This window comes from Arachis stenosperma, chromosome 4 (genome assembly GCF_014773155.1).
Source record: "Arachis stenosperma cultivar V10309 chromosome 4, arast.V10309.gnm1.PFL2, whole genome shotgun sequence".
Taxonomy (NCBI): Eukaryota; Viridiplantae; Streptophyta; class Magnoliopsida; order Fabales; family Fabaceae; genus Arachis; species Arachis stenosperma.
The window spans coordinates 82539868-82611956 of NC_080380.1; the positions used below are offsets into that span (position 1 = coordinate 82539868).

General features: G+C 38.6%; 2 protein-coding genes and 1 pseudogene across 2 annotated transcripts; 1 reads left to right on the forward strand and 2 right to left on the reverse strand.

Moving 5' to 3' along the window:
* Positions 1-20636: 20636 nt before the first annotated feature.
* Positions 20637-21683, reverse strand: LOC130973843 (uncharacterized; annotated as a pseudogene).
* An 11170-nt stretch (positions 21684-32853) lies between these two features.
* On the forward strand, positions 32854-34152 carry LOC130975148 (uncharacterized). The gene is made up of 2 exons (XM_057899975.1): positions 32854-33481; positions 33635-34152. The coding sequence occupies exons 1-2, from the start codon at positions 32854-32856 to the stop codon at positions 34150-34152; spliced, it is 1146 nt and encodes a 381-aa protein (XP_057755958.1).
* Positions 34153-65236: 31084 nt separating this feature from the next.
* On the reverse strand, positions 65237-65635 carry LOC130975149 (uncharacterized). Its single transcript, XM_057899976.1, has one exon. It carries the CDS (start codon positions 65633-65635, stop codon positions 65237-65239), a length of 399 nt encoding a protein of 132 aa, XP_057755959.1.
* Between the last annotated feature and the right edge of the window lie 6454 nt (positions 65636-72089).

The following is a 72089-nucleotide window of genomic DNA, read 5'->3' on the forward strand; positions in this document are numbered from 1 at the left end:
GCTGAAATTGAGGGACTTGAGCAAAACTCTGAAAAAGGCTGACAAAAGGACTGCTGATGCTGTTGGATTCTGACCTCCCTGCACTCAAAATGGATTTTCTGGAGCTACAGAACTCCAAATGGCACGCTCTAAATGGCGTTGGAAAGTAGACATCCAGGGCTTTCCAGCAATATATAATAGTTCATACGTTATTCGGGAATTGACGACGTAAAGTGGCGCTCAACGCCAAGTAAATGCTGCTGTCTGGAGTTAAACGCCAGAAACACGTCCTAACCCGGAGTTGAATGCCAGAAACACGCTATAACTCGGCGTTCAACTCCAAGAAAAGCCTCAACTCGTGGATAGATCAAGCTCAACCCAAGCATACACCAAGTGGGCCCCGGAAGTGGATTTATGCATCAATTACTTACTCATGTAAATCCTAAGTAGCTAGTTTATTATAAATAGAACATTTAACTATTGTATTAGACATCTCTTGACCATTCGGTCTTTTGATCACCTTCAAGGGGGCTGGCCATTCGGCCATGCCTGAACCTTTCACTTATGTATTTTCAACGGTGGAGTTTCTGCACACCATAGATTAAGGGTGTGGAGCTCTGCTGTACCTCAAGTTTCAATACAATTACCATTACTTTATATTCAATTCTCTTTTATTCTTATTCCAAGATATACGTTGCACTTCAACTTGATGAATGTGATGATCCGTGACACTCATCATCATTCTCACCTATGAACGCGCGTGACTGACAACCACTTCCGTTCTACCTTAGGCCGGGCGCATATCTCTTAGATTCCCCAACAGAATCTTCGTGGTATAAGCTAGATAGATAGCGGCATTCATGGGGATCCGAAAAGTCTAACCTTGTCTGTGGTATTCCGAGTAGGATTCCGGTATTGAATGACTGTGACGAGCTTCAAACTCCTGAAGGCTGGACGTTAGTGACAGACGCAAAAGAATCAATGGATTCTACTCCAACCTGATTGAGAACCGACAGATGATTAGCCGTGCTGTGACAGAGCATTTGGACCATTTTCATTGAGAGGATGGGATGTAGCCATCAACAAGGGTGATGCCTCCAGACGATTAGCCGTGCAGTGACAGCGCATAGGACCATTTTTCCGAGAGGATTAAAAGTAGCCATTGATGATGGTGATGCCCTACATACAGTTTGCCATAGAAAGGAGTAAGAAGGATTGGATGAAAGCAATAAGAAAGTAGAGATTCGAAAGGATTCTAGCATCTCCACACACCTATCTGAAATTCCCACTATTGATTTACATAAGTATCTCTATCCTATTTTATTTTCTGTTTATTTTTATTAATCATATTTGATTTTCTAAATTCCATAATTTTATCCTCTTGATTGGGATTTACAAGATGACCATAGCTTGCTTCATACCAACAATCTCTGTGGGATCGACCCTTACTCACGTAAGGTATTACTTGGACGACTCAGTACACTTGCTGGTTAGTTGAACGGAGTTGTGTCCACACATAAGTGCCATAATAATGATTCCATACAACAACAAAGAATACTACATTGATGTGATCACAATTTCGTCCACCAAGTTTTTGGCGCCGTTGCCGGGGATTGTTCGAGTATGGACAACTGACGGTTCATCTTGTTGCTCAGATTAGGTAATTTTCTTTTCAAAAAGTTTTCGAAAAAATTTTTCAAAATTTTTTTTTATTTTTCATTTTTCTAATAATGTTTTTCGAAAAAATAATAAAAATACAAAAAAAATTCATAAAATCATAAAAATAAAAAATATTTTGTGTTTCTTGTTTGAGTCTTGAGTCAACTTTTAAGTTTGGTGTCAATTGCATGCTTTAAAAATTTTTCTTGCATTTTTTGAAAATTCATGCATTCATAGTGTTCTTCATGATCTTCAAGTTGTTATTGACAAGTCTTCTTGTTTGATCTTGATGTTTTCTTGCTTTGTGTTGTTTGTTGTTTTTCATATGCATTTTTCGTTTGTTAGAGTCCATGCATTAAAGATTTCTAAGTTTGGTGTCTTGCATGTTTTCTTTGCATTAAAAATTTTTCAAAAATATGTTCTTGATGTTCATCATGATCTTCAAAGTGTTCTTGGTGTTCATCTTGACATTCATGGTGTTCTTGCATGCATCTTGTGTTTTGATCCAAAATTTTCATGTTTTTGGTCACTTTTGTGTTTTTCTCTCTCATCTTTAAAAATTCAAAAATAAAAAAATTATCTTTTCCTTATTTCCCTCCAAATTTTCGAAATTTTGGGTTGACTTGGTCAAAAATTTTTAAAATTAGTTATTTCTTACAAGTCAAGTCAAAATTTTAATTTTAAAAATCTTATCTTTTTAAAATCTTTTTCAAAAATCATATCTTTTTCATTTTTTTTTATCATTTTCGAAAATTTCAAAAATGTTTTTCAAATTATTTTCAAAATCTTTTTCTTATCTTTACATCATATTTTTCAAAATCACACTAACAATTAATGTGATTGATTCAAAAATTTGAAGTTTGTTACTTTCTTGTTAAGAAAGGTTCAATCTTTAAAATCTAGAATCCTATCTTTTAGTTTCTTGTTAGTTAAGTAATTAATTTTAATTTTAAAATTAAATCCTTTTCAAAATATCTTTTTCTTAAAAATCTTATCTTTTTATCTTATCTTTTTCAAAATTTGATTTCAAAAATATCTTATCTTATCTTATCTTCTTATCTTTTCTAATTTGATTTTAAAATCTTTTTCAACTAACTAATTAACTTTTTGTTTGTTTCTTATCTTTTTCAAAACCACCTAACTACTCTTTCCTCTCTAATTTTCGAAAATATCTCACCCCTTTTTCAAAAATTCTTTTTAATTAACTAATTGTTTCATGTTTTAATTTTAATTACATCTTATCTCTAATTTTCGAAAATCACTAACCCCTTTTTAAAATTATTTTCGAATTCTCTTCCTCCTCTCTTCTTCTCTTTAATTATTTAATTACTAACACTTCTTTTCACCCATTCTTCTTCACTCTTCTCCCCTTTCTTCTACTAACACAAAGGAATCTCTATACTGTGACATAGAGGATTCCTCTTCTTTTCTTGTTTTCTTCTCTTTCATATGAGCTGGAACAAGGAAAAAGGCACTCTTGTTGAAATTGATCCTGAACCTGAAAGGACTCTGAAGAGAAAATTAAGAGAAGCTAAGTTACAACAATCTAAAGGTAACCTTTCAGAAATTTTCGAACAAGAGAAGGAGATGGCAGCCGAAAACAATAATAATGCAAGGAGAATGCTTGGTGACTTCACAAAGCCAACGTCCAAATTTGATGGAAGAAGCATCTCCATTCCTGCCATTGGAGCCAACAACTTTGAGCCGAAACCTCAGCTAGTTGCCTTAATGCAACAAAACTGCAAGTTTTATGGACTTCCATCTGAAGATCCTTATCCGTTTTTAACTGAGTTCTTGCAGATCTGTGAGACTGTAAAGACGAATGGAGTTGATCCTGAAGTCTACAGACTCATGCTTTTCCCTTTTGCTGTAAGAGACAGAGCTAGAATATGGTTGGATTCACAACCTAAGGATAGCCTGGACTCCTGGGATAAGCTGGTCACAGCCTTCTTGGATAAATTCTTTCCTCCTCAAAAGCTGAGCAAGCTGAGAGTGGATGTTCAAACCTTCAAACAAAAAGATGGTGAATCCCTCTATGAAGCTTGGGAAAGATACAAGCAGCTGACCAAAAGATCTCCATCTGACATGTTTTCAGAATGGACCATATTAGATATATTCTATTATGGTCTATCTGAATTTTCGAAAATGTCATTGGACCATTCTGCAGGTGGATCTATTCACCTAAAGAAAACGCCTGAAGAAGCTCAAGAACTCATTGACATGGTTGCAAATAACCAATTCATGTACACTTCTGAGAGGAATTCTGTGAATAATGGGATACCTCAGAAGAGAGGAGTTCTTGAAATTGATGCTCTGAATGCCATATTGGCTCAGAACAAAGTGTTGACTCAGTAGGTCAATATGATCTCTCAAAGTCTGAATGGATGGCAACATGCATCCAACAGTACTAAAGAGGCAGCTTCTGAAGAAGCTTATGATCCTGAGAACCCTGCCATGGCAGAGGTTAATTACATGGGTGAACTTTATGGAAACACCTATAACTCATCATGGAGAAATCATCCAAATTTCTCATGGAAGGATCAACAAAAGCCTCAACAAGGCTTTAACAATGGTGGACGCAATAGGTTGAGCAATAGCAAGCCTTTTCCATCATCTTCTCAGCAACAGACAGAGAATTCTGAACAAAACACTTCTAATTTAGCCAATCTAGTCTCTGATCTGTCAAAAGCCACTTTCAGTTTCATGAGTGAAACAAGGTCCTCCATTAGAAATTTGGAGGCACAGGTGGGCCAGCTGAGTAAGAAAGTCATTGAAACTCCTCCCAGTATTCTCCCAAGCAATACAGAAGAGAATCCAAAAGGAGAGTGCAAGGCCATTGATGTAATCAACATGGCCGAATGCACAAGGGAGGAGGAGGACAAAAATCCTAGTGAGGAAGACCTCCTGGGACGTCCCTCAAGCAAGAAGGAGTTTCCTATTAAGGATCCAAAGGAATCTGAGGCTCATATAGAGACCATAGAGATTCCATTAAATCTCCTTCTGGCATTCATGAGCTCTGAAGACTATTCTTCCTCTGAAGAGGATGAAGATGTGACTGGAGAGCAAGTTGCTCAATATTTAGGAGCTATCATGAAGCTGAATGCCAAGTTGTTTGGTAATGAGACTTGGAAAAGTGAACCTCCCTTGCTCATTGGGGAACTAGACACCTGGATTCAGAAAATTTTACCTCAAAAGAGACAAGATCCTGGCAAGTTCTTAATACCTTGTACCATAGGCACCATGACCATTGAAAAAGCTCTATGTGATCTGGGGTCAAAGATAAATCTTATGCCACTCTCTGCAATGGAGAAGCTGGGGATCATTGAGGTACAACCTACCTTGTTCTCATTACAATTGGCAGACAAGTCATTGAGTCAAGCTTATGGAATAGTAGAGGACGTGTTAGTAAAGGTTGAAGGCCTTTACATCCCTGTTGATTTCATAATCTTAGACACTAGGAAGGAAGAAGATGAATGTATCATCCTTGGAAGACCTTTCCTAGCCATAGCAGGAGCTGTGATAGATGTCAACAGAGGTGAATTAGTCCTTCAATTGAATGGGGACTACCTTGTGTTTAAGGCACATGGCCATCCCTCTGTGACAAAAGAGAGTGAGCACAAAGAACTTCTCTCAGTTCAGAGTCAAGAAGAGCCCCCACAGTCAAACACTAAGTTTGGTGTTGGGAGGCCACAACCAAACACTAAGTTTGGTGTTAAGACCCCATATCCAAACTCTAAGTTTGGTGTTGGGACTATACAACATTGACCTGATCACCTTGTGGCTCCATGAGAGCCCACTGTCAAGCTAATGACATTAAAAGAGCGCTTGTTGGGAGGCAACCCAATTTTTATTTATCTAATTTTAATTTTATTTCATTGTTATTTTGTGTTTTATTAGGTACATGATCATGTGGAGTCACGAAAAAAATATAAAAATTAAAAACAGAATCAAAAACAGCAGAAGAAAAATCACACCCTGGAGGGAGCACATCCTGGCGTTCAACGCCAGTAAGGAGCATCTGGCTGGCGTTCAACGCCAGAACAGAGCATGAATCTGGCGCTGAACGCCAGAAACAAGCAACATTCCAGCGTTTGAACGCCAGGAATGTGCCTTGAGGAAAACTGGCACTGAACGCCAGTAACAAGCATGGAACTGGTGTTCAATGCCAGAAACATGCTATACATGGGCGTTGAACGCCCAGAGTGTGCATCATCTCAGCGTTTAAATGCCAGAATGGTGTGCAAAGGCATTTTACATGCCTATTTGGTGCAGGGATGGAATTCCTTGACACCTCAGGATCTGTGGACCCCACAAGATCACCTCAGGATCTGTGGACCCCACAGGATCATCTCAGGATCTGTGAATCCCACAGGATCCCCACCTACCTCACCCTCTCTCTCCATTCATGGTCATCCCTTTTGTTTTTCATTCACCACCTACATCTATCCACTCTTCCCCATACACCTCACCTACCTTTAAATTCAAATTCTCTTCCCCACCCAATCCCACCCATATAGCCGAATACACAATCCCTCAATCTCCTCCATATCTTCTTCTTATTCTTCATCTTTTCTTTCTTCTCTTGCTCGAGGGCGAGCAATTTTCTAAGTTTGGTGTGGTAAAAGCATAGCTTTTTGCTTTTCCATAACCATTAATGGCACCTAAGGCTAGAGATATTCAAAAAAAAAAAAAAAGAGAAGAAGAGAAAAAAAAGGGAAGACAAAAGTTTCCACTTCTGAGTCATGGGAGATGGAAAGACTCATGTAAAGGGTTTATAGCTCAGTGGTAGAACATTTGACTGCAAATCAAGAGATCCCTAAGATACCTCAGGGGATAAATTGTCCTCCACACAATTATTGGGAGCAACTAAGGATAGGAACACCAAAATTACTAGGGATCATGCAACAGAAGCAAGGAAGAGACATAAAGGAGCTCAAAAAATACCATTGGACCTTCAAGAAGGCGCCACCCTCACTCAGGTGGATTCATTCCTTGTTCTTATTTCTTTCTGCTTTTCAGTTTTTATGCTGTGTTTATCTATATTTTGTGTCTCTACTTCATGATCATTAGTAGTTAGTAACTATGTCTTAAAGTTATGAATAATTCCATTAATCCTTCACCTCTCTTAAATGAAAAATGTTTTAATTCAAAAGAACAAGAAGTACATGAATTTCGAATTTATCCTTGAATTTAGTTTAATTATATTGATGTGGTGACAATACTTTTTGTTTTCTGAATGAATGCTTAAACAGTGCATAATTTTTGATCTTGTTGTTTATGAATGTTAAAACTGTTGGCTCTTGAAAGAATGATGAACAATGAGAAATGTTATTGACAATCTGAAAAATCATGAAATTGATTCTTGAAGCAAGAAAAAGCAGTGAATAGCAAAAGCTTGCGAAAAAAAAAGTGGCAAAAAAAAAATAGAAAGAAAAAGAAAAAGCAAACAGAAAAAGCCAATAGCCCTTAAAACCAAAAGGCAAGGGTAAAAAGGATCCAAGGCTTTGAGCATCAATGGATAGGAGGGCCCAAGGAAATAAAATCCAGGCCTAAGCGGCTACATCAAGCTGTCCCTAACCATGTGCTTGTGGCATGCAGGTCCAAGTGAAAAGCTTGAGACTAAGTGGTTAAAGTCGTGATCCAAAGCAAAAAGAGTGTGCTTAAGAGCTCTGGACACCTCTAACTGGGGACTTTAGCAAAGCTAAGTCACAATCTGAAAAGGTTCACCCAGTTATGTGTCTGTGGCATTTATGTATCTGGTGGTAATACTGGAAAACAAAATGCTTAGGGCCACGGCCAAGACTCATAAAAGTAGCTGTGTTCAAGAATCAACATGCTTAACTAAGAGAATCAATAACACTATCTAAACTTCTAAGTTCCTAAAGAAGCCAATCATTCTAAGCTTCAAAGGAAAAAGTGAGATGCCAAAACTGTTCAGAGGCAAAAAGCTACAAGTCCCACTCATCTAATTAGAACTAATATTCATTGATATTCCGAATTTATAGTATATTCTCTTCTTTTTATCCTATTTGATTTTCATTTGCTTGGGGACAAGCAACAATTTAAGTTTGGTGTTGTGAAGAGCGGATAATTTATACGTTTTTTGGCATTGTTTTTAGGTAGTTTTTAGTAAGTTCAAGCTACTTTTAGGGATGTTTTCATTAGTTTTTATGCTAAATTCACATTTCTGGACTTTACTATGAGTTTGTGTATTTTTCTGTAATTTCAGGTATTTTCTGGCTGAAATTGAGGGACTTGAGCAAAACTCTGAAAAAGGCTGACAAAAGGACTGCTGATGCTGTTGGATTCTGACCTTCCTGCACTCAAAATGGATTTTCTGGAGCTACAGAACTCCAAATGGCACGCTCTTAACGGCGTTGGAAAGTAGACATCCAGGGCTTTCCAGCAATATATAATAGTTCATAAGTTATTCGGGAATTGACGACGTAAAGTGGCGCTCAACGCCAAGTAAATGCTGCTGTCTGGAGTTAAACGCCAGAAACACGTCCTAACCCGGAGTTGAATGCCAGAAACACGCTATAACTCGGCGTTCAACTCCAAGAAAAGCCTCAACTCGTGGATAGATCAAGCTCAACCCAAGCATACACCAAGTGGGCCCCGGAAGTGGATTTATGCATCAATTACTTACTCATGTAAATCCTAAGTAGCTAGTTTATTATAAATAGAACATTTAACTATTGTATTAGACATCTCTTGACCATTCGGTCTTTTGATCACCTTCAAGGGGGCTGGCCATTCGGCCATGCCTAAACCTTTCACTTATGTATTTTCAACGGTGGAGTTTCTGCACACCATAGATTAAGGGTGTGGAGCTCTGCTGTACCTCAAGTTTCAATACAATTACCATTACTTTATATTCAATTCTCTTTTATTCTTATTCCAAGATATACGTTGCACTTCAACTTGATGAATGTGATGATCCGTGACACTCATCATCATTCTCACCTATGAACGCGCGTGACTGATAACCACTTCCGTTCTACCTTAGGCCGGGCGCATATCTCTTAGATTCCCCAACAGAATCTTCGTGGTATAAGCTAGATAGATGGCGGCATTCATGGGGATCCGAAAAGTCTAACCTTGTCTGTGGTATTCCGAGTAGGATCCCGGGAATCCGGAAAGTCTAACATTGTCTGTGGTATTCCGAGTAGGATTCCGGTATTGAATGACTGTGATGAGCTTCAAACTCCTGAAGGCTGGGCGTTAGTGACAGACGCAATAAAATCAATGGATTCTACTCCAACCTGATTGAGAACCGACAGATGATTAGCCGTGCTGTGATAGAGCATTTGGACCATTTTCACTGAGAGGATGGGATGTAGCCATCAACAAGGGTGATGCCTCCAGACGATTAGCCGTGCAGTGACAGCGCATAGGACCATTTTCCCGAGAGGATTAAAAGTAGCCATTGATGATGGTGATTCCCTACATACAGTTTGCCATAGAAAGGAGTAAGAAGGATTGGATGAAAGCAATAAGAAAGTAGAGATTCAAAAGGATTCTAGCATCTCCACACACCTATCTGAAATTCCCACTATTGATTTACATAAGTATCTCTATCCTATTTTATTTTCTATTTATTTTTATTAATCATATTTGATTTTCTAAATTCCATAATTTTATCCTCCTGACTGGGATTTACAAGATGACCATAGCTTGCTTCATACCAACAATCTCTGTGGGATCGACCCTTACTCACGTAAGGTATTACTTGGACGACCCAGTACACTTGCTGGTTAGTTGAACGGAGTTGTGTCCACACATAAGTGCCATAATAATGATTCCATACAACAACAAAGAATACTACATTGATGTGATCACAATTTCGTCCACCACTCTCTCTACCGTGTCATTTTTTTACCTCATTTTTTATCCCACTCTTTTTTGGCTCTCACTATCTTTTCACTTTCTCACTTCATAATCTCATATTCTTTTATGCCACTCTTTTTTAATAAAATTTTCTTTTTCTAATTTTTTCAATTCCAAATTTTAACTAACTGTTATTTTTAAGGATTCAACTATTCGAGGTTTTGTTTATTTTTAAATTTATTAAATATTTTATTTTAATTATTACTATTTATTGTTTTACATTTTTTGGTATTATGAATTTTAGTCATATAAATTTATGTAATTATGTTTGTTTTGTTAGTAATATAAATTTATGTAATTACGTGTTATTTTTTATGAAATTATGTTGCCTATAAATTTTAAAATTGACTTGATTAATATTGTAACTTAGAATATATATTTCTTTATTTTTAGAAATAAAAGGAAACTACATTGAATTAGAAAGTCACTCTATTAGTCTCTTTTAATAAAAAGTTTTTAGAATTAAATATGGAAGGTTTAATAAATAATCCTAGACAACGACCTAAGAATTCAATCTATGATCCAAATGATAGAGATGGCATTAGATGAGCTTATTTGTAAAAAGGGTCCTTGTCAATCAAGAAAACATGATTTTTTTGCAAACATACTTTGGGACCTCTCCATAAATTCAATGCTAATTGGTTTGATGAATTTGGTAATTTGTTAAATTGTAATATATCAAAAAAATGATTTTTGGCCTATGTTGTTATCTTATGAAATTTGATAATGCAAATGATGTTTTTTAAAGAAGGAATTTTTAAATTGAAAAACGAAAGAGAGGTTGCAAACACATGTTAAAAATCATGATGTAGTGCTCACAATCATGCTTACAGATATTGTGAAACGCCCATGAAGCAAAAACAACGTATTGAAGTTGCGTTTTAAAAGGATTCAAACTAAGCTAGAAGAGATTATCGAACATATTTAGCGGCAAGAATTGAGTGCATTTGATTTTTATTGTGATAGAAATTGGTTGTCTGTACAACTCAAACTATCATGGAAAATTTTTGGAGCTTCTAGACTTTTTTGTGCGACATAATACTGAAATTGATCGTTTTCAAAAATACTCTTGAAAATCTTAAATTAGCAACACCTAAAATTTAAAAAGACATTATTTGAGCTACTACAAGTAAAACTGCTAAAATTATCTTTAATGTTCTTGGAGATTACATATCTGCTATTTTAGTTGATGAAGCTCAAGATATTTTTGTTAAAGAGAAAATGGTTGTTTGTTTACAGTATGTGAAACAAGAAGGGTATGTTATGGAGTAGTTTCTTGGTCTTATCTATGATTCTAGCACAAATGCTTTCTAGTTAAAGGTAGGTTTGGAGTTTTTATTTGCAAAGCATCATTTAATTTTAGAAAGAATACATGGACAAGGATACGATAGAGCTAGCAATATACAAGAAGAATTTAACGGCCTAAAAAGTTTGATCTTGAAGTAAAATGGTTGTACTTTTTATGTTCGTTGCTTTACTCACTAACTTCAATTAGTACTTGTAGTTGTCACAAAAAAAAAACTGGTTGAAATTGTATTACTTTTTAATTTGCTTGCTAGTTTGTGCAATATTGTTGGAGCTTCTTACAAACGTAAAGACATACTTTGTGAAAGTCAAATGCAAAAGATAATTGTTATATTACAAAATAGAGATGCTTCTATTAGGAGTGGCTTAAATTAAGAAATGACATTAAAAAGGACAGTTGATTCTATATAGGTTGGCTTGATTTCTATTTTTTCTTCGTGGTAGATGTTCCTTAAATAATTGAGGGAGATTGAATTGAACCCTGATCAAAGAGCTAGAACCTATTAATTATTAAATCATATTCAATTTTTTGAATTTGTATTCAATTTACATTTGATGAAAGCTAAAATAAAGCTTACTAATGAACTATCTCAAACTCTACAAAAAAGTGATAAAGACATTGTAAATGTTATGATATTGGTTAAAGTGATCAAGCAACGACTGCAAAGTATAAGAAATGATGATGATTGACATCTTAATAAAGTTTTAGTATTTTTTTATAGTCATAATACTTACGTTCCAATATGGATGATATATTTGTAACATAATGAAAATCAAGGCACAAGATCCAAAAGTCTCAAACTTGCACCAATTCCAGATTGAGTTATTTTATCAAGTGGTTGATAAATAACTAAGAGCTTAACTATCATTTTATAGAGGTAAATCTTGAGTTACTTTTCTGTATAGCTTATTCAAATCCAAATGATTCATTTTCTACATTTGATAAGAAGAAGCTGATCCGTTTAACTGAGTTTTATTAATGTAAAATCTCGCAAAAAATTAAATAAATAATTAACAACTAATAAATAAATTAAATGAGAGTGAAATAGAATTAGAGATTTAATATTTATGATTTGGAGAAATAAAAATATCTAGGATGCAAATTAAAATGTTTATCTTTTAAATATTTTGGCCCAAAATTAGGCCAACGAACTAAAGAAATGAAATTGGACCTTATCCGACCCAAACCCCATATATATACTAATATTTAATGAGATTTTAGTCACCACTTCTCCCATTTTATGAGAGAGGTTCGAAATTGAGAGGAGAGAAAACCCTAACCACCCTCACCTTCAAACCTTAACTTTTGCTACGGAGCTCCAATTGACGAGCCGTTTGCGGCCACGCGAAACTTGTCTCTCCCTCTTCATTTCTATTTAAATATTTTGGTGAGTAACTCAAAATCTTAGCCCATTTTCTTATTCAAATATAAAATTGCATTTTTAGTTTGGGTATTGAGGATTTTTGGTGATTTTGATGTTATGGGGGTCCTCTAGCATATATTCTTGGGGGTATCCATCACTAATTTCAGTGGATAAAGGTAAAAAAATCCTTTTTTTTCTCTTGGTTCATCAATTTATGAAAACCCTTATTTTTAATATTGTGCCAAATTGTATAATATGATGTTAGATTGAGTAATTGGAAGCTTGACTTGGTGGAATTTTGAAAAAAAAAAGCTTGGAAACGTGGAAATGTGACATTAAGGTACGGGTGGTAGTTTTGAGTAGGCATTATGTAAGAGTTTGTAAAAACTTAGGTTACTTGTCCCTAAGATAAGTTGAGTGGAATTGATTCTTGATATGTTTGAATAATTGTTACTATGATTATTGAGTTGGTTGATGTGTTTTGATATGAAAATTGAGAGTGAAAATAATGAGTTTTTCATGAATTGAGAAGTGTTATGTGATGTTGTTATAATTGAAAATTATAATATATGTTGGTGGTATGTTGCATGAAAATGAATATGTATGTTGAGTTTCAATTGAGAATTGGACATATGAATATTGTGATTTTTGAAATTGGGCCAGAGACCGTGATAGGGTGACAAAATCCCCTATGTGGTAAGTTGAGGTAAGTTGTGTAACTTGTTGTATGAAATTGCGATGATTGATTATTGGGTGATTGAGAAATTGGATATATGAATACTGTATGTTGTCAATAAACATGAGTATGTTGATAGGATGGGTTAAATAAGTTGGAAGTGAGATGATTTAGGTTTGGAATGGTTGAGGATTTATAAATGAGTGTTTGGGATGGGTATGACTGGTTTTGGAATGGTCCATTATTGAATTGAAATGATAAATTTATGAGTTTGAGAGTTTATGAGAATTTGATAAAAACAGATTTTTATACCAACTTCGATGGATCATAACTTGGCGCTTGGAGTTTGAAATTGAGAGAAAGTTATTTTAACTTAAAGATTGTTAAAAGACCTTTAAAACCATATAAAGATGAGGAAAAATGGAATTTTGTAGAGGAATTTATGAAAGTTTGAAAATGGATATAAAAAACTGAATTTTCTGCAACATATCAGTTTTTCTAAAAAACTATCTTTATGCGTGTGATGCGTGAGTATCTTTCTTGTCTTTTTCTAGTGAATTTACATTTAAATTATTGAGTTTAATCAAGAATTAATTATCTTTTATCCACTATAGATGCTACTTTGAGTTTCATGTAATTTTGTGTATTTTAGGTAGCATTTGGCTGGATTTGATGGAAAGGAAGCTTGCACAAATAAAAGGAGCTCAAGAATGAAAGAAGATGATCAGCGAGGAGTGACGTGTGCGCGTACCTGAAGTGTACGCGTGAAAAGCAAATTTGTGCAGCGACGCGTGCGCGTACCTGACGCGTACGCGTGACACGCGAAGAAGACCACCGACGCGTACGTGTGACATGCGCGACGTGCAGAGAAAGCAGAAAACACTGGGGGCGATTTCTGGGCCCCATTTTGGCACTCAAGTAAGGCGCAGCTCTCTGCCAAGTTAGGCGCGGATCCAGTGAAGCCAAGTGGTTCCCACGTTACAAGGCGTGGATTATATAATTGATTCTGATTCAAATTTGAATTGGAAAATAGGAAAAGATATTATCTTAATTTTAGAAAGTAGATTTTAAATATATTAGGATTAGATATAAAAGGAATTCAATTCCATTCATTCCATCAGATTGGAACTCAGTACATTTTACCTGAATCCTTATTTTTTCTTTGAACCATGAGCAACTAAACCTCCACTGTTAAGGTTAGGAGCTCTATTTATTTGTATGGATTGATTTTATTGCTTTTTCTATTTTAATTCATGTATGGATTTATAATTTAAGAATTATTTTCGCTCTTTATCTTATGAATTTGGGTGGAACAGAAGTATGACCCTCTTTCTATTTGAGTTCTTGTATAACTTGGAAAAACTCTTTACTTGAACAACAGCTTGAAAACACATTCTCCTAAATTTTAATTATCTGGACTTAACGGGATACGTGACATATAATCCTTTTATTTTTGGGTAATTAGAGTTTTTGTGGCATATAAACTGGAATTTGATCATCACCCTCTAATTGGAATTAATTGACTAAAGAATTGGCAGTGGATGAATTTTAGGGGAGACTAGAAAGGTCTAAGGAATTAGGGTCTAGTCACATGTAGTTGGCCATAAATTAAATCATACATGATTAAAATAGTTAGTAAGAAAAGTTAATCCGGAAAAATAGATAACTCTGAAACCTTAACTGCCCTTTCCATATTTTATTCCCAACCCATTTACTTTACTATTTTAATTTCTGTATGATTGTTTAATGCTCTTTGAATATTCAAACACTTTTTCCTGCTTGCCTAACTAAGTAAATCATTTAACCATTGTTGCTTAGTCCATCAATCCTTGTGCGATCAACCCTCATTCACCTGAGGTATTACTTGGTACGACCCATTGCACTTGCCGGTTAGTTTGTGGTTAGAAATTACCGCACCAAGTTTTTGGCGCCGTTGCCGGGGATTGATAGTGATTAACAACTATTAGTTATTTGATTGTTTAGATCAGGCGTTTTATTTTTAATTTTATTAAAATCTATTTTTAATATTTTCAAAAAAAAGAAGAAAAAAATATTTTAATAGCACTAATATTTTTAGTAATTTTTGAAATTAAGTTTGGTGTTTCCTAGTTCAGGTTACCTCACTTGGAATTCTTGTACTCTGACGTAGAGAGTTCCATTTTTTTCTTGTCTTCTATTTATTTATGCACAGGAACAGAGACAAAGAACATCTCTTAGACTTTGATCCTGAACCTGAAAGGACTTTCAGGCGGCGTTTACAACAAGCTAAACTTTGCAAGGCTGCAGAATTCACTATGGATCCTGACAATGCTGATAATGCCAATGTGGCAAATCCGAATGGAAATGAGCAACAAAGGAGAGTACTTGGCTCTTACTCTGCTCTTACTGCAGATCTTTATGGAAAAAGCATTGTGGTGCCTCCTAAAGCTGCGAACAACTTTGAGTTGAAGCCATAACTGGTCACCCTGGTGCAACAAAACTGCCAGTATCATGGTCTTCCCCACGAAGACCCAAATCAGTTATTTCTAGTCTTCTACAGATTTGTGATACTGTGAAGACAAATGGAATGAACCCAGAGGTATACAAACTCATGCTCTTCCCGTTTGCTCTGAGGGATGGAGCAAAGGTATGGCTAGATTCCCAACTCAAAGAGAGTCTGGATACTTGGAACAAGGTTGTTACTGGGTTTCTCACTAAATTTTTTCCACCAAAGAAGCTGACTAAGCTTAGGGTGGAGGTTCAGACCTTCAGACAGAAGGATGGTGAAACTCTATATGAAGCTTGCGAGAGATACAAGCTACTGACTAGGCAATGCCTTCCGGACATGTTCTCTAAATGGACTCAACTAGATATCTTTTATGAAGGCTTGAGTAAAATGTCTAAGATGTGCTTAAACAATTCTGCAGGAGGTTCATTACACAAGAAGAAGACACCGGAGGAGACTATTGAGCTTATTGAATTGGTTGCTAGCAACCAATATTTATACTCATCTAACAGGAATCATGTGAACTCTGAGGCTCCTCAGAAGAAGGGTGTCATGGAAGTTGAAGCTCTTAATGCTATTCTTGCTCAGAACAAGCTTATGTCTCAGCAAATTAGTCTACTTACTCAACATATGGGTGGCATACAAGTCTCAGCTATCAACACCCAAAATCCACCTCAAGAGGTCTCCTATGACATGACAGGAAATTTAGTGCAAAATGATAATTATGATTATGCTCAATCCTCTTCTGAACAGGTCAATTACACGGGGAGTGGTTCTAGAAATCTCAATAATGACCCATATTCTAAGGCATACAATCAAAGATGGAGAAATCACCCAATTTTTGGGTGGAGAGACCAACCTCAGAGACCTCAGAATTTCAACAATAATTCTCAGGGCAGCTTCCAATAGAATAATTACAATAACCGCCAATTTCAGTCTCAGCAGCAACAACCACCTCAGCAGGCTAACTCTAAATCCCAAGAAGATTCTAATTGGGAGATGATGAAGAGTTTTATGCAGGAAACCAGAGCCTCCTTTAGAAATTTGGAAGTACAAATGGGCTAGCTGAGCAAGCAAACACCTAAGAGGTCTGCAAGTACATTACCAGGTGATATAGTGGTGAACCCAAGAGAAGATTGCAAGGTTATTCAGTTGAGAAGTGGTAAAGTAGCTGGCTCTGAGACCAAGGCCATTGAAGAATTAGTTGAAAAAAGAAGCTCCAGAGGAGAAGAAGGAAGAAGTAGAGCGCACCCCTCCTAAGCGTGCAGATAAGCCATTCCCTGATTCTCTTGACACTTATCCTACCTTGCCAAAGGCTCCTGAATACAAGCCAAAAATGCCATATCCTCAGAGGCTTCAGAAGGCTTCCAAAGAAAAACAGTTTTCGAAATTTTTAGATGTCTTCAAGAAGCTACAGATCAACATTCCTTTTGCAGAGGCTCTTGAGCAAATGCCCCTCTATGCTAAATTTATGAAAGAATTGCTGACCCACAAGAGGAATTGGAAGGAACAAGAAACAGTGGTGTTAACTAAAGAATGCAGTGCCATTATTCAACACAATCTTCCTGAGAAGATGCCAGATCCAGGGAGCTTTATAATTCCTTGCACCATTGGAGATGTCACCATTCAGAGAGCTTTATGTGATCTTGGAGCTAGCATCAATCTAATGCCACTTTCAGTGATGAAAAAGTTTCAAATTGAGAAGGTAAAATCCACTCGTATTTCTCTTCAACTTGCTGATCTTTCTATTAAATTACCTGTGGGTGTTGTTGAGGATTTACTTGTTAAAGTAGGACCATTTATTTTTCCTGTTGATTTTGTTATATTAGACATGGAAGAGGAGGTAAAATCCTCTATTATACTTGGTAGACATTTTTAGCTACAGGTAGAGCTCTGATTGATGTGTAAAAGGGTGAATCAACCCTGAGCTGAATGAAGAACAGGCGGTCCTAAATGTTTTTGAGGCTCTCAAACACCCTAATGATTCTGAAGGGTGCATGAAAATAGATGTTATTGAATCACTTGTTCAAGAGGTACTGAAAGCTGAGGTGCTTGATGACATTCTAGATCCTGTTTCTGAGTTTGAATTAGTTGAAGTTGATGATTCACCACCCCAGAAGGTTATGGTTCACACACCTAAAGCAGAGGAGGAAGCCCCCAAGCTTGAGCTCAAACCTTTATCTCCTTCTCTGAAATATGTGTTCTTGGATGAAAATGATTCTTATCCAGTGATTATTAGCTCTTCTCTGAAGCCTGAAGAGGAAGAGGTGCTCGTTTCAGTGCTCCAGAGCCATAAAACAGCTCTTGGGTGGACCATTAGTGACTTGAAGGGGATTAGTCCAACCAAGTGTATGCACAAGATTCTCCTTGAAGATGATGCTAAACCAGTTGTGCAACCACTGATAAACTACTATTTTATGATTCATATTGTATTTAATTGTGTGGTTTTATCAAATCTTCGCCCACTTATTCATATGATTTGCATGTATTTATAATTCCTTCCTAAAAATTTTCTATGATTGAAAACTTGCTTCCTAAAGACCTTTTAGTTGTATATTTTTATTTTCCTTCAAACCTAAACTAAATTAAACTAATATTAAACAATTAGCAAACAATCTCAGCAACAATTTCTCAGTAAAACAATCATCAATGCAGGAAAAAACAAAATTAGTAAATTTCAAACACTTCAACAATTCAAAACCTAATGTATTGAATCTAACATAAATTAATCAACCTAAATCTACTAAGATTAGAAAACTAAACTAAACTAACTTTGAAACTGATTCAAGGAGCTTTCTTCAGTGGGGAAAGTATCTTATGGTCCTTGATGGACCAGGTAATAAATGAAATTAATGAAAAATATAGGGGTTGGTTCACAATAAGAAAAAGTTCACAAATAAACTTCCATTTAACATATGGGGAAAATTTAAATATAGGGTTAAATTGGGTTGGGATGAGGGAAAAGCCTGGATTGGACATCTAAGTGGCAGATGGAACTGCACGATGGAGTAGAAGGAGTGGTAGAGCACTGTCGAAGTAGAGGCATAGATCGGAACCTGGCCGAGTTCAGGTACACCAAACAGAAGGTAATGGGCGACATGGGAAAACCGTCGACGCAGGCACTACAGTGGAGAAGTCGAAGGAGCAGCTCCGCAATGAGATTGATGAGCTTTTCCGCTAACAACGCGAGGTCACTCATTACTCTCTCGCCAATTACCACACCACTTTACTTCCACTCTCTCCAATTCATTCATCGATTCTGCTTCTTTTTTGTTCAATTTTCTTAGATTACGGAGCGGTTTCGTGATCTTCGAGGCCTTCAAAGGGGTCCCTTCTCAGCTCCTCGCCGATAACCCTTTCCTTCCCATGTCAGTCTCAATCCCCCTCCCCTTTCTTTCCTAGAGCAGAAACTATTATTTTTCTTGTAATATGATTTTAGGAATTTGGTTAAATAGTGTAATTTGACATACAGGGAGACAGGAATGAACTAGAAGGTCAACCTCCTGCTAAACGCTGACTTTCTTCTACTGTTGTCAGGGTAATAACATTATAATCTTCTCATTTTCATGTAATTTGGTACTTTTTGCACATTAGAGGATTAGAATAGATCATAGGAGGAAGCATATGATATAGTTTAAGTTGATTCTGGCTTATTAATTGATAAAGACAGAGGAGGGGAAAAATTGATTCAGGATGATCCTGCTCATGCACCGAAGAGTGTTAACACTAATGGGACCAATGCTACTAATCAAATATCCTGCTTTCTGGTAACTAGGGTTTCACTTTCACATCAATATTTTGTTGATAAAGGAATAGTTTTGGTAGAATTTTTTGAATTTATTCTTTTTAGCTGTTTAATTAAACTATAATATTTATCTAAATGTGACTTAATTGTATTATACACAGTTCATTGATTCCGGAACAATGGTTTCTCCTACAGTCTATACACGACGCAGTCTGTGTTATCTTATTAGCGACATGTATCAAGAAGCACTGAACGATGCAGTACAGACAAGAGTGATTTTCCCTGTATGGTACATTGCATTTTATCTTGAATCTGTTGTACTTGGAGGACTTGGAATGGAGAATGAAGCACAAGTAGCAATTAAAGAAGCTACAACACTTGAAGCTAAGAGGAGTTCAAATGCTAAACAAAAGTGAATAAGATTTTGTATAGATACAAACCTTTCTTGTTGATTTATGTTCTGCAGGATGATGATGACAACCACCACCCCTACAAGATTAATTATTACAAAGATTTAATCTTTGAATTACACCATAGATCCACAACAACAAAGTTGAATGTGTTTTTTTAAGACTACTACTTCAAAGAACAGTGATTGGATTAGATGAGTGTTGGTTATGACACACCCCATCTCCCTTTTTTATTGGGCTGGTTAGGATGTTCAATTTAGTTTATGATTTGATTCATTGAAGCATGGCTCCTTATTTCTTTACTTCTGGCAAAATTTTTCATTTTTTTTTCATTTTATAAAAGGTTGAAAGTGTGAAAAGTGAATAGCTTTGTTGATCATGGCCTTGTATTTTCACTATTTTTTGTTGGAATGCCAATATATTGTGTTCATTTGTTGTTTGTGCCTTGAATCTTGTGATATCGACGCTTTTGATTGAATGAAAAAAAAAGGTTGGATGAGAAGTAAAAAATGGGAAGAAAAATACCTATAATCTCGTTACTTGGATGAAGAAAGTAAAACATATTTTTTCTTCTTATCTTTTACTTGATGAAAGGAATTGGAGAGAAAATAATAATATGTTGGATGTAGAGAAAAAGTAAAAGTAAAGAGCATAAAACATATTAAATGATATTTTAACGATTATTATAGGTTAAGAGTACATATCTAATATTTTTTTGCAGTGTTTTTTGTTTCCTTTCTTTATCATACTTAAGGTGTCATAATGTTGGATATGCTGCTCATTCAATAATCATGAGAGCTATTTGCTCACTTTACACAATATGAAGGTTGGTTCATAACGAAAATATACACTTGTGAATGCATCATTTTATATGATAGGCCACAGGATCCATATAAAAGGGTAGAAAAGTTAACAAAAGATAAACGAAATATTTATGCCATTTATGCCATTGGTACTGAACTTGAGTCGGCACACTTTCTCAAGTAAAATGAGTATAACGATCATTTCTTGTCATTAAATCATTCTATTAGACAACATTAATTCACAGATGCAAATGGCTAAAAAGAAAACCTTCACTCAACAAGATGGATCAAATGTGTATTATCATAGTATGAAGATAAGTTCATGGATTCTCCTTGCTGCTGTCCAATTTCGCCAGGTGATTTTCTTGAGACTCTCTTTGATCCGAAAATGTACTCCTTCACGGTACTCTGAGCTAAAAGTATTTATTTCTTAACCTGCCATTAAGATAACATAAACTTAAATAATAAGACTAACAGATGCTCTTAATAAAAACTGTAAATCAAACATTTTCTGAAGCTTTTGGGTTTTGAGAATCCAATTGTAGTAGATTGATGTATTGACATTCAGGCACTCTTGCCAATGAAGCACATAAGCATCAAGGGCTCAAACTATGCACTCTGTAAACAAGGTTTATTCAGTGATACTTGAAAATATGGCTCAAATGATAGAAATTAATTTTCAGAGTACAACCAGAAAAGAGGTTCTAGAAATAGCATTCTAATTACAAAAGGCACATACTTATCTCTATTGCAAGGCCATAGTTTCTAATATACAAAGTTAGTTATTAGTGCAACATTTTATAGCTCATCCACAAGCATGTACTTGCAAAAATAAAAGTGTTGATATTTGATTATTTAAATAGTTTTTAAGAAGGAAACCATGCACCAGTAGAACAATCATGGTGGTCCAACCCCCAATTCACCAGTAGATTTTGAATAAAGTTTCAAATTGAAACCAACATTTATCCAATAGGTATCAATTTGAATACCTTAGAATCCCCAAATTAGATGAGCTATCATGAGCTTTGTTTGAGACAAAAAAAATTCTAAATTGCAGCCATGAAACTTGCAGCTAATAAGTAATAGCCCATAAACCAGAAAATCAATTGAGAAGTTTGGAAAAAACTAGAACATCTATCCAATAATAATAATAATAATAATAATAATAATATAGAAAAGGAACCAGATGAAGAAAAGGGTAAAGATTAAAGCTTTTGAATGACAGAAAAAGAAAGATTACATACAGAGTCGAGAGCGTTGGGCTGAGGGCCATAATCAGCGGTCAAGGGGAAATACGAAGCGGTGACGGTTGCAGCAATGGTTACCCATTTCACTAGCTTTTCCATTTTTGGACTCAACAAACTCATTTTTATTCAATTTGATCAGATCCAATGTGATTATCTTCTTCGCTTCTCTCTAACTTCAAGCTTCAAGTTTCAAGCTTCAAACTTCAAACTTCAAACTTCAAACTCTGTGTTGGAGCTTAATTATTGAATTTTGTTTGCCATTTACTTATATTACAAGAGAGAAGGTAATCATTTCGTCAAAAAAAAAAAAAACTAATACACCGGGGCTTATCATTCCAATCGAACCAGATTAAGTTGAATCAGCTTGCAATTTGATCAAGTTTTGGGTCAAATATATACTTTCCAAGAATTTTTGAACGGACGCTATCTTCACCATTGAAATGGAATCTTTCTATCTGGTCCACTAAGGTCCAGAAAATACTTTCCCCACCAAAGACAAAGTCCTGATTCAAACCTATATTACAGTGTTCAGCAGAATATCGGTTAACGAACCCTAAACAAATTCAAATTACAAATCCAAGAATCACAATAGTATGCTTAATTAGCTATGAACCAAGAGAAATCCTAATAAAAAAATTATAATTTAGCTCTAAATCAACTAATAGCAAAAAGTAGTTTAACTAAACCAAATTACTAACAAAAAAAATTAAAATCCAATTAACCATAATGAATTTAAAATAGAGAAGATTAAAATAGAAATTTACAAAATTCCAAACCAACCTCAGAGCAAGAACAGTAGAGCAACGATGGAGGTGGAGATTGCGGCGTTGGAGGTGGCTTGCCAGAGTATGCCTCGGTGGAGAGAGCGGCAAACTTCGTGATGATGGAAGCTTGGCTTGCAGTGGATGTTCTGCTTCTCCGAATCCATGTGAAGCATTGAGCGCGGCTAGCGGCGAAGGTTCTGGCTCGCCGAGAACGTTGGAGCGGCGACGGCGGTGATGGCAGGGGGAAGAGAATGAAGGTGGAAGCGGTGATGAGAGAGAGGGTGGTGATGAAGAGAGAGAGATAGGGAAATTCAAAATAGGGAGATGACGGTTTGCACTTTCATTTAGGACACGATTACCGTCGGATAAATCTGACGGCAACGTTTTTTGTGTGCCCAAAATGCAACGTTTCATTAAACAAGATTACCGTCGAATTTATCCACTGATAAATCTGATGATAGTTGGGCATGCCATAATTTCTTTTTTTCCCACCAAATATTACAGTTGACATTACCATCGGAATATCAATTCTGATGATAATATTTTACAATTACAAATTTAACCCAAATTCGATGGTAAATTTGATCGCAAACTCGCTGCTAATGTCTGGCACTAAATTCGACGGTAAATTCAACAGTGCTAAGCATTTTTCATGTAGTGAATGCACTTTGAAAGGTAGGTTGATTCTATTCAGAAGAGATTGGAGGTGGCTGACATTTTATCTCTCAAGAATAAAGAGATTGACCTTAGAGAAGAATATAACATGCATCTACTTTAAAAAGAATTATTTTGGTACCAGAAATCTAGAGAGCCATGGGAAAGACATGGTGACAGGAATACTAGATTCTTCTACATATAAACTCTGGTGCATAGAAATAATAAGATTCATGGGCTTTTGTTGAGGATGGTACTTGGTCAACCAATTTGAAAATCCTTCAAAGAGGGGTTCTTTCTTATTATAAGAACTTGTTTGGCTCTATTGAGGAAGTAGAGGTTGATTGTTTAGGCTATGTTTCTATGCAGACCTTGAGCGCTATGGCTTGTGATAGACTCACTAAAGCAGTAACTTTTGAGGAAGTGATGAAGGCTGCAGTTTTTAGTATGATCCCTTTTAAGGCTCCAAGTCAGGATGGCTTTCAAGCTTTCTTTTTCAAGGAATATTGGAAAATTGTTGGGGATGAGGTGTGAAAAGTTGTTAAAAGTGTTTTTGCTAGCGAGTCTTCAAATTCTAATGTAATAGAGACTTTAATTTTTCTGATCCTTAAAGTAGAGACACTTACTCATATGAATGACTTCAAGCCTATTAGCTTGTGTAATGTGATTTACAAAGTTATCACTAAAGTTTTGGTTAATTATTTATGCCTTTTCCTCATTAAGATTGTGAGTTCTTTGCAAGGCGGTTTCATTCCATGTTGGAGTGCTCTTGAGAACATTATTGTGGTGTGTAACACCTTACCACACAAAATCTTATGCTTAAGTCATAAAACAGATGTGGTGAGGTATTATGACCTCTAAAAGTAAATTATATATATATATATATATATATATATATAAAATATAGTTGAAAAAGTTTTATATCTAAGAGCCTTTGAAGAAAAGGGTGAAGCAAAAATCGTTAAACAAAAAAGCGCAATACTCACATTAAGGCTAGTGGTGTATGAAGCGAGATAAGAGTAAGCTAACATGGATATATACAAAAGAGTTCCAAAATACAGATAACAAAGCTCAAGACTCAGCTTGTGAAGATAAACCGGCCAGAACACATAAGTATATATACATATATATAAAAGAACCCAAAAGACAGTTTACAAAACCAGTGTCTCCAAGATAACCTCAAAAAGGAAGTTAATACATCATATACATAAATAGTGTAGATAATAAGTGTCTACACATATACATAATCAAAATAAAGCCCTCACAAACACAAAGATCTTCGCTTCCAGAAGGTTCCAGCATGTCTCAGCGAGGTGCCTCACGTCCTGCATCTGAAAACCATAAAATGTTTATGCTTGAGAACCAGAGGTTCTCGGCATGGTAACAGTGTCCACATATCTAACAGTATAATGTCCTAGGAAACTCGAAGACAATCCTAGAACTTCTGATATATGAATTAAACTTATAAAACATAACTAAACCAAAAGTAAATCAGGCCGCTAACTAAGGATCTTCATACTATCTAATACTCCCTTTTCCAATTATTACATGCAAGGAAATCACAAGTAGAAAGCATTTATAGTAGATAAACAAGTAGCAAATAGTTTATGCAATCAGTTAGGCAATCTAAACAAGGTATACCAAACAAACACAAAGATGCATATGATGCATGTCAGTCCTATGGTTGATGAGTCTCATCTGTCGGTTATATAGCCAACCCAACAAGTCCTGGTAGCTAACCATTGGACTGTCCCTCAATTGTGTATCCCCGAATCTCAAATCACAATCATTTATCCTCATATAACACACACCAGTGTTTATCCATGGGGGCGAGCTCATCCGAAATTTCACAGTGTCCGGCCACACTTACAACATGGGGTCAGTAGAGTATCGAGTTTCAACCTGGAACATGTGGTGGCTAGCCACTGTTTTCACACAGGAAAACTCGTATCTCAGATATTTAGAAGTGCAACATTCACATAATCAATCAATAATCAATCATTTATAATCAGCCATAATTTCATTATAAAAAATACAGCCATCTAACTCATAATATAAACAACACTTCTGCCATCTTCATCAGTAAACTCACATAATCATATCAGTCATGATTTATCATCAAATCATCTATTTCTTCATCAATAACATACCTTCTTCATGGAAATCACTATACTTCATTACCCAAAATCCACCTACTAAGCTTTAAACAAGAGAAAATAGGGTTTTGAAAGCTGCAGGAATGTGTTAAAAATAAAAAAAATCATAGTTTCAGAAAAAAAGGGGCTCGCGTATGCGAGGAGCATAGCCCGTAGTGTATGCTCGCGTCACGTGCGACCTTTCTCGTACGCGGCATTGGTTCGTGTACGCGAGCGCTTCAACCCGAAAGCACTGCTCGCGTTGCGTGCCATGTGGTCGCGTATGCAACCAAGGAAAATGCCATGTTTGCGTACGTGACACACACCCCGCGTACATGAGACCCCTGGGCAATAGCCACTGGTCGCGTCACGTGTGTCCCTCGCGTACGCATGCATAGCAGGAGTTCAAAAAGCTGCTAAGTCCAAAATTTTCTATTTTGTACACCAAACTTTGATCGCGCATAATTTTCTTGTTTTAAAACATTTTTCCTTTGTTCTTCAAATAGCTTAAACATCCCGGACCAAATTTTCTTTCTAAATAAGTTTGATACAAATCGGAGGTTCGAAGATCAAGTTATACTCTGCCAAAGTTGGTTAAAATCATGGTTTTTATAAAACTTTACAAAACGTCCACTTTCAAAATCTAATAGTAACAAACCTTTTAAAATCAACCCAAACCTTACCCATTCAGCATCAAACATCCTCAACTCACATTTTCAAGTTTCTCATTCAATCCACAACGTGCTAATTTTGATCCTTCATCAATCACAACTCAATAATTCAAATTCAAACTATATTCAATATTTCAAATTTCAACAATACTCAACTTTATAAACAATTATACACACCAATCAACATTACATACAATTTACATACTTCATCAACAAGAGCACCAAATCACAACCTCCAAAATCATTAATCACATAATCAATACACTCCATCTCAACCAATCAATCAGCATCAACAATTCAATTCCTATCCTAGGGTCACTAGCTAAGTTTTCACAATACATTACATTTTAGATGCGAGAAACCAAAACCATACCTTGGCCGATTCCCCGATCAACCTGGAACACCTCTAATTTATCTTTCTTCAAGCTTCTAAGGCCTCAATACCTCACCAACAAATTTTTTCAGCATACAATTCCACTTCCAAGCTTCCAAAATCTCAATCAAGCTCCAAACCACTTACATATACATTACCTAATACACATCATAGACACCCACACATACAAGCTCAATAACTAATCACATATACTCAGAATTCACTATGGGTTGAGAATTCTTTCCATGTCTACAGACTAAACTGACCAAGCCCAACAAGTCTTGCAAGTTAATTCGAACATAAACACTCGAATAACACAAAATCTCAACACCATTAATCAATAAATTCGAAAATAAAGGTGATGGTGTTTTTGCGGAAAACGAATTTCCAACACACAGATCCAACCGGCAAGTGCACCGGGTCGCATCAAGTAATAAAAACTCACGGGAGTGAGGTCGATCCCACAGGGATTGAAGGATTGAGCAATTTTAGTTTAGTGGTTGATTTAGTCAAGCGAATCAAGATTTGGTTGATTGATTGGTGAATTGCAGAATTTAAATTGCATTGAAAGTAAAGGGAATGGGAAATTGGCATGAATTTAAAGAGAACAGAAATTAAAGTGCTGAATCTTAAGAAACAAGAAATTAAATGGCAGAAACTTAGAGTGCAAGAAATGTAAATTGCAAAATCTTAAAGTGCAAGAAATGTAAATGGCTTGAAATGTAAAGGGGATCGGGACTTGGAGTTGCAGGAATTAAACACAGAAAAGTTAAATTGCATCAAATAGAAAGTAAATGGGAATTGGGGTGAATCGCATTCAAAACAGAAAATTAAATGAACACATAAAGCAAGAGACAGAGAATTGAAATGGTAAACTTAGATCTCAGGACCCAGAGACTAGAAAACCAAGTCTAGATCTCAATGCCTTCCTAGATCCAACAAGAACAATAGCAAGAGAATTGTAAATTGCAAAGAGAATAGAAGAAGAACAATTAACAGGAAGCTAAATTCAATTGAGCAGTAAAGAAAAAGAGAGATCCGAGGATGAGATTGAAACAGAATTCCTTCAATTCTCCAACCCAAGATCCAAGACAATTGTAATTGAAATTAAAAGCAATAAAACTAAGAGGAAGAGAATGGAATTCTCCTTCCCCAAACTAAGAAACTAAAGATCACTCAGTAACTAGAATTCCAAAAGGAAAGCTCTATGAAAATCAGAAAAGAAAACTCAAAAAGGGAACTCCCCGAATAACTTGAATTCTAGCCTATTTATACACTTTCTTTAATTGATCTTCAAGCCTTGAGTTGGGCCTTTGCTCTTGGTGAAATTGGGTTGAAAGAGGCCTTGGTTAATTGCTCTTTGAAGTTTGGAGAGAAACCCAAGTGAACCATTTGAACCGGATTTGAGTTTTGCAAAGTTGGATTCAAAGTTTGAGTTGAAGTTAGGGGGCTAACTTTGAGGTCAACTTTTTATATCAGCAACCCCAATTTTCTGATGCCAACGTTGGTGCCAAAGTTAGGGGGCTAACTTCAGCGCCAACGTTGGCCCTTCCTTATGCATAAATGGTGCCAACGTTAGCCTCCAAGTTTGGGGGCTAACGTTGGCGCAAACTTTGGCTAACCTTGGAGAGAATTGACATGCCAACGTTAGCCTCCAAGTTTGGGGGCTAACGTTGGCGCAAACTTTGGCCACCCTGGAGCATAATTTCTCATGCCAACGTTAGCCTCCAAGTTTGGGGGCTAACGTTGGCGCAAACTTTGAGTGCCCAGGGAAGAAATTTCAACTTCTCAAGTTAGCCTTCAAGTTAGGGGGCTAACTTTGAGGCTAACTTTTCACCAAAAGTTTGTGCCAAAGTTTGAGGGCTAACTTCAACTCCAACTTTATATTTCCTGGTTCAATTTCACTTGTTTCATTGTTCCCTCTTTGCTTCTAGCCACTCCTTCTTGCTTCAACCTTTTTCCAAGCTTTCTTCACCTATCATAAATCAACCAAACACATCAAAGCTATGCTCAAAATCATGAGATGTTCAATCTATCATAATATGCAACATTTATGGCTTCAGACCTCATGAAATTGCATTAATTCACATATGGTTGATTAAATCAAAGGAAGCATGAAAATCTACCCAATTGGCTTGCTTATGGCTCAAGAAAGTGCATAATTCAAGTGAAAACAAAAGAAAAAGACTAGTGAAACTAGGCTAAGATGACTTGTCATCAAAAGGGCTGGAAAAAGTGGTGAGAAATCGTGGCTTACCTCTTAAATAATCTTGTGGGCTTTGTAGAGCTCAACGCCATGGTCGCGTGGCTAGAAACGGTGCAGCGATCAGAGCTCGGAGCGAAAAGTTATCTTGGATTGAAATCAAACCAAGGGTTTGATTCTTGTTCCTCCACCCTCAATTATTTCCCGAGCGTGTTTAGCTTATAGGAAGGGGGAGAAGAGCTGAGCCCTTTTGTTTAATGAGGCTTGGGTTGGACCTTGTGCCCAATACAGGCTCGGTTTGTCCAGTTTGGTCCGTTCGGCCCAATCTTGGGCCAAATTCTTAAAAATTTGTGTCAAAATTCTTATTTTAATTATCTCTATTTTATTAAACTATAAAAATTCATTTTTCTATTTTTCCTGAATAAATATTAATTTATCAGTTAATTATTTATTAATTAACCAGATTTTACATGGTGAAAGAGATTTTATATTTTTTGAAGCATACAAAATTCTCTAAAGGTACTCTTGCTTTTAAAATTGATCTTAAAAAAGCTTATGATAGAGTTGATTGGAGATTTTTGGAGTATACTCTTACTGCTTTTGGGTTTTCTATGGCTACAGTTAGACTTATTGTTAATTTTGTGACACCATCTTCTCTTTCTATTCCTTGGAATGGTAGCAAGTTAGATGATTTTTTCCCTTAAAAGGAGTTTGAGAAATGGTGATCCTATGTCACCTTATTTGTTTGTTCTGTGCATGGAAAGACTTGTTTTATTTCTCAGCGGGTTGATGAAAGTGTGTGAAGGCCCATTTTTGTGTCTAGAGGTGGGTAAAAGTTTTTTTTTTTATTTGATATTTGCTAATGAATTATTGTTCTGTAAGGCCACCAAGGCTCATATTCAGATTATGATGCACTTTCTCTGTACTTTTGTAAAGCTTCTGGTGTGAAAGTCAATATTGCCAAATCGAAAGCTCTTTTTTCTAAGAATGTATTGGCTAGAAGGAGGGATGTTTTTACTAAATCTCTTTTATCCGTTTTGTTTTGGACCTAAGAAAGTATATAGGAGTGAATCTGAATCCTTCTCGGGCTAGTAGAGTAGCATCTTATTCTATTATTAAGAGGTGAGAAACATATTGCTTGGGTGAAAACGCAGGCTACTTAATAGAATAGTGACATTGTGCTTAATAATTCAGTTGTTGCTTCTATCCGTATTCATCACATGTAAGATTTTGTTTTTCCTAATTGGGCTTGTGACAAGCTCTCATCTATGATGCACCAATTTCTTTGGAAGGAACAACCAGAGGGAAGGAGATTGAGTTTAGCCAACTAGAAAATAGTAGCTACTCCAAAAACATTTAGTGGCCTGAGTGTTAGGGATCCTTCCTGTGCTAATTTATCTTTACTTGGCAGGTTGATTTGGCAATTGATGTATTGTCTAGACAAACCATGGGTGGCTCTCATGAGAGATGAGTATCTGAGGAGAACTGGTAATTTTGATGAAGCTTGTAATGCATCTCTGATAAACCACTATTTTATGGTTTAACTTTTGCTCAATTGAGTGGTTTTTATCAAATCCTTGCCTACTTATTCATATGATTTGCATGGTTTTACAATCCCTTCCTAGTTTTGTTCTGTGATTGAAAGCTTGCTTTCTACAGTCTTTGATTTGTGTATTTTAAGTCTCCTTTATACCGTTCGATGCCGTGATCCGTGTGTTAAGTGTTTCAGGCTTTATAGGGCAGGAATGGCTTAGAGGATGGAAAGGAAGCTTGCAAAAATGGAAGGAACACAAGAAACTAAGGAGATAACCAGCGAGCATCGACGCACACGCATGGCTCATGTGTGCGCGCGATATGGAGAAATTTGCGCGTGCCTGACGCGTACGCGTGGATTGGAGTTCTGCAATATGACGCGAGTGCGTGCTTGACGCGAACGTGTGACACGTTAAAACGACCAGCGACGCGTACGCGTGACATGCGCGATCTGCAGAATTAACAAAAAATGTTGGGGGCAATTTCGGGCCGTATTTTGATCTAGTTTTTGGCCCAGAAACACAGAATAGAGCAAGGAAACACCTAGAGACTCAACACACATTCTCATTAGCATAGTTTTAGGATTTTAGATCGGAATCAAGAGAGAATCACTCTTCATCTAGATTTTCTTTACATTCATAGCTTATTAGTTTTATGCTTTTTCCTTGCTTTGAATATTGAGAAGATTCATTACCTCTGTTGGAGCTTCCTCATTCTAGTTTATTTCTCTATTCCTTTGCTCTTTTATTGCCCATTGACTCTGTTTAGATAATTATGTTCATGATTTTGGAAGTTATTAAGCAAAGAACCATTTTTATTTTTAATTGATTTTTAATTATTGTTTATCATGTCTTCCTTTTATTCCCTTTTTAATCCTGTGAAGTTTACATTCATGATAATGGAGTAGTTCCCTAACTTGATTGGGAGTTGATTAAAAGGAGAACCTTGAGTTGGAATACTCAAGTGTTAATCCTAATGGATGGTTGATGACTGATAACTCTAGTCTCTAACTCTAATCCTTCCTTAGGAGAGGATTAGGACCTGAGGATATAGTTTGTTAATTAGTTACTTGACTTTCCCTTATTAATTAAGGGATGACCAAGTAAGACAACAATCTTTTACGATTACACTTGCGGATTTCCAACAAGGATAGAACTTCCAATTAATCTTCTCCCGGTCAAGAATTTTATTTGAATTTACTATTACTTATTTCTCTGTTTCTCAAACTCAAAAATTTCAAGGAAAACCCCTGATTAATAAAATAGCACTCTCTCTGCAACTCGTTGGGAGACGACCTGGGATTCATACTCCCAGTATTTTATTTCTAAATTTTGTGACAACCCCTTCTAAATTGATACGTGGAATCAACATTGGTTAAGAGCTATACTTGCAACGTTGTTTTCTCTATAAACTCTTGATCGGTGATTTTTCCCCCACGTCAAGTTTTGGCGCCGTTGCCGGGGAGTTGCAACAGTGTGCTAATTTATTGGTTGGATTTTTATTTTATTTTCATTTTATTTTATTTTATTTTATTACCATGAGCTGTATGTTTCTTTCATTGAATAACGCGTTCACTACATGATCCGAACCTACCCGTATTTGATCCTGAAATTGAAAGAACTATCTCACGTATAAGGCAGGCTTGGCATCGGTTAGCCCTTTCTGAGGACGAATTTGAAACATCATTTAAGGAAGAAACAGGCCCCGTTTCTACTGATTTGGTTGATTTGAGCGTAGAGGACATGGCAGCTCCTAGGAGGATTACTCTTCAGGAGGCAGGAGCTCCAGACTTTACATTACCACCTTTCCAAGTGCGTCATCCAAATCTAGGTGCAAATATCGAACTGAAGACTGCACTAATCAATCTACTGCTGAAGTTTTATGGCTTACCTGCTCAAGAGCCTCTCAAGCACCTCAGGGATTTTCAGACAGCCTCTTCTACTGTCAGGCATAATGGTGCAACTGATACTTCCATTCTGCTAGCCGCCTTCTTGTTTTCTCTTCAAGGAACGGCGAGGGAGTGGTACTACACTCAATCTGAAGCAGTTGTCACTAACTGGGACACACTTCAAAAAGAATTCCTAGAAAAATACTTTTCAGCTAAAGTTACTGATAGACTGAGGAAGGAAATTTCAATGATTATTCAAGGCGAATCCGAGACTCTTTACGAGTATTGGGAGTGCTTCAATAATCTCCTAGATGCATGCCCCCACCACATGATTGACAAGTTGGTCTTGATCAGCTACTTCACACAGGGCATGAAACCTTTGGACAAGACCACATTGGATGGTGCAAGCAATGGTTTTCTAAAAAAGTACAAGACCACAGAAGAAGCATGGCAACTAATCGCCGACTTAGTTGAGTCCGCTCAGAATGACAAGCACAACAGGAACAACCACCCCAAGGTTGTGGCAAAGGTTTTCTCTGGCAATGAAAATAATTCTCTCACACAATCCATATGTGAGATGACCAACCTACTAAAGCAGATACATCTAGGCCAACAACAATCCCAACCCCCTTCACCACAACATAGTCAACAACTAGTCCCTCAGAGAGTATGTGGAATATGCGTTGATTATAATCATTACACAGATGAATGTCCACAACTCCAACATGAAGACAACACCGTGGCAGCTACTCACAATTTCTATGACCGCCCGAATCAAGGATACTATCAACAAGGCGGCAACTATAACCAATGTGGGAACTTTAACCAAGGTTGGAGGGACAACTATAATAGAGGAGGCAGAGACGGCCAAGGAAATCAGAAGTAGAATACTAACAACAATCAACAGAACTGGTATCAGCAGAATCCTACCTATCAACAATAGAACCAGAACTAGGCTTACAGAGCACCTCATCTACGGCAGTCCCAAGCGTCTCAGCAGACCCCTCAGGACCCCTCTTCATCTTCTAATAACGAGTTACTACACTTGATTGATCAAAGACAAAAGACCATGGAAAACAACCTCACTTCTACCTTAAACGGTTTGAACTCTACCTTGCAAGTTCTTTTCTCACAGATTGGATCACTGAATAACTCCAACAACCAGCCTTCAAGCTCCAGTGGAATTCCTTCTCAAGCCTTACCCAACCCTAAGGGTGGCATCAATGCCATCACCTTGAGGTCCGGAACCACACTGCAAAAGAGGAATCATGAGGAGCCAAGCCAATTAGAACATGCCCCAGCTGAGGACAAGCTTGAAGTGGAGGATGATGAAAAGGAAGGTAACGTACAAGACACGGTTGAAGTAGAAGTAACTCAACCAGAGAATAGCGCACTAGAAGAAGCTAAAGCTACCAAAGACGTTACCCCTGTCTCATTTCCACACCTTGCAAGAAAGCCTAGGAAGCAGATGGAACTCAACCCAAAAATGGTAGAAATCTTCAAAAAGGTTGAGGTAAATGTTCTCCTTTTTGATGTCATTCAGCAAGTACCTAAATATGCGAAGTTTCTTAAAGATTTGTGCATACATAAGGATAGGATTAATGAATTAGAAACTATTCCTTTAGGTAATTCTATATCTGCATTGATGGGAGATATACTTGAAAAATATAGTGATCTAGGTCCATACATGGTTAACTGTACCATTGGGGATGTAATATTTTCTGACGGCATGTGTGATTTAGGAGCGTGCGTGAGTATTATGCCTTTGTCTATATATAATGCCTTGAGGCTCCCTCCCTTAAAAAGGTCGATAGCTTATTTTGTGTTAGCAGATAAAAGCATTATTACAGTGGTTGGAATTGCTGAGGACGTGCTGGTGAGCATTAAGGGGCTCACATTTCCCATTGACTTCTATATCTTGGAAATGCCCCCAAATGACTCAGGGAAACCGTCATCCATCTTGCTCGGAAGACCTTTCCTGAAGACCTCAAAGTTCAAGTTGGATCCATTCCCAGGAACCTATTCCTTTGAGATAGACGGCCGAGCAGTGAGCTTCAATCTGAATAAAGCTATGAAGCACCCTCCAGAAGATCATTCCATCTTCCAGTGTGATATCATTGATGAGACTGTGACTACAGTTCACCAGGAAGAAGTGGAAGAGAAGTACATGGAGCAAGGTCCAAGTGTGGGGACACCCTCTGAACACAATGAGGACACTTTGCCATTATCACTAGTTCCGGATAATCCAGAGCCCAGCCATGAGCAAAAATTTGAGCTAAAGCCCCTTCCACCCCACCTCAAGTATATTTACCTTGAGGATAATCAGAAGCTCCCAGTTATCATTGCAAGGGATCTCACTTCCCAATAAGAGGAGCAACTGCTTGGTGTGTTGAGAAGACACAAGAAAGCAATTGGGTGGAGCTTGACGGATATAGTAGGCATCGGCCCTCAAGTTTGTGAGTACAGAATATTTTTAGAAGAGGGAACTAGGCCTGTTCATCAACCCCAAAGAAGACTGAATCCCACTAATTTGGAGGTTGTCAAGAAGGAAGTGACCAGACTGCTGGAAGCAGATATCATCTACCCCATCTCAGATGGTGAATGGGTCAGTCCAGTGCAAGTGGTGCCCAAGAAGTCTGGAGTCACAACAGTAATGACTGAGCAAGGAGAGCTCATAGCAACTAGAGTGCAGAATTCCTGGAGAGTGTGCATTGACTACAGGCGCCTCAACCAGGCCACTCGTAAGGATCACTACCGCCTGCCCTTTATCGATCAGATGCTTGATCGCCTGTCAGTTAAATTACACTACTACTTTTTAGATGGTTACACAGGTTATTTTTATATTCATATAGTTCTTGAAGATCAGGAAAAGACTACTTTTACATGTCCCTTTGGAACTTATGCTTACAAAAGGATGCCCTTTGGCTTATGCAATGCACCAGCTACTTTCCGAAGGTGCATGATGAGTCTTTTTTCTAATCTCATTGAGAATTATATGGAAGTTTTTATGGATGATTTTAGCATAGATGGTGATTCCTTTAGCCTTTGCTTGGATAGTCTATCTAGTGTATTAGACAGGTGTGTTAGATCAAACCTTGTTTTAAAATTTGAAAAATGTCATTTTATGGTTAAACAAGGTATTGTTCTAGGATATATTGTCTCTAATACTGGTATTTCTGTAGACCCAGCAAAGGTAAATGTCATTTCTAGTTTACCTTACCCCTCTTCCGCGAGGAAAGTCCGTTCGTTCCTTGGTCTTGTAGGTTTCTACCGGAGATTTATCAAGGACTTCAATAAGGTAGCTTTACCTTTATCTAGACTACTGCAGAAGGATGTTGAGTTTGAGCTGAGTGAGGACTGTATGGAAGCGTTTGATAAGCTGAAGATCGCCTTGACTCAAGCTCCAATCGTGCGAGGACCAGACTGGAGTTAGCCCTTTGAGATTATGTGTGACGCCTCCAACCATGCTGTAGGAGCGGCGCTGACCCAGCGCGCAGGTAAGGACCCTTTCGTAATTGCATATGCTTCGAAGACCTTAGCCACTGCTCAGTCTAATTACACTACCACTGAAAAAGAGGTTTTAGCTATTGTTTCTGCTCTGGATAAATTCCAAGCCTATTTACTTGGTACTAAGGTAGTAGTGTACTCAGACCATGCAGCCCTCAAATATTTGTTAGCTAAAAAAGAGTCTAAACCAAGGCTAATACGTTGGATACTATTACTGCAAGAATTTGATTTAGAAATTAAGGATAGGAGTGGTAACCAGAATTTAGTGGCAGATCACTTGAGTCACCTTGAGCACATTAAGGATGACTCCACTCCTATCAATGATGCTTTTCCATTTGATAGCTTACATGCAGTATCTGAAGTAGTTCCTTGGTATGCACCTGTAGCTAATTATCTAGTTAGTCATACCTTCCCTCCCAATTTCACTAAGCATCAAAGGAACAAGCTGAAAAGTGAGTCTAAGTATTATATATGGGATGATCCATATCTGTGGAGGTATGGTGCTGACCAGGTAATTAGACGGTGTGTGCCTCAATCAGAATTTCAGTCTATTTTAGAGGCCTGCCACTTCTCTGAGAGTGGTGGACATTTTGACCCTCAAAGAACAGCTAGAAAAATTTTAGACTGTGGATTCTAGTGGCCTACTCTTTTTAAAGATGCTGCTACCTTCTGTAAATCTTGTTCCCCATGCCAGAGGTTTGGTAATATATCCAAGAGGGATGAGATGCCCCAAGAAATCATGTTGTTCTGTGACATTTTTTATGTTTGGGGTATTGATTTCATGGGTCCATTTCCAAACTCTAGCGGTTTCTTATATATATTGTTAGCTGTAGATTATGTCTCCAAGTGGGTGGAAGCAATTCCTACCCACACTGATGATGCTAACACTATTGTCTCTTTTGTTAGAAACCATATTATCTGTCACTTTGGATCACCGCGAGCAATTGTGAGTGATCAAGGCACCCATTTTTGCGACAGAAGACTGACCGCTCTACTGAAGAAGCATAGAATTATTCACACGGTTGCAACTGCCTACCACCCGCAGACTAACAGAAAAGCAGAGGTGTCTAACAGAGAGATAATACGTATCCTGGAGAAGATAGTCAAGCCTCATAGGAAGGACTGGAGCACCAGGCTACAAGATGCACTTTGGGCATACCGAACAGCATGCAGGACACCTATAGGGATGAGCCCCTTCCGCTTAGTTTATGAAAAAGGTTGTCACCTCCCAGTCGAGATAGAGCACAAGGCATTCTGGGTGGTAAAAGAATGCAACATGGGATTTGAGAAAGCCAGAGCTGAAAGGAAGTTGCAACTACAGGAACTAGAGAACCTTCGCCTAGAAGCTTATGAGAACTCCAAGCTGTACAAAGAAAAGGTGAAGGCTGTGCATGATAAGCATGGTGCACAAAATTGCAATCACACTTTCAATTCCGCACAACTAACCAGCAAGTGCACTGGGTCATCCAAGTAATACCTTACGTGAGTAAAGGTCGATCCCACGGAGATTGTCGGCTTGAAGCAAGCTATGGTTACCTTGTAACTCTTAGTCAGGAGATTAATAATGAAAAGGGTTTTTGTTTGCAATGTAATAAAAGAGCATGAAATAAAAGGTACTTGTGATTCAATAATGGAGAACAGGTTGGAGTTTTGGAGATGTTCTGTCATCTGAATCTCTGCTTTCCTAATGTCTTCTTTTTCATGCACGCAAGGCTCCTTCCATGGCAAGCTGTATGTTGGAGGATCACCGTTGTCAATGGCTACCATCCGTTCTCTCAGTGAAAAAGGTCCATGTACATGGCTAATCATCTGTTGGTTCTCACTTGTGTTGGAATAGGATCCAATGATCCTTTTGCGTCTGTCACATGCCCAACATTTGTGAGTTTGAAGCTTGTCACAGTCATCCCTTCCCGGATCCTACTCGGAATACCACAGACAAGGTTTAGACTTTTTGGATCTCAGGAATGTTGCCAATTGATTCTAGCTTATACCACAAAGACTCTGGATGCACAAATTCGAACACTCTGTTGTCAGGAGAGGTACTCAAATTCGTGAACCAGGAACCCAAGAGATACACATTCAATCTAAGATAGAATGGAGGTGGTTGTCAGGCACGCGTTCATAAGTTGAGAATGGTGATGAGTGTCACGGATCATCACATTCATCATGTTTAAGTGCGAATGAATATCTTAGAATAGAAACAAGCGTGATTGAATAGAAAACAGTGGTAATTGCATTAATCCATCGAGACACAGCAGAGCTCCTTACTCCCAACAATGGAGTTTAGAGACTCATGCTGTAGAGATACAATGTAAAACGTGAAAATGTCATGAGGTACAAAATAAATCTCTAAAAGTAGTTTTTATACTCAACTAGTAACCTAGGTTTACAGAAAATGAGTAAATTAGGATAGGTAGTGCAGAAATCCACTTCTGGGACCCACTTAGTGTGTGCTGGGGCTGAGCATTGAAGCTTTCACGTGCATAGGCTAGTCCTGGAGTTAAATGCCAGCTTTGGTGCCAGTTTGGGCGTTTAACTCCAACTTTTGTTCCAGTTCTGGCGTTTTGACGCCAGAAAAGGGCAGAGAGCTGGCGTTTTGATGCCATTTTACATCGTCAAAACTCGCACAAAGTGTGAACTATTATATATTTCTGGAAAGCCCTGGATGTCTACCTTTCAACGAAATTGAGAGCGTGCCATTTGGAGTTCTCTAGCTCCAGAAAATCCACTTCGAGTGTAGGGATGTCAGAATCCAATAGCATCTTCAGTCCTTTTTCAGCCTCTGAATAAGATTTTTGCTCAGGTCCCTCAATTTTAGCCAGAAAATACCTGAAATCACAGAAAAATACACAAACTTATAGTAAAGTCCAGAAATATGATTTTTGCACAAAAACTAATAGAAATATACTAAAAAGTGACTAAATCCTACTAAAAACTATATGAAAATACCCCCCAAAAAGCGTATAAAATATCCGCTCATCACTACACCAAACTTAAACCGTTGCTTGTCCTCAAGCAACTAGATTAATGAAATAGGATAAAAAAGAAAATCAAGAGGCAATAGCATCTCAGAGTTTACATGAAGCTCAAATTCTAATTAGATGAGCGGGACTAGTAGCTTTTTGCTTCTGAATAGTTTTGGCATCTCCATTTATCCTTTGAAGTTCTGAATGACTGGCATCTATAGGAACTTAGAATTCAAATAGTGTTATTGATTCTCCTAGTTTAGCATGTTGATTCTTGAACACAGCTACTTTTTGAGTCTTGGCCGTGGCCCAAGCAATATGTTTTCCAGTATTACCACTGGATACATAAATGCCACAGACACATAACTGAGTGAACCTTTTCAGATTGTGACTCAGCTTTGCTAAAGTCCCCAGTTAGAGGTGTCTAGAGTTCTTAAGCACACTCTTTTTGCGTTGGATCACGACTTTAACCACTTACTCTCAAGTTCTTCACTTAGACGTACATGCCACAAGCAGATGGTTAGGGACAGCTTGATTCAGCCGCTTAGGCCAGGATTTTATGCCTGTAGGCCCTCCTATCCATTGATGCTCAAAGCATTGGATCCTTTTCACCCTTGCCTTTTGGTTAAAAGGGCTACTGGCTTTTTCTGCTTGCTTTCTTCTTTTTCTTTCTTTTATTTTTCGTTTTTTTTTCAAGCTTTGTTCTTTACTGCTTTTTCTTGCTTCAAGAATCAATTCTATGATTTGTCAGATTATCAACAACATTTTTCTTTTTTTTCATCATTCTTTCAAGAGCCAACAATTTTAACATTCATAAACTTCACTATCAAAATTTATGCACTGTTCAAGCATTTATTCAGAGAACAAAAAGTATTGTCACCACATATAAATAATTTGAATTTTTCTTATTAAGAACTCGAAGATAAAATTGCTTCCTTACTCTAAAAATCTGCTATTTTATTCATGTTTAATGATGATGAGAAAAATAAATTATAGCTTACTTGGGGATAAAATTAAAAATGAAAAATAAAGACACTAATTACTACTATTTACATGACTCTAAAAATAGATTTCTAATAGTAGAGTTATCACAAAGTTAAGATTAGGACTCAACAACCTTTATTTTGGGAGGTGGATGCTCTTTCAATCTATGGGGTGTCTGGCCCTTCAAGAGGTAGCTTCTGGTGCTTCAGCTCCTGCAGTTCACGCCCTTACTTCTCCTGTTCCTTAAGCAGCTTGTAGAGCATGCTATTTTGATTTTGCTGTTCTTCTTTCATTTGATTCATAGCTTCTTACAGCTTGGTGATAGATGCTTCTAAGCGGTTCCAGTAGTTAATCTGTGGGATTTCTGGGAGGAACTCTTGTGCTCTCCTTTTGATGGGAATGTCTTGCACTTGTTGCCCTTCCATTGACTTTTTTGTGATTGGGAGATCAACTGAGATATACTCATCTACTCCCATTCTTACTCCAGCATTTTTACATAGTAGAGAAATCAAGCTTGGGTTGGCCAATTTGGCTTCAGTGGAGTTCTTGTTTGCAATTGTATAAAGCTCACAAGCAAACAGATGATGAACTTTCACTTCGTTTTCCATCATAATGCAATGGATCATCACTGCTCTTTTAATAGTGACCTCAGAGCGGTTGCTGATGTGTAGTATGGAACGTCCAATAAAATCCAGCCAGCCTCTAGTAACTGGTTTGAGATCCCCTCTCTTGAGTTGAATTGGGACATTCTTTGTGTTGGTTTCCCACTTGGCTCCAGGGATGCATATGTCCTCTAGAACTTGGTCCAAGCGCTTATCTTGACTCACAATTCTCCTGTTAAAGGATTCCGGGTCATCTTGTAGTTGAGGCAGCTTGAAGATCTCTCTTATGCTGTCAAGGTGGAAGTAGATAATCCCCACTTTGACCATAGTTCGAAAGGTATAGAAGGCTGTTCCAGACATTCTCTGTTTATCTGTTTGCCACAGATTTAAGTAGAATTCCTAAACCATGTTTCTTCCCACCTTTGTCTCAGGATTAGCTAGGATTTTCCAGCCTTTATTTCGAATCTGTTCTTGGATCTCCGGATATTCATCTTCTTTCAGATCAAATTTAACTTCTGGGAGCACTAACCTCAGACCCATTATTTTATAATAATGGTCTGCATGTTCTTTGGTTAAGAACCTCTCTTGTTTCCAAAGTGGTTTTGGAATATTCTCTTTCTTGCCTCTTGAGGTGGTTTATTTTTCCTTTAGGAACCATGATCTTGGTGAGTCTTGGCTCAGTGATCACAAAAAGTACACCAAACTTAGAGGTTTGCTTGTTCTCAAGCAAAAGAAAGGAAAGGAGAAGAAGAGAAAGAGAGACAATTTCGAATGGTGGAGGAGAGGGGATGGCCGAATGTGAATTTAAAAGGGAAAGGGGTGGGTTCGAAAATTTTGAAAAAGATATGATAGAAGATATAATTTGTAAAAAGATTGTTATGATATGCAAAAGATGTATTTTGAAATTAAAAAAATAAGAGAAAAATTTGAAAAAGATAAATCTAATTTTGAAAAGATAGTGTGATGGGTTGAAAAAGATTTGAAACGAATTTAAAAAGATAGAGGAGTGTTTTGAAAAGATTTAAAAAGAAATTAAAAAGATATATGAGTTTGGAAAATGATTTTGAAAGAAATCGAAAAAAATTTTTAGGATGAAGAATTTTTTTGAAATTAAATTTGAAAGATGAGGATTTGTAACATGTTCATGCAAGAATTGTAGATGGAAATATGAAAATTTGAAAAAAATTGAGTTGGGAAAAAAAACCTCGTTCCCTTCATGTTCCTGGCGTTAAACGCCCAGGAGTAGCATGTTTTGGGTGTTTAACGCCCAATTGCTGCCTGTTTTTGGCGTTTAAACGCCCAGCTAGGTACCTTGGCTGGCGTTTAAATGCCAGATTTTCTTTGTCACTGAGCGTTTTTCTAAATGCCCAGGATGCTACAAGTCTGGCGTTAAACGCCCAGAATGGCACCCGTTTTGGCGTTTAATGCCCAGAAGGTGCTTCTTACTGGCGTTAAACGCCCATAATGATACCCATTCTGGCGTATAACGCCCAAAAATGCTCCTTACTGGCGTTTTTCTGCCAGTGAGCTCCTTTTCTCTATTTTCTGCTCTAAATCCTTCTGTAACTCTGTGAGCTCCTGTAACTGAAGATAAATTTTATATCAAATTCCTAAAATTATTATTTAAAATATAAATATACTTAACCAATGGCTGGGTTGCCTCCCAGCAAGCGCTTCTTTATTGTCTTTAGTTGGACCTTACTGAGCATTATTCTAGTCTCAGTGCTGAGCATTCTTGCTCAGTATTGCTTTCAAGATAGTGTTTGACTCTTTGTCCATTAACAATGAATCTTTTATCAGGGTCAGTATCCTAAAGCTCCACATATCCATATGGTGACACACTTGTAATCACATATGGTCCCCTCCACCGGGATTTTAATTTCCTAGGGAATAATCTGAGTCTAGAGTTGAATAGCAGGACCTTTTGTCTTGGTTCAAAGACTCTGGATGACAATTTCTTGTCATGCCACCTTTTTGCTTTCTCCTTGTAAATTTTTGCATTTTTGAAAGCATTGAGCCTGAATTCCTCTAGCTCATTCAACTGGAGCAATCTTTTCTCTCCAGCTAATTTAGCATCAAGGTTTAGGAATCTGGTTGCCCAGTAGGCCTTGTGTTCCAGTTCCACGGGCAGATGACAAGCCTTGCCATACACAAGTTGGTATGGAGAAGTTCCTATAGGAGTCTTGAATGTTGTCCTGGATGCCCACAGAGCATCATCCAAGATTTTTGCCCAATCCTTTCTACGAGCCATTACAGTCCATTCCAGGATTCTTTTCAGTTCTTTATTAGAGACCTCAGCTTGCCCATTTGTCTGTGGATGATACGGAGTTGCCACCTTGTGGCTAATTCCATACCGGACCATAGCAGAGTAAAGCTGTTTATTGCATAAATGAGTGCCTCCATCACTGATTAATACTCTAGGGACACCAAATCTACTGAAGATGTGTTTTTGGAGGAACTTTATCACTATTTTAGTATCATTAGAGGGTGTTGCAATTGCCTCTACCCATTTAGATACATAGTCCACTGCCACCAAAATATAAGTGTTTGAGTATGATGGTGAGAACGGTCCCATGAAGTCAATACCCCATACGTCAAACAATTCAATCTCTAAGATCCCTTGCTAAGGCATGGCGTAACCATGAGGCAGATTACCAGCTCTCTGGCAACTGTCACAGTTTCATACAAACTCTCGGGAGTCTTTATAGAGAGTAGGCGAGTAGAAGCCGCATTTGAGGACTTTTGTGGCTGTTCACTCACTTCCGAAATGTCCTCCATACTATGATCCATGGCAATACCAAAGGATCCTCTACGCTTCTTCTCTAGGCACACATCTACGGATTATTCCGTCTGCGCATCTCTTAAAGAGATATGGTTCATCCCACAAGTAGTACTTTGCATCAAAAATTAATTTTTTTGTTTGCTGCCTGCTGTACTCCTTGGGTATGAACCTTGCAGCCTTATAGTTTGCAATGTCTGCAAACCATGGTACTTCCTGAATGGTAAAGAGTTGCTCATCAGGAAAGGTTTCAGAGATCTTAGTAATAGAAGGGACGCCCCTTCTACTGGTTCTATCCGAGACAGGTGATCTGATACTTGGTTTTCTGTCCCTTTTCTGTCTCTTATTTCTATATCAAACTCTTACAGAAGCAATACCCACCTTATGAGCTTGGGTTTTGAATCCTGCTTTGTTAGTAGATATTTAAGAGCAGCATGGTTAGTGTACACAATCACCTTTGATCCTACTAAATAGGATCTGAACTTGTCAATAGCATAAACCACTACAAGCAATTCCTTTTTTGTGGTTGTGTAATTTTTTTGTGCATCATTTAGAACACGGCTGGCATAGTAGATGACATGCAGAAGTTTGTCATGCCTCTGTCTCAATACTGCACCAATGGCATGGTCACTAGCATCACACATCAGTTCGAATGGTAATGTCCAATTTGGTGCAGAAATAACTGGTGCTGTAACTAGCTTGGCTTTCAGGGTCTCAAACGCCTACAGACACTCTGTGTCAAATATAAATGGCGTGTCAGCAGCTAGCTGATGAGCGGATAATTTATACGCTTTTTTGGCATTGTTTTTAGGTAGTTTTTAGTAAGTTCAAGCTACTTTTAGGGATGTTTTCATTAGTTTTTATGTTAAATTCACATTTCTGGACTTTACTATGAGTTTGTGTGTTTTTCTGTAATTTCAGGTAATTTCTGGCTGAAATTGAGGGACTTGAGCAAAACTCTGAAAAAGGCTGACAAAAGGACTGCTGATGCTGTTGGAATCTGACCTCCCTGCACTCGAAATAGATTTTCTGGAGCTACAGAACTTCAAATGGCGCGCTCTCAACGGCGTTGGAAATTAGACATCTAGAGCTTTCCAGAAATATATAATAGTCCATATTTATTCGGAAATTGACGACGTAAATTGGCGTTGAACGCCAAGTACATGCTGCTGTTTGGAGTTAAACGCCAGAAACACGTCATGATCCGGAGTTGAACGCCTAAAACACATTATAACTTGGAGTTCAACTCCAAGAAAAGCCTCAGCTCGTGGATAGATCAAGCTCAGACCAAGCATACACCAAGTGGGCCCCGAAAGTGGATTTATGCATCAATTACTTACTCATGTAAACCCTAGTAGCTAGTCTAGTATAAATAGGATAATTTACTATTGTATTAGACATCTTTTGACAGTTTAATCTTTTGACTGTTTAGTCTTTGATCATTCGGTCTTTTGATCATTTAGGGGGCTGGCCATTCGGCCATGCCTGAACCTTTCACTTATGTATTTTCAACGGTGGAGTTTCTGCACACCATAGATTAAGGGTGTGGAGCTCTGCTGTACCTCAAGTTTCAATACAATCACTATTATTTTCTATTCAATTCTCTTTTATTCTTATTCCAAGATATACGTTGCACTTCAACTTGATGAATGTGATGATCCGTGACACTCATCATCATTCTCACCTATGAACGCACGTGACTGACAACCACTTCAGTTCTACTTTAGGCCGGGCGCATATCTCTTAGATTCCCCAACAGAATCTTTGTGGTATAAGCTAGATAGATGGCGGCATTCATGGGGATCCGGAAAGTCTAACCTTGTCTGTGGTATTCCGATTAGGATCCCGGGAATCCGGAAAGTCTAACCTTGTCTGTGGTATTCCGAGTAGGATTCCGGTATTGAATGACTGTGACGAGCTTCAAACTCCTGAAGGCTGGGCGTGATGACAAATGCAAAAGAATCAAGGGATTCTACTCCAACCTGATTGAGAACCGACAGATGATTAGCCGTGCTGTGACAGAGCATTTGGACCATTTTCACTGAGAGGATGGGATGTAGCTATCAACAAGGGTGATGCCTCCAGACGATTAGCCGTGCAGTGACAGCGCATAGGACCATTTTCCCGAGAGGATTAAAAGTAGCCATTGATGATGGTGATGCCCTACATACAGCTTGCCATGGAAAGGAGTAAGAAGGATTGGATGAAAGCAATAAGAAAATAGAGATTCGAAAGGATTCTAGCATCTCCACACGCCTATCTGAAATTCCCACTATTGATTTACATAAGTATTTCTATCCTTTCTTATTTTCTATTTATTATTAATTTTCGAAACCCATAACCATTTAATCTGCCTAACTGAGATTTACAAGGTGACCATAGCTTGCTTCATACCAACAATCTCTGTGGGATCGACCCTTACTCACGTAAGGTATTACTTGGATGACCCAGTACACTTGCTGGTTAAGTTGAACGGAGTTGTGTCCACACATAGCCAAGAGCCATAATAATGATTCCATACAATAACAAAGAGTACTACATTGATGTGATCACAATTTCGTCCACCACTAGCAGATTACTTAGAGGTTTTGCGATTTTAGAAAAATCCTTTATAAACCTCCTATAGAATCCTGCATGCCCCAGAAAGCTTCTGATTGTCTTAACATTGGCAGGTGTTGGTAATTTTTCAATTACCTCCACCTTAACTTGATCCACCTCTATTCCTTTGTTCGAAATCTTGTGCCTAAGGACGATCCCTTCAGTCACCATAAAGTGACATTTTTCCTAGTTTAAAACCAGGTTAGTCTCTTGGCACCTTTTCAGAACAAGTGTCAGGTGATCAAGACAGGAGCTGAATGAGTCTTCATATATTGAGAAGTCATCCATGAAGACTTCCAGAAATTTTTCTACCATATCAGAGAAAATAGAGAGCATGCATCTCTGAAAGGTTACAGGTGCATTACACAGCCCAAATGGCATCCTTCTGTAGGCAAATACTCCAGATGGACACGTGAATGCTGTTTTCTCTTGATCCTGGGGATCTACTGCAATTTAGTTGTAGCTTGAATAGCCATCCAAAAAGCAGTAATAATCTTGACCTATTAGTCTTTCTAGCATCTGGTCTATGAATGGTAAAGGAAAATGATCCTTTCTGGTGGCTGTATTGAGTCTTCTATAGTCAATACACATGCGTCACCCTGTAACTGTTCTTGTAGGAACCAGTTTATTTTTCTCATTATGAACTACTGTCATGCCTTTCTTCTTGGGGACGACTTGGACAGGGCTCACCCAGGGGCTATCAAAAATTGGATAAATAATCACAGCCTCTAGTAATTTAGTGACATCTTTCTGCACCACTTCTTTCATGGCTGGATTCAGCCGCCTTTATGGTTGAACCACTGGCTTGGCATTATCCTCCAAGAGAATATTGTGCATGCATCTGGCTGGGCTAATGCCTTTAAGATCACTTATGAACCACCTAAGAGCTGTCTTGTGTGTCTTTAGCACTTGAATCAGTGCTTCCTCTTCTTGTGGCTTTAAGGTTGTGATGCCAGGGCATCTAGGCCAGATTCACTAACCTTTTCTTTACTGTTTTAGGGTAGTTTCATGCATTTTCTTAGTGAATAAGGCAGGTTTTGGGTGAAAATACACTTACACATTGATTCAAGCAACTATTGTGAATTTTGCATGATTTCATGAGATTTTTGCTAGAATTGCATGATAATTTGATGATGCATAATCTCATGACTTTGGCTAGAGCTTTGATGCACTTTAATTGCTTGATTTCAGGACAAATGAAGCATGGAAGAACCACGTTAGCATTCACGTTAACTTAGTTAACGAGAACACTAACGTGGAATGGCAAGGAGCTTGCAATGTTAATGAGAAAAGTGATCACCAATAACGCCTGCGAAGCCATCTATAGCTCACGTTAATAGCCACGTTAACTAAGTTAACATGGTAGTTAACGTAGAAAAAAAGGGGAACTCCACGTTAACGAGAAAAGTGAACACCACTAACGTTGGGAAACTAGGCAATGCCCCATGTTAAGAGTCACGTTAACTTAGTTAACGTGAACTCTAACGTGGAAGAGGAGCAACAACGCCAATGTTAGTGACACTCACTTTTGTCACTAACGTTGGATCATTAGCATTGCCTACGTTAATTCTCACATTAAGATTGTTAACGTGAAAGTTAACGTGGAGTTGAATTCAAAGAACCAACGTTAGTGACACTCACTTTTGTCACTAACGTTGGGAGATGGCTTCATTTACTACGTTAAGAGCCACGTTAACTTAGTTAACGTGAGTCCTAACGTAGGAACTTTAGGCAATTGGAGCGTTAGTGACAAATGTGAGTGTCACTAACGCTCTCGAAGGTGAAGAACACCCACGTTAAGAGCCACGTTAGCTAAGCTAACGTGAGACTTAACGTAGGGGCAAGAGGCAAGCCAACATTAATGGGAAAAGTGAGTCCCATTAACGTTTGCGAAAAGGGGCACAAGCCAACGTTAATCGGAAAAGTGAGTCCCATTAATGTTGGCCAAGGATTGAATAGGAGACGTTAGTAGTCACGTTAAGACTACTAACGTTGGAGTTAACGTGGGTATATAAGGGTGGAACGTTAGTGGAAAAAGTGAATGCCACTAACGTTCTCGCACCCAAAAAGGTGACTCAATGTTAATCCCACTAAATGCCCAAGCTTAACTCATATTTCTCTGCAAGCTGGGCCCACTAAAGATGAGAACTGCTTCAACTCAAGGTCCAGAACCCACATCCAAGACTTGAAGAACTCACTAGAAGATCATGAGGAGTAGTATATATAGGAGTAGTTTTGAACTAGAGAGGAGCTTGGCACTTCTGGGAACTACTCTCTATAGATTTACTTTTTCTGCACTTTAGCATGGATTCTTCTTTTCTCCTATTTTTCATTTCTAGAGCTATGAACAACTAAACCCCTTTCATTGGGTTAGGGAGCTCTGTTGTAATTTGATGGATCAATTATAGTTTTCATTCTTCTTCTTCTTTCTTTTCTCTTGATCTTACTAGAAAGCTTTCAATCTTAATTCAATTGGTTAGTTGTCTTGGAAAAGAAACTCTCCATAATTGGATCTCCTTTGAGCCTTGGAAAAGGGATGAGGAGATCATGCTAGAAATGCTTTCTCATGTTGGACCAAATTGGGGTTTGGATGGATATTGTGACATGTAATCCTACCAACACTTTGATTTGGGAATACATATGGTATAATCAGTGACCACACTTCATCTCTTCCCATGAGCAATTAAATCAAGGAATTGGGCAATTGTTCAAGCTTAGAGAGATTGGATTGCCAAGGAATTGGGATCCAATCACTTAAGATTGCCAAGGAGATCAATGAATGCATTGATTGAGGAAGAGATGAGAATGAACTTGATCCGGAGAATGCAACATCTCCTGAACCCAATGATTTCCCCATATCTTATCTTACCCATTCTCTTTACTTTTTGCCATTTAATTTCATGCTTATTACCCCAACTCCCATTTAAGATTTTGCACCTTAATTCCTGCTATTTACTTTCCAGTCATTTAATTTTCTGCAAATTCCAAATCCAATTTCTGCTTAGCTCAGCTAGCACTTTCTTCTAACTAAAATTTCTTACCAATCAATCCCTGTGGGATTCGACCTCACTCTACTGTGAGTTTTACTTGACGACAATTCGGTATACTTGCCGAAGGGAAATTTGTTGAGAGACAAGTTTTCACGCATCAAGTTTATGGCGCCGTTGCCAGGGATTGATTTTGAATCAACAATGATTAAGTCTGAAGATCACTAGATTGAGCATTTTTTTTAGTTTATTCGGTCAATTTCTGTTAGTTGTTTTGATTTCTTCCTCACCCCTGCACCCCCTTAGTTTTGTTTCGTTCTTCATTTCTTTGTTTATTATAATTTTGCTCACTCACCCACTAACTGTTTGATAATTTTCATCACTCACACTAACAATTACTCTAACAAAACTAGTTTCATTATTTCATCTCCTGCTGTGCAATCTGTTGTATGACAGGGAGAAGAGAAGGAGCTTCAACATCCTTTGATTCAGAACCTGAAAGAACCCCTTGGAGATGACGAAGGGAAACAAGAGGAAAAAGGATTATTGGTGCTGAGGAAGCAGAGGAAGAGTATTTTGAACCTAACATGGAAGAGAATTTGGAGAACAACCATGAAGAGGAGGCTCATAATTAAGGCCATGCCAACTGTGCTGGGCAAGAAAGGAGGGTCTTAGGATCCTATATCAATCCTAATCCTTGAAACTGTGAGAGCAGCATTCAGAAACCCACCATATATGCCAACAATTTCGAGCTAAAACCCCAGCTCATCACTTTGGTGCAAAATAATTGCTCATTTGGAGGAGGTGCTCAAGAAGACCCTAACCAACACTTGACCACCTTCTTGAGGATTTGTGACACGGTGAAGTCCAATGGAGTCCACCTCGATGTCTATAGGTTGCTCTTGTTCCCCTTTTCACTCAGGGACAAGGCATCCAAGTGGCTTGAATCCTTTCCAAAGGAGAGCTTGACTAATTGGGAAGAGGTAGTGAACAAGTTTTTGGCAAGGTTTTACCCCCTCAAAGGATCAATAGGCTGAGAACTGAAGTGCAGACGTTCAGACAGCAAGATGGGGAGACACTTTATGAAGCTTGGGAAAATGTTCAAGGATCTAACAAGGAGATGCCCACCAGAGATGTTTAATGAGTGGGTCCAACTTCACATCTTCTATGAAGGTCTTTGATATGAGTCAAAGAAGGCTGTGAATCATTCATCAGGAGGCTCTCTAAACAAGAAGAAAACCATTGAAGAGCCATAGATGTCATTGAAACAGTTGCTAAAAATGACTACTTCTATGCATCCGAAAGAAGTAACACCAGAGGAGTCATGGAGCTGAACCACATGGATGCCTTGCTAGCTCAAAACAAGATGATCACCAAGCAGCTAGCAGATCTTACCAAGAAGGTGCAGGAGAACCAAATTGTAGCAGCCATTACTTCATCACCAGCTCAAGAAGGAGAAAACATAGGAGAAGAAGGTGACTGGGAGCAAGCCAACTATGTTGGAAACTCACCTAGACAAAGCCATGATCCATACTCCAAAACTTATAACTCTGGATGGAGAAATCACCCCAACTTTGGATGGGGAAATCAACAAGACCAAGGACAAGATCAGAGACGCCACAACCTCAACTCCAACAACCATGCAACTCATCAAAACACCTCACAGAGACATTACCAACACCCATCCAACCAATCTTTACAACCACCTAATCTCAACCCCACATCAATCACCAAGGAAAGGCTCTCAAAAATTGAGGCTCTACTTAAAAGCCTATGCAAGGACATTCAAGATAGTAAAGCCTTCCGGGAAGAAGTGCAATCCAACATGCAGAATCAAGATGCTGCCATCAAGAAACTGGAAACACAGGTTGGATTCTTATTCAAGCAAGTTCCTGGACACAACAGTTGCATCAATATTAACTCAATGCCAAAGGAGGAATGACAAGCCATCACCCTCAGAAGTGGAAAGGAACTGAAGGAGACCCACAAGCAAACACCAGAGGAAAAATCGGATGAAGAAAACAAGGGACATGAGGAGGCTCAACCCTCAACCCCTAAGCCACACCAAGAAGGAGAAGCACTCAGATCATGTCTCACAAAAGCTCCATACCCCCAATGACTGCAATTAAAGAAAAAGGGGGAGGACAACCAATTCTCAAGATTCCTGGAAATCTTCAAGAAATTACAAATAAACATACCCTTTGCTGAGGCAATCGAGCAAATGCCACTCTATGCCAAGTTCTTGAAGGAGTTGATGACCAAAAAGAGAAGCTGGAAGAAGAATGAGACTGTAGTACTCACAGAGGAATGCAGCGCCATCATCCAACACAAATTACCCCAGAAATTGAAGGACCCTGGAAGTTTCCAAATCCCTTGTATCATTGGGGAAATCACTATAGAAAAGGCTTTACGTATTCTAGGAGCCAGCATAAATCTAATGTCTCTAGCAATGATGAAAGAAATGAAGATTGAGGAAGCTAAACCAACAAAGATGGCTTTACAACTAGCAGACAGATCATTCAAATTTCCCCATGGGAAAGTAGAAGATTTGTTAGTGAAGGTGGGGGACTTCATCTTTCCAACAGATTTTGTGATATTAGACATGGAGGAAGTAGCTAATACTTCCATCATTCTGGGAAGGCCATTCTTGGCCACTGCCAGAGCCCTTATTGATGTCCAAAAGGGTGAACTTGTCCTTAGATTACATGATGAGAAATTGACATTCAATGTGTTTAAGGCCATGAGCTACCCACACAACTCATTGGGAGAGTGCATGAGGTTGGATTCCGTAGAGGCCTTGATACAAGAAACTCTCGAAGAAGAATTTGAAGCATCAACAGAAGAGGAATTAGCAGCAAGCGAAGAAGCTGCAGCTGCTGAAACACATGTTCAAGGGATACTAGAAGAAAAGGAGGGAAGAAAAGAAGTACCCAAACTGGAGCTTAAAACACTGCCAACCACTCTCAAGTATGCTTACTTGGAAGAGAACAAAAGTTATCCAGTGATCATAAATTCAGCCCTCAGCCAAGAGCAAGAAGAAGAGTTGCTTCAAGTCTTACAAAAACATAAGGATGCCATAGGATGGACACTTGCTGACCTGAAAGGAATCAGTTCAGCCATATGCATGCATAAAATACTCCTGGAAGAAGGTGTCAAACCTTCCATTCAGCCTCAAAGAAGGTTAAATCCAGCAATGAAAGAAGTGGTACAAAAAGAAGTTATGAAGTTGTGGCAGGGAGGAGTAATCTATCCAATTTCAGATAGCCAGTGGGTCAGTCCAGTTCAAGTAGTTCCCAAGAAAGGAGGAATCACTGTGGTGCCCAACAAAAGGAATGAGCTAATCCCTACAAGAACTATCACAGGCTGGAGAATGTGTATTGACTACAGGAAGCTCAATGAAGCCACAAGAAAGGATCATTTCCCACTTCCCTTCATGGATCAAATGCTGGAAAGACTTGCCGGACATGCATATTATTATTTTCTAGATAGTTATTCAGGATATAACCAAATAGTGGTTGATCCAAGAGACCAAGAGAAAACATCCTTCACCTGCCCATATGGAGTGTTTGCCTACAGACGCATGCCATTTGGGCTATGTAATGCGCCTGCAACTTTTCAACGCTGTATGCTCTCCATCTTTTCAGATATGATAGAGAAGTTCATTGAAGTTTTCATGGATGACTTCTCCGTATTTGGAGATTCCTTTCCTAGTTGCCTAAACCATCTTGCCTTGGTATTAAAAAGATGTCAAGAAACCAATTTAGTCTTGAACTGGGAAAAATGTCATTTCATGGTGACAGAGGGAATAATTCTTGGCCATAAGGTTTCTAATCAAGGCATTGAGGTAGACAGAGCTAAGGTGGAGCTAATTGAAAAGTTACCTCCACCAAGTGATGTCAAGGCAATTAGGAGCTTTTTGGGACATGCTGGCTTCTACAGAAGATTTATTAAAGATTTTTCAAAGATAGCCAAGCCCTTAAGCAATCTCCTAATGTCTGATGCACCATTCATTTTTTATGAGAAATGCATGCTAGAATTTGAAAACTTGAAAAAGAGGCTATCTTCAGCTCATATCATCACCCCACCTGATTAGAATTTACCATTCAAACTAATGTGTGATGCATCTGATTTCGCAGTTGGGGCAGTGTTAGGACAGATAAAAGAAAATTTGGTGCATGTCATATACTATGCTAGCAAAGTCCTTAATGACACTCAAAGGAATTATACCACTACCAAAAAGGAGTTGTTGGCAATAGTTTTTGCATTTGACAAATTTAGATCATATCTTATTGGCTCCAAAGTTATTGTTTTCACTGATCACACAGCACTCAAATATCTATTTGCCAAACAAGAGTCGAAACCAAGACTAATCAGATGGATCTTATTGTTGCAGGAATTCAACATTGAAATTAGAGACAAAAAGGGTGTGGAGAACAAAGTGGCAGATCATCTATCCAGAATTCCTTGTGAGAAGGATGATGCCCATGATACAAGTGTAAATGAATTCTTCCCAGATGAGCAGCTAATGATGATTCATAAAGCACCATGGTTCGTAGATATTGCCAATTTTAAAGCAGTTGGTGACTTACCCCCTGGAATCAACAAATATCAAAGAAGAAAGCTCATCAATGATGCCAAGTACTTCATTTGGGATGAACCTTACCTCTTCAAGAAATGCTCAGATGGAATTCTTAGGAGGTGCATCTCAGAAGAAGAAGGACGGAAGGTCCTGTGGAGTTGTCATAGTGCTAGTTATGGAGGTCACTTTGGAGGAAAAAGAACAGCCGCTAAGGTACTGCAAAGTGGATTCTTCTGACTCACTATCTTCAAAGATGCCAAGGAATTAGTGAGAAGCTGTAACAAATGCCAAAGGGCTGGCAACCTACCTAAGAGAAATGAGATGCCACAGTAATACATTCTAGAGCTCGAGCTGTTTGATGTGTAGGGGATTGATTTCATGGGACCATTCCCATCTTTATATTCAAACAAGTTCATCTTGGTGGCAGTAGACTATGTATCTAAGTGGGTGGAGGCAGTGGCAACCCCAGCTAATGACAACAAGGTAGTTATAAACTTCCTTCGAAAGAATATCTTCACCAGGTTTGGAGTCCCACGAGCCCTCATTAGCGACGGAGGAAGCCATTTCTGCAATAGACTGTTGGAAGCCTTACTCCTGCGATATGGGGTGAAGCATAAGGTTGCCACACCTTATCATCCACAGACAAGTGGGCAAACAGAGATATCCAACTGAGAATTGAAAAGGATTCTAGCGAAGACTGTGGGGATATCAAGAAAAGATTGGGCGAAGAAGCTAGATGATGCTCTTTGGGCATACAGGACAGTCATTAAAATACCAATTAGAATGTCCCCATATCAACTGGTGTATGGTAAGGCTTGTCACTTGCCATTAGAGTTGGAGCACAAGGCCTCTTGGGCCCTTAAAACACTGAACATAGATAGCACTGCTGCTGGTGAAAAAAGGGTCCTACAGCTTCAAGAATTGAAAGAATTTAGGTCTCAAGCCTATGAAAATACCAAGATTTACAAAGAAAAAGCAAAAAAGGAGACATGATCTCAACTTGGTACCCAGAAGTTTCGAAGAAGGGCAACATGTGCTTCTCTACAACTCTAGACTGAAACTCTTTCCTGGGAAACTCAAATCAAGATGGTCGGGACCCTTTCTAGTCACAAAAGTCTCACTTTATGGACACATAGAAATAATGGAAGAAAACTCAAGGAGAAGGTTCACGGTGAATGGGCAAAGACTCAAACACTACCTGGGCAGCATGGGGGAGACCCCCAAACAGAAGTACAACCTCAACTGAGGAAGGAATCGACGAGCTAGCGACGCTAAAAAAGCGCTTTGTTGGGAGGCAACCCAACCTGAGGTAATTTTATTTTCATAGGTCTTTTGATAAAAATGTCAAGTTGGGTTCTCTATAGTGTGAAGAGCTAAGTTTGGTGTTACACACCAAAAACAATGCAAGGGTGAATATAGGGCTCTAAGTTTGGTGTCCCACCAAAACCCCAGCCTAAGAGTGCATTACAGCCCTTAATGATGAAGCATTGCTCTAGCAATTAGAGAACTCACTTGACAGAGGCTTAGCCTCTAATACATAGATTGTCTTTTTAACTCATAGTTGTTTCAGAATAAAAAGCACACAAAGTTATTGCATACATCCAATTTGTCAAGGTAAGCAAGGAACTAAGTTTGGTGTTCACACACCAAGCCAAGCTCAGAAGCTCACACATACACATGCATGCTAACTCTTTTCCAAGTGCTTGGGGAACAAGCAACTTTCAATAGTGTTACAGGATTCCAATCAACCCCAGGGGATGAGCATACCTCATTATCCAAGGAAACAGACAAGGACGTGATTGCTAGGACGATAACACCAAGGAAGATATCATGAGGTTGTATCAAACCATCTCGAAATACCGAACTCTAAGTGAAAATTGATTGAATGGAACCTGCATATTGTACTTGTTCTTCTTTATTCACATCCTAGTGTGCTAGCCTAATGTCTTGAATGCTCACTTTCATCTTCCTTACTTGTATGCTTGTCTCTCTAAGTTTATCTAAAAGAAAATGTTATGGGAAGAACAAGAGTGGAGTCATTTTGTGAAGTGCATTCTGAATGTTTGTGGTAGGTTGATTAATAAGCTAAGTTGGTTCACCAAGAAAGGAAAGAAAGCAACTATCCATTCTAAGTCCTATGTTTGAGACACATTCTTTGAGGCTAGCTAAACAATAAGATCCCGACAAGAAAAGAAAAAGAGCAATACAATTGAAAATAAGAAAAGGAACACAATAAGAAACAATGCTAGGCACCAAGGGTTTCAAAATTGAGGCATGTGTCTGTGGTGTTTATGTACAAAGGATATACTTGGATGAATAAGCTCTTAGAAGTGCCTTATCACTTGGTAACTTGGGTTAACTAATCCGGGATTATCATCTGAAAGTCCACTATCAAGAGTAACCTTTGCTACAGAGCACTTAGTAACCCAAAGAGGTGCTAGACACCAAGGTCTCAAGAAAGAAAGAATAACAAACCATGTGCTTGTGGTGTGTATGTATGAGGGAAAGAGACTTGAGGGAGTAAGTCCTTAGGGGTGTCTTAACACCTAGCACACTAAAACCAACTGGTTTGGGAGTGTTGGCTGAAAGCTTATCATAAAGAGTCGCCCTCTTACAAAGCACTTAGCAAAAAGAAAAATAAACTTTGAAAAGGAAGGAAGGATCACTAAGAAAGAAGCCTCCAGGGATGCAACCAAGAGAGTGACTAGGGATTTGATAAAGGCTTGAAACCTAAAGGAAAAGAACCTAAGTTGCTATGCCTGAAACTCCATGAACCAGGAATGCCACTTCTATTTTATCTTCTTGTTCTTTCATTTCATTTTTCTTATGCTTCAGTACTTGCTTAGGGACAAGCAAGCTTTAAGTTTGGTGTTGTGATGCCAGGGCATCTAGGCCAGTTTCACTGACCTTTTCTTTACTGTTTTAGGGTAGTTTCATGCATTTTCTTAGTAAATAAGGCAAGTTTTGGGTGAAAATACCCTTACACATTAATTCAAGCAACTATTGTGAATTTGGCATGATTTCATGAGATTTTTGCTAGAATTGCATGATAACTTGATGATGCATAATCTCATGACTTTGGCTAGAGCTTTGATGCACTTTAATTGCTTGATTTCAGGACAAATGAAGCATGGAAGAACCACGTTAGCATTCACGTTAACTTAGTTAACGAGAACACTAACGTGGAATGGCAAGGAGCTTGCAATGTTAATGAGAAAAGTGATCACCAATAACACCTGCGAAGCCATCCATAGCGCACGTTAATAGCCACGTTAACTAAGTTAACGTGGTAGTTAACGTAGAAGAAAAAGGGGAACTCCACGTTAACGAGAAAAGTGAACACCACTAACGTTGGGAAACTAGACAATGCCCCACGTTAAGAGTCACGTTAACTTAGTTAACGTGAACTCTAATGTGGAAGAGGAGCAACAACGCCAACGTTAGTGACACTCACTTTTGTCACTAACGTTGGATCATTAGCATTGCCTACGTTAATTCTCACGTTAAGATTGTTAACGTGAAAGTTAACGTGGAGTTGAATTCAAAGAACCAACGTTAGTGACACTCACTTTTGTCACTAACGTTGGGAGATGGCTTCATTTACTACGTTAAGAGCCACGTTAACTTAGTTAACGTGAGTCCTAACGTAGGAACTTTAGGCAATTGGAGAGTTAGTGACAAAGGTGAGTGTCACTAACGCTCTCAAAGGTGAAGAACACCCACGTTAGCTTAAGAGGCAAGCCAACGTTAATGGGAAAAGTGAGTCCCATTAACATTTGCGAAAAGGGGCACAAGCCAACCTTAATGGGAAAAGTGAGTCCCATTAACGTTGGCCAAGGATTGAATAGGAGACGTTAGTAGTCACGTTAAGACTACTAACGTTGGAGTTAACATGGGTATATAAGGGTGGAACATTAGTGGAAAAAGTGAATGCCACTATCGTTCTCGCACCCAAAAAGGTGACTCAATGTTAATCCCACTAAATGCCCAAGCCTAACTCATATTTCTCTGCAAGCTGGGCCCACTAAAGATGAGAACTGCTTCAACTCAAGGTCCAGAGCCCACATCCAAGACTTGAAGAATTCACTAGAAGATCATGAGGAGTAGTATATATAGGAGTAGTTTTGAACTAGAGAGGAGCTTGGCACTTCTGGGCACTACTCTCTATAGATTTACTTTTTCTGCACTTTAGCATGGATTCTTCTTTTCTCCTATTTTTCATTTCTAGAGCTATGAACAACTAAACCCCTTTCATTGGGTTAGGGAGCTCTGTTGTAATTTGATGGATCAATTATAGTTTTCATTCTTCTTCTTCTTTCTTTTCTCTTGATCTTACTAGAAAGCTTTCAATCTTAATTCAATTGGTTAGTTGTCTTGGAAAAGAAACTCTCCATAATTGGATATCCTTTGAGCCTTGAAAGAGGGATGAGGAGATCATGCTAGAAATGCTTTCTCATGTTAGACCAAATTGGGGTTTGGATGGATATTGTGACATGTAATCCTACCAACACTTTGATTTGGGAATACATGTGGTATAATCAATGACCACACTTCATCTCTTCCCATGAGCAATTAAATCAAGGAATTGGGCAATTGTTCAAGCTTAGAGAGATTGGATTGCCAAGAAATTGGGATCCAATCACTTAAGATTGCCAAGGAGATCAATGAATGCATTGATTGAGGAAGAGATGAGAATGAACTTGATCCGAAGAATGCAACATCTCCTGAACCCAATGATTTCCCCATATCTTATCTTACCCATTCTCTTTACTTTCTGCCATTTAATTTCATGCTTATTACCCCAACTCCCATTTAAGATTCTGCACTTTAATTCCTGCTATTTACTTTCCAGTCATTTAATTTTCTGCAAATTCCAAATCCAATTTCTGCTCAACTCAACTAGCACTTTCTTCTAACTAAAATTGCTTGACCAATCAATCCCTATGGGATTCGACCTCACTCTACTGTGAGTTTTACTTGACGACAATGCGATATACTTGCAAAAGGGAAATTTGTTGAGAGACAAGTTTTCACGCATCAGGTAGAGCTTATGATCACAGGAAAAGTGTTGTCTTCTCCCAGAAATGCATATTTCAGGGATGGTGGTAGTGGTTTGAGCTCTGGTTTGGGGGATTTTCCTCTAATTGAGGAGTTTTCAGAGGTTCTTCCATTTCCTCTGGCTGCTCCAGATCAGGCTGAACATCTTTAAATATATCCTCTAGCTCTGATTCGAGACTTTCAATCATATTGACTTCTTCTACCAGAGAGTCAATAAGATCAACTTTCATGCAGTCTTTTGGTGTGTCTGGATGCTGTATAGTGACGTGGCGGAAATTGGCGAGTTAAGAATTTGTTAATAGGGATACGTTGCAAGTACAGTCCTTAACCAACCGAAAATCCACTTATCAATTTAAAAAGGGGTTGTCACAATATTGAAAATTAAAATACTGGGAGTATGAATCCCAGGTCGTCTCCCAACGAGTTGCAAGGAGATGTGCTATTTCATCAATCGGGTGTTTTCAAAAATGGTTGAGTTGATAAACAGAAATTTAAATTAGAGAATTTAATTAATTTTAAATAAAAGCCTTGACTGGGGGTAGATTAGTTGAAAGCCCTATTCTTGTTGAAATACTCTCAAGATTAATTAATAATTGGAAGTTACTCTGCTTAGTTAACCCTTACTAGGTAAAGGAAAGTCAAGCAAGTTGGAAATCGGTTTCTAGTCATAAGTCCTAATCCTCTCCCTTGGGAAGGATTAGAGTTAATGATTAGAGGGTGATTCAACAATAAACCCAATTATAATTTCTCTCTTGAGTAGTTTAACTCAAGGGTTCCTTTCAATCATCCCCAATCAAGTCATGGAACAACTCACTCATCATAATTATAAAATTCACAGAATTAATGGTGAAAATAAAAGAAGACATGATAAACAATAATAAAAGGATTAATTGAAAATAAAAATAGTCTATATTAATAACCTGTAAGAATAAGCCAAAGTCAACTCTAGAGGGATTAAAAGTATGGAAGAATAAATATAAAAAGCAAATAACAAAATAAGATGACTAGTACCGGAGGTAGACTCTTCTCAAAAGTTAAAGCCAAAATCTTCCAATGCTAATTATGAATGCTCAAGTGAGTGAAAAACCTAGGGGAGGAGTAAATCCAGATCTAAAACTAAAACTTATGCAGAATGAATTGTGGCTCTCGTTTCTGCATGTTCCCTGACTCTAGTCTGTAATTCCGGGCCAAAAACTGGGTTGAAATCCGGCCCAGAAACTCTGCCAGCGACTTTTGAAATTCTACAGATCGCGCACGTCACGTGGATGCGTCATTGACGCGGACGCGTCATTCGACGTTTTCCTTTTCCATGCGGGCGCATCGTCCATGCCTCTGCGTCGCTTCTGCTTTTCAATCCGTGCGTCCGCGTCACTCATGCGGCCGCGTCACTGCGAATTCTTCTCTTCCTTGCGGTCGCGTCGCTAACGCGCACGCGTCACTTCTCGCTGGTCATCTCCTCAATTTCTTGTATTCCTTCCATTTTTGCAAGCTTCCTTTCCAATCTCTCACTCATTCATGCCCTATGAAGCCTGAAACACTTAACACACAGATCACGACATCGAATGGAATAAAGGAGGATTAAAATACCTAATTAAAGGATCTCCAGGAAGTAAGTTTTCAATCATGTAATAATTTTAGGAAGGAAATATAAATGCATGCTAATTCTATGAATAAGTGGGTAAAGACCATGATAAAACCACACAATTAAACACATTGTAAACCATAAAATAGTGGTTTATCAACCTCCCCACACTTAAACATTAGCATGTCCTCATGCTTAGTTAAAGGAGATAAAATAAATGAGTAGAAACATGTAAAACTCATGCAATGCAATGCAACCTATACATGTGAATGCAACTATATGATTCTTGCCCACTTGATCAAGAATAAATAAGCTCTTCAAAATAATTACAAATCAAGCTCCACTAATTCAATTCTCATGCAGTAAGAACAGATAAAAATGCAAGAAGGCAGCTCATGAAAGTAGGGAACATAAAATTTTATGCATTGAACCCTCACTGATGATGTATGTATCTTCTAATCTCTCCAGTGTATAGGGTAATCACTCTATCCTTCTCTAATCATGCTCCCTAAATATTGTTCTTCTCCTAACCAATCAACAACATTTAATATACCAATGCAACATCATGAGGTCTTTTCAGGGTTGTAATGGGGCCAAGGTAAGGGTAAGGATACATATATGGTTAAGTGAGCTTATAAATTGAATCTTGAATTGACTCAAACTCTAACATAACCTATATATTTTGTATAACTATGGAGTTCGTACCTAGCTACCTAGGATTCTCTTTCACATTCCATACTCATGTATCAACTATTTATTTTAATTTTATCATACATGCATTGACCTTTGAATTCTTAACTCAACATTGGGACAATTTTGTCCCCTTATTATTATTATTTTTTTTTCAACATAGCTTATCAATGCGCATAGATTTTTTTGATTCTTATAGTTTCACAAGTAGGTGTCCAAATTCCCATTATATTATCATGACATATCCCCTTAATATCCTTTGTTCCTACAATTTCCCATACTTAATTAGCACACACAATTCTATCTCAAGCTAATCAAAGATTCAAATTGGGGTATATAATTATTTTTCCGCTTAAGGCTAGTAATGTGGTAAATTATAGAACAAATGGGATTTAAAGGCTCAAAATGGCTAACAAAGGTAATTGAAAGGGTAGGCTTAATTTGGATAAGTGAACTAAACAATTAATGGCCTCAATCATATGCAGCATATAAATATATTAAACATTAGACATATAAGATGGAACAAAATATAGGTTACAATCATAGAGAAGTAAACACATAAGAATAACACAAATATGGTTAAATAATGTAACCATGCATAAAGGCTCAATTCTCACAGGTTGTGTGTTCTTTAGCTTTAAAATTCATCATCCAAATACAACTTCAAGAAAATTTAACATAAGAGTTTTAATTAAAATTAGTGAAATTTTGTTCCAAAGATAGAGTTTTAGAAGAAACTTATTGTCTTTTCAATCAAGTAGAATATGCATGCAACTAATCTATTACTATGTAATTTATCCTATTCTACAAAAGAAAGAAAAACTAACTAAATATCCTAATTTATTGGTGTTTAGGGAAGAAAAATTACCTCCGAAGTCAGGTACTGACCGACCTCCCCACACTTAAGGATTTGCACCGTCCTCGGTGCCATCTGTCAGGAACAGTGGTGGGCTGGTGGCAGAGTCTCTGCAGTCGGGACCGTTGTGGCTCCCCCTGCTGGTGAAAGAAGTGGAGTCTGGAGTGCCTAGATCGTCATTGGGTCTGTGATTGCTTGTAAGTAGCTCCTTGAGGTGTTTGAAACGGCGGTGGTTGCGGCGCTCTCGGAGCTTTGCTTCCTTTTCTTGTTGGTCCAATCGCTTCAGTATTTGGTGCAGCAGCTGACTAGTAGATGGTGGAGGAGCTGCAGCATCCTCTGTGGACTGGCTAGTAGTGGCAAGTTGTGGCCTGAGATATCTCCCGTTAGGGACATACAGATCATCCCATGGAAGAATGGCTTTGGTGTCTCCAGCTTTGTAGGATACTCTGGCTGCTGAGATAAGATCAGAGACCAATGCAGGGAAAGGTAGGTTACCCGCGATCTGCACATGTTCCATAGCATTCCGGATATGTCTTGGTAAATTAAAAGGCTGGTCTGTGAGGATGCACCATAGTAGAACGGCCATGTCTGCGGTGAAGGAGGACTCATGAGTACTCGAAAAGACGTAATGGAACATAATTTGAGCCCATACGTGAGCCTCTAAGGTAAGTGTGGAAGCCGAGATTCCCTTAGGACGGGAACGATGGTATCTGAAGATCCATTTGCTGCCAGGTTGAGCGATAACTCTGAGAACAGCGTCCCAGTCAAAGGTGTATGCCTGGCGCTTGATTGCGGCTTTCTGAAAGGCGTCCAATCTTTCTGGAGCAGGTGGAAGATTTAAGGCTCGCTGAATGGCTTCTTCTGTAATAGAGACTTGCTTCTGACATATATAGACAGACTGCAGGGTTGGCAGGTGGAAGTTGGAGTAGAACTCAACAACCCAAGAAAGATTAATCTGTCGTGACTATCTTTGTAAGAATCCCCAATGTCTTTGTGCAATTTGTGGCTCAACAAATTCAGCAATACGAGGCGGAAGGATAAGAAGGTGTTTATTGTTGTAATTTCGAGCCGCCAGAATAGGAAACATCTGCTCACAATAGCGATTTGGAAATCGTGCAGTGTCCTTTGCTGGGAAGGCTCTCTCCTTTTTATCAACCTTGATAATCCTTTTAATTCTTTTTGTTGAGGGCTTGACTGCAGTTGAAGAAGGCTCTGCCACTAATGCTCTCTTCGTTCCTTTCCTTGCGGTGGGTTTAGGGGTAGCTTTCTCTTTGCCTTTCTTGGTGGCTATTCTGAAAAAAAGAAAGAGAAAGCAAGTTAAATCCAAAGAGATAAAGCAAGGAAGGGGATTGAGTGAGTGATAATCAGTGCACGGTAAAGATGAATGAAATAAACACATGGTCATGACAACATGTGAAAAGATCAACAAACGGAATAGAATAAGTGCACGATAGGGAAGTGATGCAAGATGTTTATTGGCATGCCGGCAAGGGCATGAGTAGCATAGATCAAGCATCACTTCGTAACAAACTATCACACTTGTATTGATAATTAAATTCAATTAATAAAATAGTAAAGGGAATTTGTGAAAAGCAAGCATTGAATAGTAGAATAGGATAATGTAGAAAAGTGCATAATGCCACATGGGCTTTTTCACAAACACATAGCAATCATGGTAAATAATCCAATGAAAATAATAAATTGAACATGCAAGCAATCTCTTTAAAAATATAATTGCCAAACAATTAAGAAACAATCCATAATGACCAAATAAATTTCCAACACCAATAAAAAGAAAAGAAAAAGAAAACATATGCAATGAAAGTAAAAAGAAAGAGAAAGGAAGAAGAAAACATAAATAAAGAAGAAGAATAGAAAAGTAAATAGGGAAGAAGAAAAGAAAAACCTTGATAATGGTGGTGAGAGAGAGAAAGAGTAGAAGGTGAGAATGAGGGAAGAAGGAAGAAGGGGGGAAGAAAGAAAGGGATGGAAAAGAAAAAGTAGGATTGGGGGAAGAGAAAGATAAGATATGTGGCAAATTAGGATAAGCTGTGCGGCGCAGGTGACGCGGACGCGTGAGTGACGCGTTCGCGCGAATGCGCATTAAGTGAATCGACGCAGACGCGTCGGTCACGCGGACGCGTGACACATGTTATGCTAATGGCGCGAGGGCAGCTTCGCGCTCGCACAACTCTCTCTCGAATTTTTATTTTTGCCAAATGTTGGGGGACGTGATCGCGTGGGTCACGCGATCACGTGAGTGGCCATTAGAAGGATGTGACGCGGACACGTGAGCCATGCGTCCGCGTGGGAAGAATTTGTGCATTCAGCACCGATCCATCACCACTCTAGCACAATTTTCGGTCGTGCACCCATTTTACGTCGAATTCCAGGGCACGCGGCCGTGTGAGTGACGCGGACACGTGGGAGGCTAATTTTTTTACTTGACGCGAACGCGTCAGCGACGTGGTCGCGTGTGATGATTTATGCAAAAGGCACGCCTCCAGCCACGCTCTCGCGTGAGTCTCTGTTCATTTTCTTATTTTCTCGGATCCACCTGCGACGCGGACGCGTCAATGGTACGGTCGCGTCGCTTGAATTTTTTTTTATGCAAATGCAGTATTGATGAGCGGATAATTTATACGCTTTTTGACACTGTTTTTAGTATGTTTTTAGTACATTTTAGTTAGTTTTTATTATATTTTTTTAGTTTTTAATTAAAATTCACTTTTCTGGACTTTTCTATGAGTTTGTGTGTTTTTCTGTGATTTCAAATATTTTCTGGCTGAAATTGAGGGACCTGAGCAAAAATCTGATTCAGAGGCTGAAAAAGGACTGCAGATGCTGTTGGATTCTGACCTCCCTGCACTCGAAGTGGATTTTCTGGAGTTACAGATACCCAATTGGCGCGCTCTCAATTGCGTTGGTAAGTACACATCCTGGGCTTTTCAACAATATATAATAGTCCATACTTTGCCCAAGAATTGATGGCCCAAACCGGCGTTCCAAATCAGCTTCAGAATTTCCGGCGTTTAACACCGGAACTGGCACAAAAGTTGGACTTAAACGCCCAAACTGGCACAAAAGCTGGCGTTTAACTCCAGGAAAAGTCTCTACACATGAAAGCTTCAATGCTCAGCCCAAGCACACACCAAGTGGACCCCGGAAGTGAATTTTTACGTCATTTACTCATTCTTGTAAACCCTAGGTCACTAGTTCACTATAAATAGGACTTTTTGCTATTGTATCTTCTACGGCATGAGTCTCTAAACCCCATGGTTGGGGGTGAGGAGCTCTGCTGTGTCTTGATGGATTAATGCAATTACTACTGTTTTTCATTCAATCACGCTTGCTTCTATTCTAAGATACCACTTGTTCTTCAACCTGATGAATGTGATGATCCATGACACTTATCACCATTCTCACCTATGAACGTGTGTCTGACAACCACCTCCGTTCTACCTTTGTTTAAGTGTGTATCTCTTGGATTCCTTAAGCAGAATCTTCGTGGTATAAGCTAGAACCCATTGGCGGCCATTCTTGAGAATCCGGAAAGTCTAAACCTTGTCTGTGGTATTCCGAGTAGGATCCGTGGATTGAATGACTGTGACGAGCTTCAAACTCGCGAGTGTTGGGCGTTAGTGACAGACGCAAAAGAATCACTGGATTCTATTCCGACATGATCGAGAACTGACAGATGATTAGCCGTGCGGTGACAGCGTGCGTTGAACATTTTCACTGAGAGGATGGGAAGTAGCCATTGACAACGGTGAAACCCAACATACAACTTGCCATGGAAGGAGCCTTGCGTGCATGAAGAAGAAGACAGTAGGAAAGTAGAGATTCAAAAGATATAGCATCTCCAAAACCTCAACCTGTTCTCTATTACTGCAAAACAAGTATTTATTTCATATTCTTTTACTTTTTACAATTAAATCTGAGAATTATTGATATCCTGACTAAGAGTTACAAGATAACCATAGCTTGTTTCAAGCTGACAATCTCCATGGGATCGACCCTTACTCACGTAAGGTATTACTTGGACGACCCAGTGCACTTGCTGGTTAGTTGTGCGGAATTGCAAAAGTGTGATTATGATTTCGTGCACCAAGTATGCAGATGAGGTGCAAGATAGAGTCAATAGTATGGAGAAGAGTTATAGATGAGGGAAGAGAAGGAGAAGAAAAGGAACGATCATACCGTGGTGGGTTGTCTCCCACCTAGCGCTTTGCTTTAACGTCCTTAAGTTGGACGCTTCAGTAGCTCAGTTTTCAGTTGCGAGTGGATCCTCCAGGAGGAAGATCTCTAACTCCTTGTTTTTCGTCGCCTTCTCACCATGGTAGAACTTCAAACGATGTCCATTAACTTTGATGAGTTCAGAGCTTGAAGGGTGACTTAGATGGAAAACTCCGTACGGCTCAGCCCTCTCGACTCTATATGGACCTTCCCAACTTGATCGCAGTTTGCCTGGCATGAGCCTCAGTCTAGAGTTGTAAAGAAAAACCAAACCCCCAGGTTGGAACTCATTTCTCTTGATATGTTGATCATGTACATCCTTCATTTTCTCCTTGTACGGTCTTGAGTTCTCATAAGCTTCTAGGCGAAGACTCTCCAATTCTTGCAATTGCAACTTCCTTTCAGCTCCGGCTTTCTCAAATCCCATGTTGCATTCCTTTACTGTCCAAAAAGCTTTGTGCTCCACCTCAACTGGAAGGTGACAAGCCTTTCCATAGACTAAACGGAAAGGACTCATCCCAATGGGTGTCTTGTATGCTGTTCTGTATGCCCAAAGTGCATCTTGTAGTCTGGTGCTCTAATCTCTTCTATGAGGTTTGACTATCTTCTGTAAAATGCGCTTTATCTCTCTGTTAGACACCTCAGCTTGTCCATTAGTCTGAGGATGGTAGGCTATTGCTATTTTATGAATGATCCCATGCTTCTTCAGTAATCCTGTTAGTCTCCTGTTACAAAAATGGGTGCCTTGATCGCTCACGATTGCTCATGGTGATCCAAAGCGACAAATAATGTGGTTTCTAACAAAGAAAACAACAATGTTAGCATCATCAGTACGGGTAGAAATTGCTTCCACCCATTTAGAAACATAGTCTACAGCTAACAATATATAGAGGTGGCCATTAGAATTTGGAAATGGACCTATGAAGTCAATGCCCCAAACATAAAAAATTTCACAGAAAAGCATAGTTTGTTGAGGCATTTCATCCCTCTGGGATATATTACCAAACCTTTGGCATGGGGGACAAGATTTACAAAATTCAGCAGCGTCTTTAAAAAGGGTGGGCCACCAGAATCCACAGTCTAAGATTTTTCTAGCTGTTCTTTGAGGGCCAAAATGTCCTCCACTCTCAGATGAGTGACAGGCCTCTAAAATGGACTGGAATTCTGATTGAGGCACACACCTTCTAATTACCTAGTAAGCGCCACATCTCCACAAATATGGGTAATCCCATATATAATATTTAGACTCGCTTTTTAGCTTGTCTCTTTGGTGTTTAGTAAAGTGTGGAGGAAAAGTACAGCTAACTAGATAATTAGCTACATGTGCATACCAAGGGATTACCTCAGATACTTCTTGTAGGTTATCAAATGGAAGATTATCAGCTATAGGAGTGGAATCATCCTTAGTGTGTTCAAGGCGACTTAAGTGGTCTGCCACTAGATTCTGGGTACCACTCCTATCCTTTATTTCCAAATCAAATTCTTGTGGCAGTAGTATCAAACGTATAAGCCTTGGTTTGGATTTCTTTTTAGCTAATAAATACTTTAGAGCTGCGTGGTCTGAATACACTACTACCTTAGTACCAAGTAAATAGGCTCGGAATTTATCTAGAGCAAAAACAATAGCAAGAAGCTCTTTTTCAGTAGTAGTGTAGTTAGACTGAGCGGCGTCTAAAGTTTTAGACGCATAAGCAATAACAAAAGGGTCCTTACCTTCACGCTGAGCCAGCGCTGCTCCTACTGCATGGTTGGAAGCATCGCACATGATTTTGAATGGCTGGCTCCAGTCTGGTCCTCTCACAATTGGAGCTTGAGTCAGGGCGGTTTTCAGCTTATCAAACGCTTGTTTGCAATCCTCACTGAACTCGAATTCAATATCCTTCTGCTGTAGTCTGGATAGGGGAAGTGCTACCTTACTGAAGTCCTTAATGAATCTTCAGTAGAAACCTGCATGTCCAAGGAACAAACGGACTTCCCTCACAGAAGAGGGGTAAGGCAAACTAGAAATAACATCCACCTTTGCTGGATCTACAGAAATGCCAGTATTAGATACAACATGTCCCAGTATGATTCCTTGTTTAACCATAAAATGACATTTTTCGAAATTCAATACAAGGTTTGTACTGACACATCTATCTAATACTCTAGATAAACTATCCAAGGAAAGGTTAAAAGAATCACCATAAACGCTAAAATCATCCATAAAAACCTCCATACAGTCCTCAATAAGATTAGAGAAAAGACTCATCATGCATCTTTGGAAAGTAGCTGGTGCATTGCACAGGCCAAAGGGCATTCTCTTGTAAGCATAAGTCCCAAAGGGACAAGTAAAAGTAGTCTTTTCCTGATCCTCAGGAGTTATATGAATATGGAAATAGCCTGTGTAACCATCTAAAAAGCAATAATGTGATTTACCTGACAGGCGATCCAGCATTTGATCAATGAATGGAAGAGGGTAGTGATCCTTACGAGTAGCTTGGTTGAGACGCCTGTAATCAATACAGACCCTCCAGGCGTTCTGTACTCTGGTTGCTATGAGCTCTCCATGCTCATTCTTCACTGTAGTGACTCCAGACTTCTTGGGCACCACTTGTACTGGGCTCACCCATTCACTGTCTGAGATGGGGTAGATAATACCTGCCTCTAATAGTCTGGTCACTTCCTTCTTGACAACCTCTAAAATAGTGGGGTTCAATCTTCTTTGGGGTTGATGAACAGGTCTTGATCCTTCTTCTAAAAATATCCTGTGCTCACAAACTTGAGGGTTGATGCCTACTATGTCTGCTAAACTCCATCCAACTGCTTTCTTGTGCTTCCTCAGCACACTAAGTAACTGCTCTTCCTGCTGAGAAGTGATGTCCTGTGCAATGATAATTGGAAACTTCTCCTTGTCCTCAAGGTAAGCATATTTGAGGTATGGAGGGAGGGGTTTCAATTCTAACTTCTGATCATGGTCTGGCTCTGGATTATCTAGAACTGGTGGTAGCGGTAGAGTACCTGCATTGTCCTCGGAATTCTCCATACTTGGACCTTGTCCTATGTACTTATCTTCAAACTCTTCCTGGTGAACTTCAGCTACGGTTTCATCTATGATGTCACACTGGAAGATAGAACGGTATTCTGGAGGGTGTTTCATAACTCCATTCAGATTGAAGCTTACTACTCGGCCGTCTATTTCAAAAGAGTATGTGCCTGCGAAAGCATCTAATTTGAACTTTGAGGTCTTCAAGAAAAGTCTTCCAAGTATGATAGACGACGGCTTCTCTGAGTCATTTTGGGGCATCTCCAGGATGTAAAAATCAATGGGGAAAGTGAGACCTTTAATGCCCACCAATACATCTTCAGCAACTCCAGCCACTGTAATAATACTTTTATCTGCTAACATAAAGCGAGCTGCCGACCTTTTTAAGGGAGGGAGCCTCAAAACATCATAGACAGATAAAGGCATTATGCTAACACATGCTCCTAAATCACACATGCAGTCAGAAAATATCACACTTCCAATGGTACAGTTAACCATGCATAGACCTGGATCACTACATTTTTCAGGTATATTTCCCATTAAAGAAGATATAGAACTTTCTAAAGGAATAGTTTCTAATTCATTAATTTTGTCTTTATGTATGCACAAATCTTTTAGAAACTTTGCATATTTAGGTACCTGTTGAATGACATAAAAAAGGGGAACAGTTACCTCAACCTTTTTGAAGATTTCTACCATTTTGGGATCAGGTTCCAACTGCTTCCTAGGCTTCCTTGCAAGTTGTGGAATTGGAATAGGAACGGCGTCCTCTATAGTGTCTGTGCCCTTTGGTGCTTCTTTCTGTGATTGGCGTCTTCATCTTCAGCCATGTCCTGTATGCTCTTTTCTTCTTCAACATCTTCTATTTCCACTGCCTCTTCAGCTGAGGTGTGTTCAGGTGGATTTGGCTCTTCCTGATTCTTCTCTTACAGTGTGGTCCCGGACCTTAGGGTGATGGCATTAATACCACCCTTTGGGTTGGGTAATGGTTGAGAAGGGAGTCTACCAGAGCTTGAGGACTGGTTGTTGGAGTTGTTCATTGATCCAATCTGTGAGACAAGGGCTGCAAAGTAGAATTCAAACCATTCAGAGTAGAAGTAAGATTGTTTTCCATGGCCTATTATCTCTGATCAATAGATTGTAGTAACTCATCATTAGGAGATAAAGAGGGGTAAGTGATTTGAGAGGTCTGCTGAGATGCTTGAGGCTGTCTTAAATGAGGTGCTCTGTAGGATTGATTCTGATTCTACTGCCTGAAGTTGTTATTGTTATTCCACCTCTGATTTCCATTGTTATCTCTGCCTCCTCTGTCCCTCCAACCCTGGTTAGAATTGTCTCTCTAGCCTTAGTTAGAGTTATCCTGCCATCCTTGGTTATAGTTGCCACCTTGATTGTACCCTTGATTGGGGCAGTCATGAAAGTTATGCGTGGCTACTACAGTGTTGTCTTCTGGTTGGAGTTGTGGACACTCATCGGTATAGTGACTGTAATCTGCACAGATTCTGCATACTCTTTGTGGAACCAATTGCTGACTATGCTATGGTGGAGAAAGCTGAACTTGCTGAGGCTGTTGTTGATTCAGTTGCATCTGCTTCAGCAAGTTAGTCATTTCACATAAGCTCTGAGCTATAGCAGCAGTCTCTTTACTAGTGGATACATCTGCAACAGATCTTGACCGACTTTGTTTCTGCCTGTGATTCCTAGTAGAGTCAGCTATGTCGCTGATCAATTGCCATGCTTCTTCCGTAGTCTTGTACTTTTTCATAGAACCATTACTAGCACCTTCCAATGTGGTTCTATCTTGAGATTTCAAACCCTGTGTAAAGTAGCCGAGCAACACTATCTTGTCAATCATATAATGGGGGCATGCATCTCGAAGATTATTGAAGCGTTCCAAGTATTCATAGAGGGTCTCAGATTCATCCTGAACGATCATAGACATGTCCTTCCTTAGCTTATCGGCAACTTCAGCTGGAAAGAATTTCTCCAGAAACTCTCTCCTAAGTGTATCCCAGTTGGAAACAGTTATTCTGGGTTGAGTGTAGTACCACTCTCTTGTCTTTCCCTCCAGAGAAAACGGAAAGGCTTTCAATAGAATGGAGATTTCATCAGTGCCATCACGCTTAACAGTAGAACAAGCAGTCTGGAAATCCCTAAGATGCTTGATAGGCTCTTGAGCAGGTAAGCCATGAAACTTGGGCATCAAGTTGAGTAGTGAAGACTTTATTTCAAAATCTACAGTTACTACTGGGTGGTGTGCCTGGAATGGTTGGAGCGTAAAATCAGGGGCTCCTTCCTCCTGGATAGTGACTCTTCTGGGTGCTGCCATGTCACCTGCACGTAAATAAACTGGATTAGTAGAGAGGGAGCTTGTTTCTTCCTTAGATGACGGTTCAGGTTCGTCCTCAAAGAGGAGTCGCCGATGCCGAGCTTGCCTTATACGTGAAAGAGTTCTTTCAATCTCAGGGTCAAATGCTAACAAGCTTGGATCAGGAAGAGAACGCGTCATTTAACGAAAGAAACGTACAGCTCATAGTGACAGAATGAAAAAAAAATTGCAATTAAAATAAATACCAATCAATAAATTAGCACACTGTTGCAACTCCCCGGCAACGGCGCCAAAAATTGACGTGGTGGAAATTGGCGAGTTAAGAATTTGTTAATAGGGACACGTTGCAAGTACAGTCCTTAACCAACCGAAAATCCGCTTATCAATTTAAAAAGGGGTTGTCACAATATTGAAAATTAAAATACTGGGAGTATGAATCCCAGGTCATCTCCCAACGAGTTGTAAGGAGATGTGCTATTTCATCAATCGGGTGCTTTCAAAAATGGTTGAGTTGATAAACAGAAATTTAAATTAGAGAATTTAATTAATTTTAAATAAAAGCCTTGACTGGGGGTAGATTAGTTGGAAGCCCTATTCTTGTTGAAATACTCTCAAGATTAATTAATAATTGGAAGTTACTCTGCTTAGTTAACCCTTACTAGGTAAAGGAAAGTCAAGCAAGTTGGAAATCAGTTTCTAGTCATAAGTCCTAATCCTCTCCCTTGGGAAGGATTAGAGTTAATGATTAGAGGGTGATTCAACAATAAACCCAATTATAATTTCTCTCTTGAGTAGTTTAACTCAAGGGTTCCTTTCAATCATCCCCAATCAAGTCATGGAACTACTCACTCATCATAATTATAAAATTCACAGAATTAATGGTGAAAATAAAAGAAGACATGATAAACAATAATAAAAGGATTAATTGAAAATAAAAATAGTCTATATTAATAACTTGTAAGAATAAGCTAAAGTCAACTCTAGAGGGATTAAAAGTATGGAAGAATAAATATAAAAAGTAAATAACAAAATAAGATGACTAGTACCGGAGGTAGACTCTTCTCAAAAGCTAAAGCCAAAATCTTCCAATGCTAATTATGAATGCTCAAGTGAGTGAAAAACCTAGGGGAGGAGTAAATCCAGATCTAAAACTAAAAATTATGCAGAATGAATTGTGTCTCTCGTTTCTACATGTTTCCTGACTCTAGTTTGTAATTTCGGGCCGAAAACTGGGTTGAAATCCGGCCCAGAAACTCTGTCAGCGACTATTGAAATTCTACAGATCGCACACGTCACGCGGACGCGTCATTCACGCAGACGCGTCATTCAGCGTTTTTCTTTTCCATGCGGGCGCGTAGTCCATGCCTCTGCGTCGCTTCTGCTTTTCCAATCCGTGCGTCCGTGTCACTCATGCGGTCGCATCACTGTGAATTTCTCTCTTCCACGCGGTCGCGTCACTGATGTGCACGCATCACTTCTCGCTGGTCATCTCCTCAATTTCTTGTATTCCTTCCATTTTTGCAAGCTTCC

What these genes read in the sequence shown, in the direction of transcription:
- LOC130975148 (XM_057899975.1), top strand. Translation starts at nt 32,854, where the DNA reads ATGGAAAACAACCTCACTTCTACCTTAAACGGTTTGAACTCTACCTTG. An exon ending in AGGTCCATACATGGTTAACT is followed by an intron (nt 33,482 to 33,634) that starts GTACCATTGGGG and finishes GCATTATTACAG; the next exon opens with TGGTTGGAATTGCTGAGGAC.
- LOC130975149 (XM_057899976.1), bottom strand. Translation starts at nt 65,635, where the DNA reads ATGGGATTTGAGAAAGCCGGAGCTGAAAGGAAGTTGCAATTGCAAGAA.